Source organism: Antedon mediterranea, chromosome 2 (genome assembly GCF_964355755.1).
Source record: "Antedon mediterranea chromosome 2, ecAntMedi1.1, whole genome shotgun sequence".
In the NCBI taxonomy this organism is placed as follows: Eukaryota; Metazoa; Echinodermata; class Crinoidea; order Comatulida; family Antedonidae; genus Antedon; species Antedon mediterranea.
In genome coordinates, this window is record NC_092671.1 from 34,318,231 (window position 1) to 34,390,319 (window position 72,089).

At 33.0% G+C, this 72,089-nt stretch overlaps 3 protein-coding genes and 3 long non-coding RNA genes across 6 annotated transcripts; 2 read left to right on the top strand and 4 right to left on the bottom strand.

The window, feature by feature from the left end:
• The first annotated feature begins 24,828 nt into the window (after window positions 1–24,828).
• LOC140039406 (uncharacterized) lies at window positions 24,829–58,995 on the top strand. Its single transcript, XM_072085008.1, has 18 exons — window positions 24,829–25,360; window positions 25,619–25,642; window positions 26,064–26,220; window positions 27,091–27,191; window positions 48,632–48,723; window positions 48,830–48,926; window positions 49,341–49,438; window positions 49,972–50,017; window positions 50,283–50,503; window positions 50,979–51,080; window positions 51,398–51,586; window positions 51,699–51,956; window positions 52,397–52,603; window positions 52,889–53,050; window positions 53,194–53,505; window positions 53,874–53,939; window positions 56,580–56,799; window positions 57,354–58,995. The coding sequence occupies exons 1-18, from the start codon at window positions 24,829–24,831 to the stop codon at window positions 57,713–57,715; spliced, it is 3,246 nt and encodes a 1,081-aa protein (XP_071941109.1). The 3' UTR covers window positions 57,716–58,995.
• On the top strand, window positions 39,853–41,210 carry LOC140040858 (uncharacterized). The gene is made up of 3 exons (XR_011842782.1): window positions 39,853–40,153; window positions 40,594–40,823; window positions 40,959–41,210. It is a non-coding gene; the product is annotated as an uncharacterized lncRNA (long non-coding RNA).
• On the bottom strand, window positions 41,365–47,686 carry LOC140040855 (uncharacterized). The gene is made up of 3 exons (XM_072087102.1): window positions 47,604–47,686; window positions 41,701–41,848; window positions 41,365–41,607 (listed from the first exon to the last, which is right to left on the bottom strand). The coding sequence occupies exons 1-3, from the start codon at window positions 47,652–47,654 to the stop codon at window positions 41,456–41,458; spliced, it is 351 nt and encodes a 116-aa protein (XP_071943203.1). The 5' UTR covers window positions 47,655–47,686; the 3' UTR covers window positions 41,365–41,455.
• Window positions 55,338–56,546, bottom strand: LOC140040857 (uncharacterized). The gene is made up of 3 exons (XR_011842781.1): window positions 56,149–56,546; window positions 55,669–55,788; window positions 55,338–55,510 (listed from the first exon to the last, which is right to left on the bottom strand). It is a non-coding gene; the product is annotated as an uncharacterized lncRNA (long non-coding RNA).
• Window positions 58,996–64,166: 5,171 nt separating the features above from the next.
• LOC140039851 (uncharacterized) lies at window positions 64,167–65,073 on the bottom strand. The gene is made up of 3 exons (XR_011842656.1): window positions 65,060–65,073; window positions 64,453–64,524; window positions 64,167–64,336 (listed from the first exon to the last, which is right to left on the bottom strand). It is a non-coding gene; the product is annotated as an uncharacterized lncRNA (long non-coding RNA).
• A 49-nt stretch (window positions 65,074–65,122) lies between these two features.
• On the bottom strand, window positions 65,123–69,296 carry LOC140039407 (uncharacterized). Its single transcript, XM_072085009.1, has 10 exons — window positions 69,204–69,296; window positions 68,623–68,785; window positions 68,064–68,181; window positions 67,705–67,904; window positions 66,956–67,103; window positions 66,593–66,667; window positions 66,082–66,240; window positions 65,533–65,562; window positions 65,375–65,404; window positions 65,123–65,247 (listed from the first exon to the last, which is right to left on the bottom strand). The coding sequence occupies exons 1-10, from the start codon at window positions 69,218–69,220 to the stop codon at window positions 65,123–65,125; spliced, it is 1,065 nt and encodes a 354-aa protein (XP_071941110.1). The 5' UTR covers window positions 69,221–69,296.
• Window positions 69,297–72,089: the final 2,793 nt, after the last annotated feature.

A 72,089-nucleotide genomic window follows, 5' to 3' on the forward strand; every position in this document is an offset into this window, starting at 1 on the left:
CAGATGAACCCTTTCTGGCTCCCCAACTAGTGGGGCATTTCGTATTTAAAAGAACACTGAAAATGTTACCATTACCATACAATGGTTATGCTGACTGAACCAACCACTGTTCAAGTTGAATAAGCCATTATTTTCCAATGCTCGATATGAGAAAGGGCACATCATTCAATGTTTTGAAATGTACGTAAAAGAAATGAAAGTAATAAAAGTAAATCTGTTAATTACGTTAAAACAGCTCATCAAAACGTTATGTTGCACAAGCCAAGAGTCGTTGCCAATTCCAATATAACAACAATTTAAAATTCATGAATCAACCAAAAATCAAGTAAAAGGCCAATAATGAAAAAAGAGGATATTAAGGTGTGTCATGGCATGAGTAACACAACTGTTAGTGTTACTACTCATCTAATCGCGTCCAGATGACGATTTTAAATAAAACAACCTTTGAGAACCGCAAAGTTTGGTGGACCAAGGTCTGGATAAAAATATATTCTTCAGTTGTGGTTCGCAATATGGCAAGTATGGTAGTCTCGTTATTATATTGTGCACCCTCCGAAAATGTCCATACTTTCAATTAGTAGGTTGATATACCCCAGTTTAAAGGCCCTTTAAAGAAAGATGATACTCAGCAATATAGGACAAATACCACGTCAACCCAATAATGAGATATGGTAATTTGCCTGAAAAACAGGTCAAAGGTCAAATATGATATTTCTGGTCATTATTTGAGAAAAAACTTCCCATAACAAAAAGTCTTAGTAGTTATAGCTCTATAGCGGTTAGCCTTATAGTCTATCCGGCTTAGTAGATATAGAGCTGTCGCCTATTTATCACCTACTAGTAGATAGATATTTGATAGATTTTTTATAGTCGTTAGTAGATTTTTGCCTCATTAGCATATTTCGCGATGATATTAGTAGGCGACACCTACTAAATACAACTATTATTAGACTACCAATAATCTATCTAGAATGGAGTCTTAATTGGCTATTATTTGGCTTTTAAAAATCTACATTAATTTGCTATTTATGGGCTATTAAAAATCTACTAATTAAATGACTATTATTGGGCTATTAAAAATCTGTATAAATTGGCTATTATTTGGCAATTAAAAATCTACATAAAATGGCTATAATTTGTCTACTTAAAATCTACATTATTTGGCTATTAATATACTATTAAAAATCTACTAAATAATTGGCTATTATTCAGCTACTAAAAATCTACATTATTTTGCTATTATTGGGCTATTAAAAATCTACTTAAAAATGGCTATTATTTGTCTACTAAAAATCTACATTATTTGGCTATTATTGGGCTATTAAAAATCTACATAAAAATGGCTATTATTTGTCTACTAAAAATCTACATTATTTGGCTATTATTGGGCTATTAAAAATCTACATAAAAATGGCTATTATTTGTCTACTAAAAATCTACATTATTTGGCTATTATTGGGCTATTAAAAATCTACCTAAAAATGGCTATTATTTGTCTACTAAAAATCTACATTATGTGGATATTATTGGTCTATTAAAAATCTACTTTAAAATGGCTATTATTTGTCTATTAAAAATCTACATTATTTGGCTATTTTTGGGCTATTAAAAATCTAATTAAAAATGGCTATTATTTGTCTACTAAAAATCTACATTATTTGGCTATTATTGGGCTATTCAAAATCTACACTATTTGGCTATTATTGGGCTGTTAAAAATCTACTTAAAAATGGCTATTATTTGTCTACTAAAAATCTACATTATTTGGCTATTATTGGGCTATTAAAAATCTACATTATTTGGCTATTATTGGGCTATTAAAAATCTACATTATTTGGCTATTATTGGACTATTAAAAATCTAAATAAATTGGCGACTATTGGGATATTAAAAATCTACATTATTTGGCTATTAAAAATCTACATAAATTGGCTATTAAAAATCGACTAAATAATTGGCTATTAAAAATCTACATTTAACTATTATTGGGCTATTAACAATCTACATATAGATATTATTGGGCTATTAAAAATCTACATATAAATTGGCTATTAAAAATCTACATAAATTAACTACTGTTAATTTAGATACTTAAAATCTACAGAAATAAAAAATCTAATCTTTTCTGGCTATAATACAGATACAGAACAATAATTCATCTTATTGGCAAATAACAAATGTATAATTAAAAAAATAACAAATTAATTTTTTTCCCGTATTTGTAAACCTTAATTTTGTCCATACATATGCGAGTCCGAAAACTTTAAGCACATATTTTAACTCAGTTGGACATGTAAAAGGAAGAATACCAAACAACAACAGTTACTTTTGTAACAATTTAGACTTATTAAGTGAAACAAGACATTAGTAACCAAATATACAGTATACATTTTATAAATTTATTTAACAAAAAATTAAGATAGTACAGTATTTGTAAACCTAATATCTTAACCATAACATTGCACATGTTTTAACTCAGTTGGACATGTGACAGGAAGAATACCGAGCAACAGAGCAACACTCATCACTTTTGTAACAATCTAGACTTATCAAATGAAATAAGACACAGTATCCAAATATACAGTATACATTTTATTTAAACTTCAAAATTCAAAACAATTCCTGAATGGAATTAGACCAGACAATAAGAAATGCACCAAATAATGTCACTATTGACATGAAAAATTAATTACGCAAAAGCACACTTCACCATAAATTAATCATCTTTGCACTTGACCATCAAATTTGTACTAGTATAGGTTAAAGATCGTCTCTCTGAAAAAAATAAACATTTTTTTGTTGAATATGCCATTTGAATTTTGCTATAAAAGGGCTACCTACCAGTAACCTATTAACAGACTATAAACAAACTGATAATAGCCAGTAACTATTAATAAACTATTTATTTTACATACTTAGGCCTACTAAGAATTATTACAAATAGATACAGTAGATATAGCTAGATGACCTAGGCCTCTAGGCCTAGATACTGCATTAGAAATCTATTATTAATATCACAGTTGTAATATACATCAACTGCTTACTTACAATAGCTATACTAGGGCTACCAATAATAACCTATTAATAGACTAGGATTAGGCCTATTAACAAACTGATAATAGGCCTAGGCAGCCCAGTATAACTATTTAGTATTAATATTATAAACTAAAAAATCTATTTTATAATTGAACCCTGGGAAGTAGGCCTACAAAAAAGAAACTAGTAGTAGGCCTATAAGCCTAGGCCTAGGCTATAAAGTATATTAGGCCTAGGCTAGGCTATTATAATTATAACTTGAATGAAAAATGCCTAGTGCAATTTAAAAAAGACTAGGCCTAGGCTAGGGCCTACCTAGCTTAGTAGCCTAGCCTACTAATACAGGCCTGGCTAGGTTATAGAGCCTACTAGAGATCCAGGATCTATTAGAGCCTTAAATATGATGTAGACACTTTTTTTTTGTAATGTTTTTGTTTTTGAGTTCGTGTTGTGTCCGTTGGATATTGTGCTCCGCCAACAGAGCAAACAGAATTTCTATGTTTTTCCTAAAACAAATGATAATAAATGATACTTGACTTGACTTGACTTGACTTGACTAGAGGCCTACTAGCCTAGCTTCTAACTAGCCTATCAAAAAGGAACACTTTAACAAATAAAATGTAAAGATATGGATTGATTCACTTACCACTAAACTGACATTGTGGTTGGAATAAAAATAAACATTCATGGTCTGATCGAAAAGGCCTACAACAAGCGAATGCTCCTTTTTTTCTCTGATCATCTGCATCGTGCATGCTGCTGCTGCAAAAAAAGAAGCGGGAATTTGGGTGTAACTGTTATAAACACGCACTAATATATAGACAACGGCTATCTATAACCTATTAACAAACTACATTTTACATTTTACATTTAACTTATATTCCATACCTACTAAATATCTATTATATATAGATAGATGGAGGCTACTACAAGTCTATTAGAAATCTATGAGTAACACCGTTTTGTATTATCTATCAACTGTCTACTTATAATAGATAGACAACAGCTATCTATAACCTATTAACAAACTACATTTAACTTATATTCCATACCTACTAAATATCTATTATATATAGATAGATGGAGACTACTACAAGTCTATTAGAAATCTATGAGTAACACAGTTTTGTATTATCTATCGACTGTCTACTTGTAATAGATAGACAACAGCTATCTATAACCTATTAACAAACTACGTTTAACATATATTCCATACACTACTAAATATCTATTATATATAGATAGATGGAGACTACTACAAGTCTATTAGAAATCTATGAGTAACACAGTTTTGTATTATCTATCAACTGTCTACTTATAATAGATAGACAACAGCTATCTATAACCTATTAACAAACTATATTTAACTTTTTTTTCATACCTACTAAATATCTATTATATATAGATAGATGGAGACTACTACAAGTCTATTAGAAATCTATGAGTAACACAGTTTTGTATTATCTATCAACTGTCTACTTATAATAGATAGACAACAGCTATCTATAACCTATTAACAAACTACATTTAACTTTTTTTTCATACCTACTAAATATCTATTATATATAGATAGATGGAGACTACTCCCTGTCTACATAAAAACTCTTAAGGTGAAAAATATCTATTAAAAACTACTAACAATGGTGTAGCTTAAAGACCTACTTTAAATAGTGCTACATCAACTATGATACAACTGCTTACTGTGTACTTTTAATAGGTAGTACCTATTATGTCACCTATCTATTTTATGTAGTCAGAAAGTAGTCAAAGAAATTATGATAAAATCCTTAGTAGCCAAGAGAAAAAACTACTAACGGCCTATTAAGCCTACTAAGGATTGAGCTATTTCTATTAAAGACTATCTAAATATACTTAGTTATTTCGTTATGAGTTTACATGGTCAAGTTTGTCATTAATAAAATGCAGTAGAAGTAAAATTGAGAAACATTACAAATGAATCAATTCTTTGTATTTATAAAAACGCAATTTTTTACGTTTAAAAAAAAATTACTTTCCTTAGTTACACATAGAAATGGTTGCTAAGGTAACACTATAAGTAAAAAATGAAAATTGTTGAGAATTTTTATGAACTATCTTGTAAATTTTGATCAAACATTAATAGTTGTAGTAAAAAGGTCAGATTTTTTTGGGAGGTCTTTCTGTATCTCTTTAAACAAAATAGATTTAAAAATTTATAAAAACCCTTGACGCTATTATTTCAAAGTTTAACATTATTTTCCATCAACTAAATATTTCAATGCAAAATACTGTTTTTCTGGCAATTAATTGAAATAAACCTGGCAACACATTCTCCTATTTTATCTAAACTATTCGTATGACTCTAGTAGCATTATGACAAGCCACATATACCTTTTATTATTGGGTTAGCCATATTAAATTGTGTTTCATGTGTTTTGTTTGTTGATATTTTGCTAGTATTTTTTTGTATTTTTCGTATTTTCCTGGCAACACAAAACCTATGTACGAAATTTACCCCAGTGTTTTCTTCGTGATTATTGTTGACAAACCTATTGACTATCAAATTAAAAAACCTCATTGATTTAAAAACACCACTTTAGAAGTTATAGGTACGTTTATGAGGTATACTTTTATAAAAAAAATATTTTTTAAAAACACCCCTTTTTAAAATAATGGTATCAACCAAACTCCATTTTGTAATCTTTTTTTTTCTACATTAAATGGAACTCAATAAATTTTGTTTACACTGCTATAAACAAAAACTGTATACTGTAAGTATTTTTGGTTAAAATAAGTATACAAGTTTGTACTTTTTCACTATTGAAAATCTGTAAAAAATGGCAAAAACATCAACATTTGGATAATTGACCGTTGTCATGGCAACGGAGGCTAAAAATTAAAATGAATGCTGTAGATATGCTTTTTATTGAAATGTCTATTCATGGTAAAAATTTGAGAGAAATCCATTTTTTTACATCTGCCACCAAATCTTTGATTTTTACAGACAATGGCTCTTAAATACAATGTTCAACCTTAATACCTTAGTTTTTTGGAAATAATTACAAAATGTACTGTATATTGTATGCAGTGTCAGAAAACATTTTATTATATATCACTTCAAAGTTCAGTAGTGTAATGTAATGTGCATAATGAATGAACTAATACAAACCAAAGAATACCTAAAGTAAACAATTATTAAAAATAACCAAGAACAATATTTATATTTTAAATATAATATAAAATAATTAACTGACGGTGGCCATCATAGATTTGTTTGAAATCAGGTGAACACCGACAGCTGAATGGAGTTGTTGAGTTGCTGGCAGGTTTTAACAGGTTGCACGGTAACCGCAGGTGTGCCGCCGGGACCCGGGATGCATTTATCACAAATATTGATTTCGCGTGAAAATTTGCTCCCAAATACTTCCCACGATGCTTCGCGCACACTATTTGAGATAAACCATATTGGCCCATGTTGCAAGACGTTAAAATGTCTTGCTGAATGTCATTGTGTGGTGTTTGCTGAATGTTTAAAAGATTTGAAATAAATACTGTATTTATCTACATATAAATTTACGTTAGGGCAAAATTCGGTAAATCGCGCGTTATTTCTAGAATGTTTACTCGATGGTATATAAAGTTGGTTCGTACTTTCGGTACTGATTTTAACCACCTGATGTAACCCTGTTTACTAATTAAATTGAGTTCGATAATTAGTTATTGACGATTAAAACGAATTTAGGTTCAACGATTTTCCCCAAATAGGGGTGTTTTTCGATCGTGGTATACACTGTCTAATGGATGTCCGTCTTGAAAAATACCCGCAGACAATAATACGAGGATGCTTCGCATTTTCCTATCTCCTCCTACGATAATTGTTTTAATGGCTGAAAACCGGTTGAACAGCTCGAGTACAGCATCATAATGTTGAAGACAGGCCGATTTTCTTAAAAAAATACTATTTTCATAGATTTAATATACGTATACAAATGTATTGATTTGCGATGAATGGAACATTCCAATCTCTGTTCCACAAGTGTCTATTCCCTCAGGCGTCGTAAAGGCAAGTACTGTATACTCATAACAGAAATTCGATCCATTTTTTTTCAACCAACCCCACCATTTCAATCTGTGCTGCAGAGGTTGGATAAACATTTTTTTTTAACTGATAATGAGCTAGCGTTTTCACTCGCCGTATATTATGTACACATCTTTATTATTGCAGTTAAACCACCCACATCACCACCCTTCCCTCACTGGCATGAGTAGCGTTGGTGGGTAGGGTAGGAACCAACTTAAGTATGAATTGGCTCTAAGAAACAATTGAAAACCATTAGGCCTACTAATTAAGTTGAGTTAGATAATTTAATATTTATTGACGATTAAATCGAATTTATGATTTTCCCCGAATAGAGGTGGTTTTCACAAATTGTGATATATTATATAAACATAATACACGTCGTAGTGATGTATCGTTACATGTACTGTACTATTTCAATCGGTGATAGTTTCAACAAAGTATTAAATGGCAATGTTTTACTGTGTGTAGTGGTATATTATTTGTAAAACATGAAAACAATTACTATTTCGTTACTAAATGGATAAAGAATATATTTAAAAATTGTTCCTCTTTGCACCCATCCTCTTCCCCATCCCTCAACCCTAATGTTACATACAAAACACAAATTAAGTTTGTTTAAATTTAAACAATTGGTCTCATTTTGTGACAAGTTTCTCTTTTGGAAGTAATTCCCAGGGTGCTAAATTTAGTTGAGTACATAAATCAGTGTCTATTTATTCGTTCCTGTAAACGACATGTATTATTGTCCTGCGGTACGTACATTTGAAATCGCCAGTTTTTTAACGCTGAAATTATTATGTATTCGAGAACCATCTGTGGGCACGACCTAGATGGTACGCGAGCGAAGCGAGCGTACCATCTAGTTATACCAATTAAGCCTACCGCATTTATTTGAATAAACATTATTTTAAATCTGCACCTTCTAATACACCCCACCACATATATTTATACACACAATATTGTATAATAACACAAACAAAATTCTATTTGTATTAGAATTCATTGACTGCTATATCTTCAATTTACCAAGCATTTTGATAAAATTGTTTACAGTATTTATCACTTTTTGATTAATTATAGTCTTGTATTTCTTCATATCTAGGGGAATTTATTTTACTATGAAATGTTACCATATTACAAACAAACGCCTCCATCGAACTCCCCACCCTATAACACCCACCCCGCCTCAACAACAAATATGTACAAGGAAATGATTTTACACAATTTTACTGTGTTAACATATTTTAAGAAATTAAACAAATTAAAAGAACATAATTCATCTAAAAAAATAATATAAAACATTAAATAGTAAGATGATAATTTAAAGAGAATGTCTAATTGTCAATAAACAATAGAGCAAGAAATTACTAAAAAAAAAACCACAAATATAATCTATTCTGCCAGAAATTATTTATGTTATACTAATGAAGCTTATTTTATCTGATGATGAATAAACTTGCATACCAAGACAAAGTATTTACAAAATCAAAATTCATTCAAATACCTTATAGTGCCTCACTATTACATCTCTGTCACAGTTTGTTTTAACTCATTCATTGCGTATATAAATATTTTTTTTAATATTTCAAGTTTTGTTTAAATTAAATTACTTTAAAGATGCAAGACATAACTTTTGTATACAGTAATAATAATGGTATGATGAGTAAGAGAAGAACAATACACAAACCATCTGATTGACAATAAATATTAGAGCAGATAATTTAAACAATGCAGAAACTATTCAAAGATTATGTAGACATACTATTGAATCTATAATATTTTTTTTTACAGACAAAATATATGGTCATCGTAAGTATAAACTTAAATTGTTTACTAAATTAAAAATGCAAAATGTATTACAAAACAATTGAAAGTAAAAGTAGTATAATGAAATAAATGAATGAATCGACTTGCAAATTATAGGAAAGAGTGAAATTAAATTGTATTTTCACTTTTTCCTGGTTAAAACAAAGTATACCAAAATCAAATTTGCATTTAGACAATTCCTACACCTCAGGAATTGTGTATTGAATTTCATATACTGTACTAATCTTTCAAATAATTGTAACAATAGACTAAATTCATAATTATTATTTCAACAAAAAAATGTTTACAAATTATAGTACAACTTTGTTACTGTGTTATTTTGGGTATTTAAATTACTGTAGTTGTGTAAATTACAAAATTAGGCTAGACAAAGCATAACAAAATGAACAATTTAATTTAGACACTTCCTACCTACACATCGGTAAAAAAAAATATTGTACATCATTTTACTGTATTAATTACGATATTTTAAACAATTGTCTAGATTACAAAAATAGTTAATATAGGCCTATTGTAAAATCACAATTAAACTTGCTTGGTTAAAATAATGAGTACAATTTAAATTGTAAAATAAATTTGTAGATTGTTATAAAACTAACTCCAAATAATGAGAGGCAAGCCATGATTCAACATTTTGATCTTTATTTGATCATCATCAGATATCATCATGATGATGATATAAATAATAAATTTTGAAACAATGAATCTTGATAATGATTGTTTAAACAAAACATATTTACACTAAACAAATGATTTTACACAATTTTACTGTGTTACCATATTTTAAACAATTTTCTAGATTACAAAAAAGTTAATATAGACCTAATAGTTTCAAGAACAAACAAAATAGTTTATAGATTTATTACTAAAACTTTTTTAAATCGTAAGAGAATATACAATATTAAGCCTATATGACTCACTATTGAAACAATAAGAAATCAAGATTAAACTTGCTATTACAAAAATTTAATAAAATAAAACAAATGCAATACATAGCAGTCTGATTGTCAATAGATAATAAGAGCAGGTAATGAAAACAATGCAAAACTATTCATACATTATTTATGTAAACATACTAATGAATATTAATACTTCTTTACAGAAAACTGGACATACTGGAGGAGTAAGTATCAGCTTAATATCTAATTGTTAGATAAAGCATGGAGTAATTATTACTCCATGGATAAAGTGTGAAATGTATTACATAACACTTAGCACAATGAATGGCCAATTATGATTAGCACAAAGCATGAACAAAATTTCATTTATACAGTATTAATAATTTAAATCTATCAAATAATTATAATTGTAAAATACCTTCATAGATTGTTATTATTTAAACAAAATATATTTACAAAGGAATGATTTTACAGCATTTTACTGTGTTATGATATTTTAGGCCTAATATTTGTCTAAACAAACAAAATATTTGTAAAGATTTTATACTAAAACTCTTTTAACTTTTTTATTCTCTTTATTAAACTTGCTATACAAACATTTAGTAAAATAACACAAATGCAATACATAGCAGTCTGATTGTCAATAGATAATAAGAGCAGGTAATGAAAACAATGCAAAACTATTCATACATTATTTATATTAACATACTAATGAATATAAATACTACTTTACAGACAGCGAGAGTATAACCTTAATATAATTATGATTAGATAAAGTGTGAAATTTATTATGTAACACTTAAAATTGCAAGTAATAATTAAAGGCCTTTTATGGTTACCACAACGCATAACAAAATCAAAATTACATTTACACATACTTCATGCACCCCAGGAATTGTGGGTGAAATTTCATGTTCTGTATTATATTAAATCTTTCAAATAATTGTACTAATTCTAAAATAAGTTCATAGATTAATAATTAAACAATAACAAAATGATTAAAAATATTTATTTACAAAAAAAAATTAATCTTACAACTTTTGACTGTGTTTTTGGATCTTTTAGCTAATTTTCCAAATTGTATAATAAGTAATTCACTATATTATATGTATTATTTAAAAGTTCCATGTAAAGCAGTATGATGAAATATAAATTGAATGATGAATAACTCCAATATTATTACTATTACTGTTTCCTTTAGACACTTCCTACACCTGTGAAATTTATTACAACAAGATTGAAATCTTTTATAATTAAATGTAAATTGAATGGACTTTATCCACTTATTAAAGCAAAACAGAATCAAAATTACATTTAAACACATTCTACACCCCAGAAAGTGTGTATTGAATGTCATGTACTGTGTTAATTTGAATCTTTCAAATAGTTGTAAAATAAATTCATGATACAACTTTTTACTCTATTTTTTTTTTGGTTATATTAAATTATTGTCTAAATTACAAAATAAGTTAATATAATAGATCTTTGTTTATATATATATATATATATATATATTGTAATATTTGTGGCAAACAGTAGGCTACGTCGGGGAAACAAAAAACACTCTCCGTATGAGAATGACACAACTCAGATCAGCTATCACAACATTAAAGCTTGATCAACCTGTAGCCGAACGAACATTTTAATTCAGCTGGTCACTCGATTGCAAATTTCAGAGTTATTGCAATAGACCACGATGTCAAATGTAGCGACAACATTTGCAAAGACAAAGAAAACCACTGGGAATTACAACTTAAAACCACAAAAACTTTTGGACTTAACATTAGGAACATACTAGATCGGTAAAGTCATTCCATTTACTACCAACATTTAAGTTTCAATATTAACCACCATTTAAGCTGTTTTTTAGTTTCATTCCAAAGTTGTTTATATCTCTACCAAACTACCTTCTTTGTTTTCTACTCTTATTCAGTCTCCACCCACCATTCAACAGGCTGTTTCTATTGTTATATTTCTTTTATTCCTGTCCACCCAGGCAGCACTTGCCAGTTCTTATGCTATGACGTTATCCAAATTCCTTCACTTGCACTGATGAAGGGCTTTTCAGGGTTCAGGGCTGAAAGTAAGAAAAAAGCCACCCCTGTAAAAAGCCACCATTGTTAAAAGCCACCCAACAATGGACTATACCATTTCAAAATGGGGGTGCTATGTAATCAACTTGTATTTAATTGTGTGTTATGAATAGGAATGTAGCATGAATTACATGTACAACATTTTATTAAATATAAATTTGGAATACTTAGGACTGACAAATGTAAACAAACGACACAAAAATAAGAATCAATTTTTAATAAACATGTATTCAATTTAATTTGAAATCTCCAAATAAAAAATATCACATAGTCCTTATACAATGAAAAAGTATTGATATTATAAACATTCTGTCTAATTAAAAACATTACATTAAATTGAATGAATAAATAAATAAAGTACACAAAATTATATTTAATTATATCAGTTTAACATTTTTGAGAGATAATAATTGTTTTATATTTGCAAACACTGTACATTAAATACAAGACGTGGCATTGGTTGCAAGTTACTTTAATCGTATGGCATAACCTAGTGCAGTCATAGTTTGATATAATGCTTTGGCCTGTCGGTTGTACTTAGAAATTATGTTATAGAGTTGCTCCTGGTGTTTAACTGTTGATTTGGTAATGCGTTTAGATGGCACTGGTTGTCCTCGCCTTACAAGTTCAATTAAAGTCGCTGAAGATGCTTCATCTCTTTTGACTGCATTGATTGATGACCAGATAGATGGGTTTGTATGACCAGTGTTGTTAAGATGCTTTCTATTCCAGGATTCACAAATGTTGTTTGTCCTTGGTTCACAGTTTAATGTCAGGTGATAAACGTTCCATAGGTCTATGTCAAACATTGGTGGGATCCTTCTGAATATGTGTTGTTTGCCTGGTTGTGCCATGTGATGCGAATATGTTCCGTTGACATAAGTTGTATCAAAGTAGTCAAGAAAGTCCTCTAATACTATACTTCAGGTGAATTTTCCCGTAGGTGCTGCATACCTTCTTTGACCTAGATAAAACAAAGATTATTTATGAGTAAAGTAGAATGATCAATGTTCCAGATAATTCTTAATTTGAAATCATGTAGGCCTAAGAGTCATTTTTATGTTTTAAAGTTATGGTGCTACAGTACGAATAAATGTTCAAATTAAATTGATAAAAGAAATCAAATAAAGGGACATGACAACATAGCTTGTAGAACAATTAGATAGAAAAAAGTTATTAAATCAATTATTAAAGCAGTAAAATTATAAAGAACAAGTAAAAAATCACCATCTTGAAATGCATAATTCTATGTGAACGGAAGGTGGAAATTAAACAAATAAATATAAATAAAATATATTGTAAAGATAACATACCTTATCTGGAGGCAGGAAAGCGAGACCATCTACCATTCCACAGATGGTACATAACCTAGTAGTCTACATTGATCAACAATGGCAGTAAGAAATTGTTTGTAATGTTCTTGCAATTTTGATGCAAGTAGCACATATACAGTTGTTATCGAATTGTCTTCTAACTCAACGTGAATCACATACAATTGCTCATAGAGTTTTGGGCTGGTTTTAAATGTTCCATCCATAAACCAGGTTGTTGAATTGCATAGGTGACGCAAACCATCCGAAGTTGCAAAAACTGTGACACGGTCATTATTACCAATCATAGCATCATGGATTAGAAAGTCTCTGTGATCAACAGTTTTCATCCATTCACCATCAATGACTAGGTCTTCCAGCGATTGTGGCTGACCAGGATGACTTTTACTTCTTTTGATTCTGATGTTTCTTTTTAGACTTTCTGCACAAGTCATAGTAACACGAACATTGAGCGGTTGTTTGGCCATCTCATCAATGACTATCTGAGCTGGAGTTGCTCTACAAGTTGTGCCTTTATCCATAATACTATGTCTTGCTTTCTCTGCATGAGCCTTCATGATGTTAACTGCATGATTGTGTTCCGATACATACTGCACTTCGGCCATATCGATGTCTGTCCGTAGTACACCTTTGCAAGCAAACTTTCTATGTGAAGAACACTCCCAAATTATCGAACTTCTGTTAGACTTACGTTTAGTATAAAGATAACCATCATAGCATAATTTGCGACCTCCCTTATTATTTGTAATGAACTCCATTTTGAAATGATTTGTATTTTGATAACGTGCCTTAACATTACAATGGCATAACATGTATTATGAATCTTAACTAAGTAGGAAGTGTTTGATGTTTTGGCAGTGGCATTTGGAAGAGGTAACATGAAAAGTGTAGGCATCCCTTTGATTAGCTTTGATATTGTTTCTAAATAACACCTACACCCAAATTGCTATTCACAATAACACAATTAAATAAAAATTGATTGTCCAGCACTCCCACTTTACAATGGTATAGTCCATTGTTGGGTGGCTTTTTAAAATGGTGGCTTTTTACAGGGGTGGCTTTTTTCCGATTTCCGAAGGGGCTAGTGTTGCCCGAAAGCTCTGCTAACTTTTCTGGCTGTTTTACTTTATCGTTTTGATTTAGCTTTTCGCTTTTTTTTTTTATCTCCATTGAGATCCAGCCACTGATACCCACAGCGTTGTCATTTTTTCAGTAATTTGCCTTTGGATTTATATATATTGTTATTATATTCAGAATCAAAATAAATATTATTACTGTTAATTATAACTTTTTAAATGATAAGAATATCAAGAGATTTTAGACTAAATGACCTGCTATTGCAAAATAATAACACAAATAAAGATTAAACATACTATAATTAGCAGTATGGTTGTTAATTATATAGAGCAAGTAATTGAAACAATGCATAACTATTAATTCATACATTATTCATGTAAACATACTAATGAATTAATACTTGTTGTAAAGAAAAAACATAAACTATCTAATTATTTACTAAAATGTGAAATATATTCCAAAATACAATTGAGAGTACAAGTAGCACATACAGTACTAGCATATTACTGTTTGGTCAAAGTGGCAAATACTTCCTACTTTTAGGCAATTTTTTTTTTAATTTGGATATTTTATTTAGATATTTCTTCAAAATATAAAATAATTTGTATTATATATTTCAATTATTTTTAAATTTAAATAAGTTTATAATTATACATTATCATTTAAGCCACAAATAATATGTATACTACAAAAATGGTAGTCCTAGTCTACTACAACTTTTCTAATATTTCAAATACAGTAATTGTCTAAATTGTCATATTATAGATTTGTCTTTAAACACATTTTCCTAAACCTTCTTTTAAAAACAATGTTCAACCTTAATACCTTAGTTTTTGGAAATAATTGCCAAATGTATATTGTATGCAGTGTCAGAAAATATTTTATTACATATCACTTCAAAGTACAGTAGTATAATGTAATGTGCATTATAATGAATGAACTAATACAAACCAAAGCATAACATAAAGTAAACAATTATTAAAAATAACCAAGAACAATATTTATCTATATATAAATTAAGGTTAATTCTGACATAGGCGAGCACAATGCAAAAACTTCGGTACAAATCTCCGCCTTGGATACCTACCTTATCTATCTCAGATGTACCGCGAAACGTAGATTTGATAACATTAGTGTTCAGTTCGACGCTATTGTTCCATATTTCTAGCGCAGGAAGATATTATAAAGAGTTCTTTAACAAAATTTATGATTTCAACAGTAGATTTTCAATTCTTCGCGGTCAAAGTAATTTCCGGGTTTACGATAAGTTCACCTTGCAACAACCTGGTTTCAACTATTTTCTCTCTTTTATACAAAAGGAAGCAGTTAAAATATTAGATTTGACACTAAAGGTGACTGGAAACAGGCACTTTCCATCAATCAATACAGTGTCCCTTTGGAAGACGAAAAAAAAATCAGATAGTAGGACTGGAGCTTAAGTTAATAGAAATTATACTGCAAATTAATAAAGATCAAATTAAATATACGCCATAAAGAATCCGAATATATTGTGGGGAATAGTATTATAACATAGGGAGATTTGATGATAAGACATTTTGTTTAAAATCGAGTGAAATCCCGGTAGCTGAGTTTTATTTAAAAAGCTGGCAGGAATAACTGTAGGCTCTCCTGTGTCCCGTTAGGACCGAGATGTCTGTCCATGTTGCAAGCTGTTATGTCTTCTTTCTTGAGCCCAATCTGTCACGGCAGTTAGTTTCAAAAGATGTTTGAATGAAATAATGTATTATTAATTATTAGGATGGTATTTATTTGAACAAATGCCTCTCCAATAAAACATCACTTTGAATAATAATCCCACAAAAACACCGACAGCCGAATGGAGTTTTTGAGTTGCTGGCAGGTTTTAACAGGTTGCACGGTAACCGCAGGTGTGCCGCCGGGACCCGGGATGCATTTATCACAAATAGCTTGATTTCGTGAGAAAATTTGCTTCCAAATACTTCCCACGATGCTTCGCGCACATTATTTGAGATAAACCATATTGGCACATGTTGCAAGACGTTAAAATGTCTTGCTGGAATGTCATTGTGTGGTGTTTGCTGAATGTTTACAAGATTTGAACTAAATACTGTATTTATTATACCAATTAAGCCTACCGCATTTATTTGAATAAACATTATTTTAAATCTGCACCTTCTAATACACCCCACCACATATATTTATACACACAATATTGTATAATAACACAAACACAATTCTATTTGTATTAGAATTCATTGACTGATATATCTACAATTTACCAAGCATTTTGATACGATTGTTTACAGTATTTATCACTTGATTATATTAATTATCGTGTTGTATTGTTCATATCAAGGGGAATTTATTTTATTATGAAGTCTTACCATATTACAAAACAAACGCCTCCCTCGAATTAACTCCCTACCCTCTAACATCCTTCTGGTTTTTATCCTAGGTACCAAAATCTGACCATGTGAGTGTGTAGGTGGTTACCTGAAGTCAAAGTGTGACATTTATTACAAAACAATTGAAAGTACAAGTAGTATTAATGAAATAGAAATTCATGAAAATGGACATATTTTGGTCAAGTTGTAGCATATCAAAATCAAAATTTCATTGAATCTTTTAAATAATTGTAAAATAAATTCATATTATCTTTTTAAATCATAAAAAATCAAGGAATTTTGACTAAAAGATTCACTACTGCAAAAATAATAAGAATCAATGCTAATTACAATGTTTAATACATTTTGTAAATAAACAGAACTTAAATTAATAAAGCATCTATATTTAAATTATGGTTAATTCTGACATAGGCGAGCACAATGCAAAAACTTCGGTACAAATCTCCGCCTTGGATACCTACCTTATCTATCTCAGATGTACCGCGAAACATAGATTTGATAACATTAGTGTTCAGTTCGACGCTATTGTTCCATATTTCTAGCGCAGGAAGATATTATAAAGAGTTCTTTAACAAAATTTATGATTTCAACAGTGGATTTTCAATTCTTCGCGGTCAAAGTAATTTCCGGGTTTACGATAAGTTCACCTTGCAACAACCTGGTTTCAACTATTTTCTCTCTTTTATACAAAAGGAAGCAGTTAAAATATTAGATTTTGTTATTCTTTTTTACTCCTTTTCATATCTTTTAGAGGATTTCATTTGATTATAAATGTTACCATATTAATAAAACTAAACAAATTAACATATATCCCTTGAATAAGCACCTCTCTCAAATGAATTCCGCCTCCCCAAAGGGCCCTACAAAAAAATAAACACTATACTTTAAAATATTATTAATCATCTAAAACACTGTGAAACAGAGTAGTTTAGTTTTACGAATGTCAAGCATTTTCCATAATGGTAACCGACAGAAAACGTACAAGGAGAACATTTTTATCATTCCGAGAACCATCGTCTACACCTCCTAGAGGGGGAGCGAGCGAAGCGAGCTCACCCTCTAGTATCACATAATTATAATAGTATGATGATAATTCACAGACAATGCCTAATTTTCAATAAATAATAGAATTATTTGTGTTAAACATACCAATGAAGCTTATATCTTGTTTACAGAGACACTTCACAAAAGTAAATACAAACAGTTAAAAGGTTAATATTATTGAAATCATAATATACCAGTACCATGTACTATATTAGTAAATATGGTATGTAGTATAATAAGATGATGAATAAAGTTGCATGTTATGGCCAAGACAAAGCATTAACAAAATGCATTTAGACCTTAGTGCCTCACTATTACGTCTCTGTAACAGTTTGTCACCATTTGTCACCACTCATCCATTGCATATGTAGAATTTTTGTAATACAAGTTTGCATAAATGAAAATGACTTTAAAGATGCAACACATAACTTTTGTATACAGTAATAATAATTATATAATGAGTAAGAGAAGAAAAGAACAATACACAAACCATCTGATTATCAATAAATAATAGAGCAGATATTTAAACAATGGAGAAATATATATCACATACTAATGAATCTATAATACTTTTTTTTTACAGAAAACGGCTAAAAATGTAATATTTATTTCAAAGCAATTAAAAGTACGAGTACGGTAGTATAATGAAATATAAATTCATGAATAGACTTATATATTATTATTGTCAAGACAAAGCAAATCCAAATAAAAATTGCATTTAGATACTGTCCTACACCTCAAGAATATTTGAATTGAAATTCATTAATAATTCAAATCTATCAAATAATTATGATAATTTATTACATTCATAGATCCTTATTATTTAAACAAAAAATATTTACAAAAGAAATTATTGTACAGCATTTTACTGTGTTACGATATTTTAAACAATGGTTTAAATTACAAAAAAAGTTAATATATCATGTCCATAAGGAATTACGAATTTGTAAGTTACATCCTCCGAAAATTAAATATGCTCGCCGCGCCATGTTATGTATGTTGGTTACACTTCAATGCACATCATTGTTTGTCATCGATCGATGAATGTATTCCCCGCCATATCGTTAAGAAGAACTAATAAATAAAAACTGCGTGAAATTTATGTACTGTATTAATTTGAATCATTGTATTAATATTAATAATAAATACATAAATTATTATTTATACAAAAAATATTTTCCAAAAAAATTATACTACAACTGTGTTAATTTGGTTAAAATTTTAGGCCTATAAATTAAAATAATAAGTTAATATAATAGATTTTTGTCCAAACACATTTTTTTTAAAGATTGATACTATAAGTTTTTAAATCATAATAAAATCAAGAGCGTTCAGCATTAATAACTCACTATTGCCAACATAACAAGAAAAAAGATTAAACGTTAATAATATAATAATGTTTCCTTTAGACACTTTCTACATCTGTGAATTTTATTACAACAAACTATTATAATGAAATATATATTGAATGGACTTGCATATTATAATCAACACAAAGCATAACAGAATCAAAATTGCATTTCGTACTCCTCAGGAATTATGTACTGAATTTCATGGACTGTAATAGTTTGAATCTTTCAAATACTTATGAAATATATTATTTAAATTTAGTTATTATTTAAGCAAAAATATTTATTTACCCCAAAAAATGATAACATTTTAAATTACAAAATAGAGTTAATATAATAGATCTTTTTTTCACATATTTTGTTTTATATAACACCTAAATAAATTCCTGTCATTTGATTGGACGATTGTGGGACACATGGCGTGCAATAGTACGCACTATTAAACGATCGTTTAATAGTACTTTTTGAAACATTTTTGTGTACGAAAAAAAAAAACGTCTCGCGGATGAAAAAAAATCTAGTACACAAATTATCCTATGATATGGCTATGTACTGTGAAATACAACAGCGCCACCTGTCGTCTGGTCTCAGTTTCATTTGTAAACACCACCGTGAGATATGCAACAGCAGCAGATATTTGTGTACGATTTGGACATTATGTACTAATTTCATTCAAAAAGGCATTTAAATTAGCTTTAGATCGTTTTTAGGATTTTGATTAATTAATGGGGACATCCCTACAAGACGTGGAATTGTTGGAAAAACCATAATTAGCTTAGATAAGTTCCAATTGTCTGTCGAAGTTTTGCCTTTCAGCCAAGCTAGTACTAGGCTACTAGGTCTAGCCTAGGCCATGCTAGTATTAGGCTAGGCCTAGCCTAGGCGTTTTAGCCTTGCTAGGCCTAGGATTGTTTGGTCGTTTGTTGACATAATTAACACAAAAGTAGGTGTGTTTACGAAATCCATATAAATATAACATTTAATATAACATTATTAAAAACCAAATGTTACTGTTTTTAATCAAATGTGTGTGAATGAAATGTAGTAAGCTTTGGCTAGGGCTACCTTTTATTTGATTCAAATAACTAGAATTTATTTAGATGTTATATAAAACAAATAATGAATGTTTTGTATTCGTGTAATGGTACAAATAATGGCACTTGGTGAATGATGAAAGGTTATATCAACTCGGCTTTGCCTCGTTGATATAACCTTTCATCATTCACCTCGTGCCATTATTTGTACCATTACACTCATAAACATTCATTATTTGTATAATAGTTATTACTATAACTGTTTAAATCAAGAGATTTTAGCCTGAATGACTCACTATTACAAAAATATTAACAAAATAAAAGCTTAAACTTACTATAATGTGAGTGAAAAAAGTAACAATAAATAACATTCTGGTCGTCAATAAATAGAGAAGATAAGTTTAACATTGGAGAACTATTCATACATCATTTATGTAAATATACTATTGTTAGGAGATACATTTATACTATTATATTATTATCACTTTACCATAGTATTGTACTGTATATATTATATTGGTTGTAGACTAGACCAAAGTTCAGTAACCAGGTTGTTAGTAATTGTACCTAGGAGACTGCTCATAACTCAAGTTGTCAGAGACACTTGTTTGATATTCCATATAAGGAAATCGTTACAACAACTTCATACTAAAGATGATGATGTCATTTGAATTTCATCTTAAAACCAATTTCATCATCTTTAAGTTATTTGATGAGATCATAATGATCACCCCACATATCCTGCATAAGAATATAAATAGTAGTACATTAACCATATTTAATCAGTCCTAATACGAATACTGACATAGCTAAATTAAATGCTGTTAAGTCTATTGAAGTATCTAGAAGTCTGTTTGACTGTTTTGAACAACTGAAGTAAAGCTTTATATTAGCCTTGGGCTCAGCTATATTTGTCTTGAATCTTGAATTTCTTTATGTATTTTGATTGTGTGTTACCACCATCTTATACTTTGATAATTATTCCATATTGTTAATTAATCTTTATCTTTATAACCATTTTAATTGATTTTGTTATCTTTTGCTTTTCTGTTTGAAGAATAAAACGTAGATTAGATTATATAACTTATCTTTTGTATTGCCTATCTTCTGTTTGTGCCTAGCATGTAACAGAAAGTGGGGGGTCATCCGGGAATCGATAGGTTTATAGTTTTATACCTAGTTAAATTTGTTTTATTTTCAAACATTTGTTTGTGAAATTAGTAACTGTTACAATGGTCTTTGAACCAGAAACATTTTTTGCCGACCCTACCCAAGAGGTATTTAATAGTTTGAAAAAAGATGATTAGCTTAAACTAGCTACGCACCTAGGTCTAAAGGACGTTGAATCCTCTATGCGAAAGAATGATATTAAGAGTCGTTTATTAACTTATTTGGTTGAGGAAGACATTTTTGATAGTAGTGTTATGTCTTCCCAAGTTGATTCAAGCATTGATGCTAAATTAAGAGAAATTGAATTACAAAATATGAAAGAAATTGAAATTCGAAGAATGGAATTGGAATTCAAAAGAGAGGAAAGAGATTTTAAATTAAAATTACGCGAATTAGAGCTAGCTAGTGGGATTAGTCAATCTATTTCCAATCCAAAATTTGATGTAACTAAACATATTAGACTAGTGCCACCTTTTCAGGAGAAGGAAGTAGATATTCTTTTTACATTTCGAGAAAATTGCCGAAAATCTTAAATGGCCTAAACAACACTGGACCTTGCTTTTACAAAGTGTACTAACTGGTAAAGCTAGAGAAATTGATACTGATTTATCAATTGAGCAAAGTTCATCATATGATGTAGTTAAAGAACTCATCGTAAAGGGGTATGAATTAGTCCCAGAGGCCTATAGGCAACAATTCCGAAATAAACAACGGCAAACTAACCAAACACACCTTGAATTCGCACAAACCAAAGAACGTTTCTTTGATCGTTGGTGTGCATCTAAACAAACAAATAAAGATTATGATAGGCTTAGACAACTAATTTTGATAGAAGAGTTTAAATCATGTATTACTCCTGATGTGAGGACTTATCTAGATGAGCAAAAAGCTGAGACCTTAAGTCAAGCTGCTCGACTGGCTGATGACTATGCCTTAACGCATAAACAAGCATTTACTCAAAAACCTCAGGCACAGTCAGCCACATCTTCTGGAAAGAAATTCCAAACAAATGATAGTTCCAAAAGTGAAGCGACTTTTACCTCGCCTAAACCAACCCACACTTCTAACAAATCAAATCAAAACTCTCCTACTATTACTTGCAATTATTGTAAAAAACCAGGACATCTTATGTCCAATTGTTTTGCCTTGAAACGAAAAGAAGCAAACAGTAAGAAACCATCTGGGTTGCTCTCTGCTAAAAATCCGAAAAAAGATTTTTTGGCAACTAAGATAACAAAAGTAGAACCAGAACTTCAAAATTTGGTATCGGACTCTGTTCTTGATGGGTATTCTCCCTTCATGTCCGATGGTTTTGTGTCTCTAATTGGAGATAATATAAACTCTAAGCCTGTTAAAATCCTTAGGGATACAGGTGCTTCTCAATCCTTGCTTTTGGAGGGTGTTTTACCCCTATCTGATAGGTCATCCACCGGGGATCATGTCTTGTTGCAAGGAGTCGAATTGGGATACCTTAATGTGCCCCTACATAAAATTCGTATTAAGTTCAATTTTATAAACGGACCTGTAATAGTTGGGGTTCGACATGAACTTCCATTTGAGGGCGTCACCTTTTTGTTAGGAAACTAAGGTGAAAGCAGACCCAATTGTCTGTGAGATTCCTTCCGAGGAAGACACCACCCCTGAGCATATGTTCCCTGTGTGCGCTGTTACGCGTTCTATGAGCAAGCAATATGATGAGGTTATTTTAGGGGATACATTCCTTGCCTCTGAGTTTGATTCTCCCACTGTTGATACTTTGGTTACTGGCGCTAAGCCTCGTGTATCACTCTTGACTAGGGAGCAATTAATTGCTGAGCAGGCTGACGACCCTGAACTTGTTGAATTTTTTAAGAATGTAATATCAGAAGATAATTTGACTTCTGTAATGGTTGGCTTTTTAAAAAAACAAGGGGTGTTGATGAGAAAATGGCAGCCTTTAGATACCTCTTCCAACGAAGAGTGGAGGATAGTGTCCCAAATTGTGGTTCCAAAACCATATCGTCCGAAAATTTTAAGTCTTGCCCATGATGGTTCATTAGGTGGACACAATAGGGATAAATAAAACGTACCAAAAGGTACTCGATCATTTTTATTGGCCAAAGCTAAAACAGGATGTAATAAAATATTGTCAAACCTGCCATTCCTGCCAGTTAGTTGGTAAACCAAACCAACAGATTCCACCTGCACCATTAAAACCTATCCCAGCCTTTGAAGAACCATTTAGTAGAATACTTATTGATTGTATTGGGCCCCTTCCCAAAACTAAATCTGGGAATCAGTATCTATTAACAATTGTGTGCACCTCTACCAGATTTCCGGAGGCAATACCTCTCAGAAACCAAAAGGCTAAAACCATAATTAAGGCTTTAGTTAAATTTTTTACTTGGGTTGGTCTACCTACCACAATTCAATCTGATCAAGGGTCAAACTTTATGTCAGGAGTATTTCAACAGGTAATGCATGAACTAAAGATAACCCAGTTAAAATCCAGTGCGTATCACCCCCAATCCCAAGGCGCCATTGAGCGTTTCCACCAATCTTTAAAAAATATGATGCGAATTTACTGTACTGAGAATGGGAAAGATTGGGATGAAGGAGTGCCTTTACTCTTATTTGCTATTCGAGAGTCGGTACAAGATTCTCTGGGTTTTAGCCCATTTGACCTTGTTTTTGGACACTCTGTACGAGGCCCACTCCGAGCTCTTAAAGAGTCCTTAATTGACGGTCCATCTGTAGTGAATCTACTTGATTATGTTACTAGTTTTAGAACGAGGCTTAGTCAGGCATGTGAGCTTGCGCAGAAAAATTTATCTGCTGCTCAAACTAAAATGAAATCATATTTCGATACTAAATCATACTGACATAGCTAAAGTATCTAGAAGTCTGTTTGACTGTTTTGAACAACTGAAGTAAAGCTTTATATTAGCCTTGAGCTCAGCTATATTTGTGAGTCTTGAATTTCTTTATGTATTTTGATTGTGTGTTACCACCATCTTATACTTTGATAATTATTCCATATTGTTAATTAATCTTTATCTTTATAACCATTTTAATTGATTTTGTTATCTTTTGCTTTTCTGTTTGAAGAATAAAATGTAGATTAGATTATATAACTTATCCTTTGTATTGCATATCTTCTGTTTGTGCCTAGCATGTAACACTATTTTAACAAACAATATTTGAAAAATGATACTATACTACTGTGTGGTGATTTGGTTATTTGAAATAATTGTATAAATTTCTAAAATATAATAGATTATTGTCCAAACACATTTGTTTTAGATTGTTACTAAAGTGCTTAAATCATATCATATAATGTAATGTGCATAATGAATGTGCAAATTAATACATTTAAGACCAAACCATAACATAAAGTAAACAATTTTGTTAAAAATACGCATTAAGAACAATATTTATATTTTAAATATATGAAATAATTTAAAACAGAAAGCAAAAGTATTTTTAATATTGTTTTTAGTTGAAAATAAAATTGAATATTTACACATTACCTTATCTCTTTTATGAGCAGGGCTGGGTTTTCCCAATTGATAGATGAACTTTCAAGTAGAATTGAAGTGAATGATGTACAGATGCTGAAGGTCGCCCTCTATGACATAATCCACGATAAACAGGCATTAGAAGCAGCATCAGCTAATAGTTTGTTTAGACTATTATATTCAGAAGGTCACATTAAAATTGATGGGTTTTTTCTTGATTGTGATCTGTTATTTGAAGTATTTGAGTTAACAGGACTTCAAAGACTATCTCAAATATTATCCAAGAAATATCGTAGACCGAGGAATCAACGAAAAAACATCACAGGTTACAGACGAATGCTAGTTAAACTTGGCAAATCATTAAATACTCAACAAGTTGAAATACTTGCGAAGCTCTACAATATTGAAAAGAGTGATTCTGAAAATGTGTGGAATTTTATTAGCAGATTGAATCAAGGCAAAATTGAAGACACTATAGAATCTTTGACGGAATTTGAAGCGCTTCTAAAGGACCAACAAGATTTGAATCATGTACTTACTATTGTAAGATCATTTGGTAAGTACCGGTGTCATTTGTAGCATCATTATAATTTAGCCAGAAATAAGTCTTATTTTGTTACCGGTTTCAGTCACAATATTCTTTTTATTTTGTTTATCGAATATTTAAAAAATATAAAGTAATTACCATGAACCATGAGAGTATACAATGTACACAATTGCATGTAGCTAATTGGCTCTACACTAAAATGTCAATGGTGGTGATATTTAATTGTTATATACACCATCAATTATAATATTTATTTTTATTTTCCAGTGCAGCAGAAGAAACTGAATGATGGTGAGTGAACAATTGGTTATGAAATAGTAGTAAATGTTTATATTGATAAAGAAATAGAAAGAAATAGGTCCTAATTTGGGTTTAATATGTATAATTGTTTTAAAAATTATATGGTGATCGATTTTATTGCTATAATAGTTTTTTTGTTTGGGCATTAATATTACAAAGCGAAACATGTTCTCTTTCTCTCAAAATCGCCAGGTAAGACATCTAAGTAATTTATCATCACGGACAGATAATACAATTTAAATAAACTATATTTGTGTATTGGCTGACTGTATTTTATATTCTGCTTTACTAACAGTATCGCTTTACAGCAAAATATCTGCCTTAGACTTTTATCTCTCAAAATTCAAAACCAAAAATATCATACCTATAATCCAGTACTAAATGTGTGTTTTCATTATTTGTGTCTTTAAAGTTCCTCTTGAGGTGTTGGCAAGAGGTCAGGAGGCTAATGATGCATTTCTTGATGCCATACAAGAAGGCAGCAAACCTATATACCAAACACGTCTGATGCTTGTAGGACAAGAACGTGTTGGGAAAACGAGTCTAACCAAAGCACTCACTGGTCAACCGTAATTAGGCTAATCATTCTGTGCTTTTATGAGTTCGAGGCAATCAAAACGTCAATTTTATTAAATCAAATACAAATACAGCTGGTACATTATTGCGCAGTACAATTTAAAATAACACTGTATACTTAATATTTGTGTACAGTCAGAATATTATAAATGTATGTAATCTATATATACATTTACGTAAGGGCAGAAGTTGGTAAATCGTAAATAAATTTTGGTTACTTCTAGAATGTTTGCTCGATGGTACTGTAAAGTTGGTTCGTACTTTCGGTACTGATTTTAACCACCTGATGTAACCCTGTTTCCTAATTAAATTGAGTTAGATAATTAGTTATTGACAATTAAAACGAGTTTAGGTTCAACGATTTGCCACAAATAGAAGTGTTTTCAGATCGTGGACATACACTGTCTAATGGAGTTCCATCTTGAAAAATACCTGCACACAATAATACTGTACGAGGATGCTTCGAATTTCCTCAATAATTGTTTTGAAAACCGGTTGAACAGCTTGAGTACAGCATCTTAATGTTGAAGACGGGCCCATTTCCAGTTACTTAAACTTAAAAGGCAGTTTCCTCAAAACACTGATTGTAACAGCCAAAATTTTAGACTTAGATATATCTGGAAGTAGTCATGGTATCAATATAATTTTTCAGCATTTTAAATCTTGGATTATGTAGTTGTAGTTTTTGTGAAAATCTCAATTTTAAAAATTCCGACTTATGTCCCTTGCATGTACCACATTTACTAAAACCTATATACTATAAAATATTATTCTTTGAGTGATTTTACTAATCATTGTTACAGCTTGTTGTATAACATTTGTTTAAGGTGTGATAACATACAATACTTCCAACATTTATTTAGATTCAATGTTACTGAGGAAGTGACTGATGGAATTGAAGCATCACTGTCATGTACAATTAGTGTTAAGCATACTACTAACTGGAAACCAAATCAAAATAAAGGTATGTTATGCTGTACTTTTATATTTTTCATAAACATTAAATTTCAAATACAATTTGAAGATCCAGATAAGGCTTTAAAATGTACCAGTAATAATTAATAAGTAAAACAATTTTTTATTTTTTAATTGTTTATTTTTAAACATTATCAATTCAATTCAATTCAACTTTATTTCAGACAAACTGTCCATATGAAACACATAAAGTTTACAAAAACAACACATTATTATGGCTATACTGATACTAGTTAACACACGTAAAAGTATACATGAGATTAAATATCTACAAGATAATAATTAAGGTGCAATACTTGGCCTCTTGTTATAATATAAAATAATTAATCTTAAAGAAAAATCAAAGAGAGAGACTGAACTACAGAAAAATAAATTTAAATATAAAAATTGCAAGAAAAAAAAGAAAACGCTTCTTTTATAATATATAAAGTTGTTGTTAAATTTGTATAGCCATTGTATTTCTGAAGTCTATATATGGAAGAACTAGAATAAATTCAAAATTGTTAATTAAAGATCACATGACACTGAAATCACATATTGTAGATTTTTGTACTTATATGCTAGATAATAATTACTAGAATAAGAATAAAGTGTTTGTAATTAGTAATTCGGTCGAATTCATATTTTAAAAATATTTTGTAATTACGTTGTTCAAAATTGGGACAAATTGTCATAAAAAAGCGGCAACCCTATAGGTCATCACTGCTACGTCACAAGTTGGAGTCAAAAGGCCGGAAAGGTTACACGCTGGGCCGGCGGCGATTTTTTTTTTCGTACATAAGTTGGGGACACCTCATGAAACGTCACAAAATAAACATGAATAATTCATCAGTTAAATTTGTTGTTCCGTGTGCACCTAAGCGTATAGCAACACGAAGTGATTACACAACTGCGATACTATTCTTTCTACAATAATATGCCTAGGATTCTAGGTCAATTCACGTGATTGCCTTCGCGCACTCTTCTTCACACACACGTCCACTATGCAAAATGTGTCGAGGCTAATCGACAGCTAGGCAAGGGGTGTCACGAAACCTAAGACCATGAAAGCTAAGACCCCCTAAGACCTAAGATCACGAAAGCTAAGACCCAAGACCTAAGATTACAAATTCTAAGATATACTACAGCTTAAAAACAATACTTGTTTATCCATACATAATTTTAAACACAGTAGGTTTCATTTATTACCATAAATATAATTTAATACCACCGCAAAACATAGAGAAACTCACATTATTTTCGCCCGTTGAGTAAATGTATATTTTTTCTTTACAACAAACAAACTTGACGGGGTGTTTGTTTGTATATTTATTTTATTTTATTTTATTAATTTTAGCAATTAAAACAATACATAGACTTTGAGTGTGCCAAGGAGTGGCAAAAGAGGTCGAAGGACCACTGTCGCCATAAGGCGTGCCACACCAGCACTCAAAGCATACAATAAAACATAAAACAATAAGTAATATAAATACTATGATTATATACATTAAAGAGGCATACGCCCGTATTCTTAAACCGGACTTTAGTCGTAGTTCGAAGTTCGACTTGGAAAAGTCGTAGTTCGAGCTATTACTTCAAATTCGATTCAAAAACGAAGTAGTCGAAGTTTGCAGTTCGACTTAATGAAGTCGAGCTTTTAGTCGAGTTTCACACGTCTGGGTACTAAAGGCTATACATTGGCCAATGACAAGAGAGTATTTGTGGAGAAGACGAAATTTTGCGCATTGATATCACTTTCCATTTTCTTACAAAACTTTTTACGCATCAGGACTATACACAAGAAAAATAATTTTAATCGTTAATTATTAGAACAAGATCAGTATTAATTTAACAGTGAAGTACTTTTGGTTAACAACAAACAAAATCTACAAAATATATTTAGGAACCATGGCGGTACGGTAACTTTTATATTTTCTAGGCCCCCAACAAAGTATGATCGCGACGAACCACGCACTTCATAGCGTGACAAGAAAGCGCTAGGCCCCCTAAACCTTCCATCGCGTGGTGAATTGCCGCATCTCCCATTGTCGCTATGGCGTGACGTAGCTCAAGTCGGACTTGCGCGAAGAAAATAATGTAATTTGTATACAGTTGTAAATAAAGATGATTTTCATTATTATAATTTATACCAATGTATATTTAATTAAGCTAATATAAATATAGATATTTCATTCTTCAATATCTGGCCAATATAACAACTCAATGACTGTTACGTTTTTTATAAACATCGTTTAAAAACCATTTAGTCGACCATTTAGTCTGCCCCCTCCAGGACTAAAAAAATCGATCAAAATCCGTCTCGATTTAGTCGAGGTTGGCCTGATTTAGTCGGTGATTTAGTTGAAGTTCGGTTTATGAATTAAAATGACGTCATTTTTTTAGTTTTAGCTTGAACTACGACTAAAGTCCGGTTTAAGAATACGGGCGATAGTGTTTTTAAAGTGGTCCATTAACATGTTTTTAAATTGTACCCAACTTCCGCAAACAAAGGCGTCTGTAATATTGACCGGTAGTGCATTCCACAGACGAATAAATCTGGTTGGGATACAATACTTTCCACTATCAATTTTGGATGCAAGATGTTTAAAAGTCAGAACATCCAAATGCCTACAATTGATAATCAACATATTTAAAATAAAACTATTCTGTAATTTATATAATATATTTGTAACAAAAATAACGGTAAAATAATCTCGATTTGATTCGGCTGTCATCAAATTCAATCTAGTTAATTGGTCAGAATATGGCTGATCTAAGATTCGTTGATGAAGGATAAATCGACTTGCCCTTCTTTGAATTTTCTCTATCTTATTAATATGACATTGACGATAAGGATACCAAACAGGGGAGCAATATTGAATATGGGGAAGAACAAGACATTTATAAAGTTTAAGTAAAACAGATGTAGAACAACCTGTGTCAATTGACCGTATAAAACCTAACATCCTATTGCATTTCAAAGTTACATTATCTACCTGATGTGCCCATGACAAATTATGGGATATTACCACACCAAGTAACGTAATGTCATTAACGTTCATGAGTTCATGTCCATTTAGATTGTAAGATGGAACAACGGGATCTCGTTTTCTGGACAATGACAGCACTTGACATTTATTAGGGTTAAGGGAAAGTGAATTAAGTGCTGACCACCAGGAGATCGTGTCAATGTCCTGTTGCAGAGATAAACTATCTTCCTCCGTCATTATACATTTAGCAATGCAAGTGTCGTCTGCATATTGATATGGTTTTGCATGTAGGTGCATATATATATTTACTCCATTGTGTTGGTTCAGAGGATGTTTTTCTTACGCACCTGCCTTTCTTGTATTTTGACTCCAAATTTGTTGACTAACTTTATCCTGAACACCACACTTTAAAATTAGGACTTATAAGTACTTTCAGAAGGAGAAACACATAATAACAAATAAATAAATCCTTAAAATTTATGATTTTACAGATGTGTTTCTTTGAGACTTTGTATCCTGTAATGTAACTCCTCGAGCTCCCCCCCCCCCATGCTCAATGTTTTTGTTTCTATGGAGCGCCAAAAGAGCAAACATTTATTTATTTATAGTTATGCAATTATATTATATTATATTTAGTATACAGTAGGCCTATGCTGTAGTTTAAAGGTCAATAACCATACTATCGGCCATTCTTGTACAAAATGTGTCATTAGACTGGATAGAAACACACATGTTTTAAACAATTTAAAAAGAAAAAAAAATTCATAAGACCACAATTTTCAAAGTTATAATTATTATTAGTATATTATTATAAGAGTAAAAAAGTAATTGAAACACGCAACAAAGAACTTGATCAGAAAAGTTTGGATATCGACAAAGCGATAGGGGGCGCCCAAATGTTTAAAGCAGTGAAAGATCTTAATAGAAAACCATTCGAAAATCCAAAAGTGTTTGATGCTAACAAAAAGTTTATTGCCTCACCAAATGGAATAGCGAAAGTAATTGGCAATCACTTCGAAAATAAATTTTACGACGGAAGCAAACGAAATATAGATTCATTTGAGGGAAATCCTAGGCCATTAAATAAAGAAATCAGTGAAGAGGAAGTAACCAAGAGTCTTAAACGCCTAAACAACAGTCGAGCAACAGGTGAGGATGGTATCCCAGGAGAACTACTAAAATACGGTTCCCCTGTTCTAGCTCCAATGATTTCAGACTTTTTAAATCAAATATTTACAAAACATGAATTCGTGGATATTAATAAAGGAACACTCATAGCACTACCAAAACCGGGTAAGGAAAAGGGTCCAACTAAGAATTTACGACCTGTTATTCTACTTAACACCATACGCAAGTGCCTATCGCTTATAACACTGGATAGAATTACATCGAAAGTAGACGCATTCTTACCACAAAGCCAAAGTGGGTTTCGCAAAGGCAGAAGCACAAGTGATATAGTTTTTACACATAGATGGCTTATAGCTAAAGCACAAAAAGAAAAAATAAATATTTACATAACCGGTATAGATATGTCCAGCGCGTTTGACACAGTGGATAGAAACAAACTCCTCGACATACTCAAACATATTATAGACGAAGATGAACTTAGGATCGTTAGATTTCTGCTGAGTGAAACCGGACTAAATCTAAAAATAAAAGGTGCAAAAGAACAGCCAATATTCCTAACCAACATCGGCACCCCTCAAGGAGACAGCTTAAGCCCGGTCTTATTCACTGTTTACCTTGAGTCTGCGCTACGAGGAATCAGAACAATTATCCAAACAGAAATACCTCAAGAGATATCATATGCTGATGATGTAGATTTTTTGAGTCTAAATAGCAAGCATAATGTAAACGAATTAGAACGCCATTTATCAACTTTCAACTTAAATGTAAATAAAGAAAAAACAGAACACACTATCGTAAGACGAGAAAAAGAGGACATACAAGAACAATGGAGAAACACGAAAAAAGTAGGATCGCTCCTTGGGGACAGACAAGACATAATTAGAAGAAAACAACTAGCGCGTGTAGCAATGACCAAACTAAACTCGATGTGGCTTCGAAAAGATAAAATCAAATTAAAAATACGTATCAAGCTGTACAACTCACTAGTTAAAAGTATATTACTCTACAACTCTGAAACATGGGGACTCACAAAAGAAGAAGCACATAAACTCGACACATTTCACAGACAGCAACTTCGCAAAATCATAGGTATCAGGTTCCCAGACAGGATATCGAACATAAATTTATACAGGAGGACAGGAACAAAACCGATTTCATTAGAAATAGTCGACGCAAGATGGAGACTATTGGGTCACATACTTAGACAAGACCCATGTACACCAGCCAACACAGCAATAAGCTATTATTTCAGAAACACTACCAATATAAAATTTCGAGGAAGACCGAGAACCACCCTACCAATAACTCTCAGCAACGACCTACTCACCCTTTATAAGCATAATACAGACATTAAGTATCCCGGACAATTGAAAACAAAGAAAGACATGAAACAACTTAAAGAACTAGCCAATGAAAGATCAGACTGGAAGAAACTAGTAAAAGAGATTTACGGAGCAGCCCAAGCGGAAATGTCGGCAGACTTTTCAGCGGAAAGGCAGTAATAATAATATATTATTATATTTGACTAATAGTTCAAAGGTCAATAGTTGTAGAATCGGCCATTTTTTTTAAAAACATTTCATTATAATAAATATGAATGTATAGTTTTTGAACAATTTGAGCCCTATTTCGTGTCTCTCCGATTATTGGTTACTGAGATACGATAAATAAAGGTCAAAGGTCAAAATGTCAGAAATAAAACTTGCATCCATTTTTTGAGAAAATGTGTCATTAAAGTGAATATAAAAACATATATTTAAAACATTTTGAGACCAAAATTAATTATCTGTGACTAGTGGTTCTCGAGATATAGGGTAATTATAAAAAATGGCCGCCATTTTTAATTATGCAAATTAAGGGCTTAGATGGCCGAATTTCGCTTGGGATCCGCCATATTCGTAATCAGCGAGGTCGAAATATCCTAAATCAAGTGGATCCCAGCTTCTACCCAAAAATGCTTCTTGATTCGTTTTCTAGGCCGTTTTTTGAGAAATGGAACCTGTACGGTGGCCTGTAAGTGTCACGGCAACTTTCAAAAAATATCACGACAATTTTTTCAAAAAAAGCCACGGCAATTTGAAAAAAGCCACGGCAATTTGAAAAAAGCCACGGCAAATTAAAAATAAAACATCACGGCAAATTAAAAATAAAACATCGCGGCAATTTAACAAAAATACCACGGCAACTTAAAAATGAAACACCACGGCAAATTAGTATTGAAACACCACGGCAATTAATAGTGAAACACCACGGCAAATTACAGAAATGCCACGGCGGAAGCGAGTTACCACGGCGGAAGTGAAACCTTTGGAATCTTCGATTTTTTCTGAGGTAAGTAATAGTTTGTGCATTGATGTAAATATTATATTAATTTATTAAACTGCAGCAGTTTACGTGTTTATTGCACTCTTCTTGAACTTTCTAGGCCGGGCTAGACCATAGGCCTTATTACAAGGTAGGCCTATAGGCCCTATAACATTCTACAATGTTTTAATATATTTACAGTAATCTGTTTTTTATATAACAAGTTGTTTTTACAGTAGACCTAGCTACTACTGTAGGCCTAAGGCCTAGGGCTAGTAGTAGGCATAGCTAGGCCTAGTGCAATAAACACGTAAATGCAGCAGTTAAATATAATAAATTAATATAATAATATTTACTTCAATGCACAAATAATTACTTACCTCAGAAAAAATCGAAGATTCCAAAGGTTTCACTTCCGCCGTGGTAACTCACTTCCGCCGTGGCATTCTGTAATTTGCCGTGGTGTTTCATTACTAATTTGCCGTGGTGTTGTAAAGATTTATGTCGTCCGTTGAGGGCGCATATTATAATATGCTTCGAATATCGGACGATGGTGTGCGCGCACCGGTTCGCAGTTAATGTCATATAAACATGCCTGAAGCGTTCCAATCACCATATTATTATGTAAATTATAGTGTTTTGTGATGAATGAACACACGCACACGCACACGCACACGCACACACCCACATTGCCAAATAGCCACATTGACACCTTGTCAATTTGCAACCTCATCACCTATACTGTGGAGGATTACCTATTAAAAGTTACCTTGAGTTTTACACGCCGACTACTTTGTTTCATTCTGTCTGTCATTCTACCCACTTACTACCGAACCAGATAAAACAGTACATACATTTCTACATGGTCCCTCGAGCCGGATAAAAATGGCGGAGGAATTGAAACAACTGAAAATCAACAGACGTAATGCTAAAGGAAATTTAACCAGACAAGGCAACGCACTGAGGAGGATGCTTGCATTGGAGAACCCAGATTTGGAAGAGATTAAAAGGAAGGCAGATTTATTAGAGGACCTCTTCGCCGTAGTAGAACTAAAGCATAACGAATTGGTCGAACATGTGGAGGGCGAGGAAGACTACAACACAGAAGAGAAATGGATGCAGGATTTCCAGGACCAGTTCTTGATTGAAAAGGAACAGACAAGAAATAGTATTAGATCTTTAGAAAAGAAACTAAATGAGACTGTTGTTTTAGTAAATGACAGTAATGTAAATAATAGTAATGTTATTAATGATTAAATTTCAAGTAATCAAAATGATATCCATGATGATAATGTTAGTGATGTTAATTTAAGTGATCCCGCTATTGATGTTGATAATGTGAACGATAATAATGTCATTAACCCTAATTTATCCACAGCCAGTAGTAGTTCATTGGACACAAACGCCTTCAACTGGGAAGGCTTGTTGCGGGCAATTGCTCTACCCCGCAGCCAACCGAAAAAATTCAGAGGAGACCCGCTACGGTACCATGCATTCATTACAGCATACAAGAGCACCGTTTCTCAAGTCCCAGATGATGGTGTCAAGTTACAACATCTACTCTCATTATGTGAGGGTGCTGCATATTCTTCGATACAGTATTGTGTCCTTAAACCAGCCGAAGAAGGCTACATAGCAGCCATTAAAAAGCTAAAAGAGAAGTTTGGGGACCCCAACATAATAACCAAGGCCTGGACTGATAAAATACTGAAGCGAGAGATAGTTACCCTCGATACACTCGGAGATTTTGCAGATGACCTAGGAAACTGCTACGGAACCCTAGAAGCTTTGGGGAAACTCTCGGAACTGGATACCATGGAGGGATTATCCAAAGTTGTGCAGATTTTACCGACATTCCTCCGAAACAAGTGGAAAGACGTCAATTTCAAGTTGAAAGAGAACCATACCACCGCTACACTCAAGCATCTACTTGAATTTGTTCAGAAGGCTAGGGACAAAGAGGAAGATCCAGTATTTGGAAGGGTGCTAACCGCTAAGAAACCAGAAAAGGATAAACCTAACCAAAGGGATCACCAAAGAAATCACCGACCACCAAGAACTATGACCCTTACAGATATGAAAGACAGCAAGAAACTACCTCGGATGTTCTGTCCTTACTGTAACGGAAACGAGCATTTCCTTGGGGGCTGCAAAAGCTTTAGAGAACTAAGCAAATCCCAGATGAATGATTGGATCACTAATAACAATCGCTGTAAACATTGCGCTAGAAAACATGTTACCACCGAATGTACTCTTCGGAAGGGTTGTAAGATGTGCTCTGAACTTCATCTTACAGTTTTGCACGACACCTCACCGGCATCTCAATAGTCCACTCCTTCCAATCCAGCAGCGGCAACCAACCAACTCTACAGTCTGTGTTAACAGTACAAGCCCAGAGACGTATTCCTGAAAATCGTCCCGGTAACATTATACAGTCCTCCCAGCCAAGTTGATACCTACGCTGTTTTAGATGATGGGTCGATGAGAACCATGCTGCTCACTGATGGAATGAATAAACTACACATACAGGGCCATGAAGACAGCATTGTTCTGAAAACTGTGGAACACGGAACAACCACTGTTCCTGGACGGAGTGTAAACGTACAAATATCGGCAAGAGGTGAGACTCACAACAGATATAACCTTGACGATGCGTTTTCTTCGACCTTGTTAACACTGGGGACCTACTCGTACCCAACAAGAGAGATCAAAGAGAACTACAATTACCTGAAAGATGTCCCTTTACCAGAAATAACTGACGCACTTCCTTTAGTCATGATCGGAGCTGACAACGTACATTTGCTTACGCATAGAAGCCCGATGATACAGCTAGGCATTAACTCTCCAGCAGCAGTGCATACAGTGTTTGGATGGACATTGCATGGCCCAGTTCCTATGCCTTTGACCAAGCCACCGGTCACTGTAACAACCTTCACCCTATGCGAGTCATCACAACTGAAGTCTGATGTTAGAAGGCTTTGGCAGGTGGAAGAACTTCCTCCTAGTAAGGCAGCAACTCGTTCTCGACTCGACCAAATGGCAGTGAACAATCTCGAACATTCCACACACCTGATTCAAGTAGATGGAGTGAACCGTTATGAGGTTCCTCTGTTGCGTGATAACAGCGGTACACGATTCCGAGCTGGTGTTGAGTCGGTGATTCCACACATGAGGAGAACGGAGAGGTGCTACAACAAGAAGCCTGAAAGACGTGAGAAACACAACCAATTAATCCAGAAGCTAGTCGACGATAAACTAGTGAAGATTATTACAGCCGAAGAAGCCGAGAAGTCTGAGGAATCTTGGTTCGTCCCTCACTATGTTATCGAACAGAAAGGTAAACATAGATTAGTGTTCAATTGCTCCCACGAATTCCAGGGTCTGAACTTGAATAAGCATCTGCTAGCCGGACCTAATTTGGGTTCATCTCTCATCGGAGTAATCCTGAGGTTTCGCCAAAATGAAGTAGCGATATCTGGCGACATTAAAGCCATATTCCACCAGGTACGACTAAAACCAGAAGACCAATCCCTGTTCCGCTTCATCTGGAGGGATTGTGATGAAACTAAACAACCTACCATCTACCAATGGTTATCTCTGTTATTTGGATCTACCTGTAGCCCGTGCTGCGCTACTTATCCACTCCAGAAACTAGCTATAGAGCATGGTGAACAATATCCAGAAGTTAAAAAATCCGTCATGGAGGCCTTTTATGTAGACAACTGTTTGGATAGCACGAAATCTACAGAAGAAGCTGAAATCCTTGTGCATGACATCAGGACTGTACTGAGCATGGCTGGCTTCAACGTCAGACAGTGGGCTAGCAATAAACCGGAGGTTTTGAAGGGATTGCCTGAAGAAGCACTCTCATCCTGCACTATATTAGAGTTCCAACAAGACACTAATGAAGCAGAACCTATGTTGGGTATGCGCTGGGATACTGGATCTGACTCACTTACATACCGCCAGAATCACGATCATCAAGATGTTGTAACAATGCGATATATTTACCGGACACTGGCAAGACAATACGACCCCATTGGCTTCTTGGTTCCATTCCTTATTAGGGGCAAGCTTATAGTCCAAGACTTGTGGAATATGGATAACATCGATTGGGACAGAGAAATAACTAACTCCGAGATTCGAGCCTCCTGGGTCCAATGGGAAGACGAACTTAAGTACATCGATCAGGTCAACATCTCGAGACGATATCTCACACTTAAGGATGCCACTCACCAGTTACATGTCTTCTGCGATTCTTCCGAAAGAGCTTATGGTGCAGTCGGCTACATCCGCGGAGAGCGAGATGGGAAAGTGGAAACCGCATTCGTTATAGCCAAATCCAAGGTTGCTCCTAAGAAACAGTTAAGCATGCCAAGATTGGAACTCTGCGCCGCACTGGTTGGTGCGAGACTGATGGACTTCATGGAGCAAACTTTGAAGATTCCTATTAGTACGAAGCACCTGTGGAGCGATTCCACAACGGTACTGACGTGGCTCACTTCAGAAACCTGTAGATTCAAGGTCTTCGTCGGAACTCGAGTAACAGAAATAAACCACTTAACCAAAGACATGACCTGGCACTATGTGCCCACAAAGCAGAATGTAGCAGATGATATCACAAGAGGTATGTCCTTAGAGGAAGTCGCAAGTGACCACAGGTGGAAATATGGACCGTCCTTTCTAGCTCAGGCTACAGACCACTGGCCAGTGATGCCCAAACTCCAAGATCAACCTGGTGACACAGAAGTCAAGAAAAGTGTTTTCTGTGGGCTAGTCAATGTTGATGCTACAGATGAGATCAGCCACCTAAAGGACTTTGATGCACTCGGCCGGAAGTTTGATGGGGCGGCCCCTCAACAAATTGAGAATGAAGCCTGGAGAGTGGTACAACGATGCTGTTTCACAGAAGACGTTACAGCACTGAAAACTGGAACCTGACTACCTACAGGTAGTAGACTGAAGCAATTAAGTCCAGAATGGGACAATGACGCTGGTCTTATAAGAGTAGGTGGACGATTGAGTGAAGCAAATGCTATACAAGAGCAATTGAAGCACCCAATCATTCTTGATCCAAAGCACTACATCACAAAACTCATAATCCGACATACCGACGCTAAGTTGCTACATCCTGGACCAGAACGTGTTCTAGCAGACCTGAGAAGGAGATACTGGATTCTCAGAGGCAGAGAAGCTGTTAATGGACAACCTACTTCCCCGAGGCCAATGGATAATAGGACGTATAACCAAAGTTGTCCCCGGAGAGGATGGTAGAGTGCGCTCGGCCGAAGTACTCGTTAAGGGCAAGACATATGTACGCCCTGTTGTAAAACTGATCAAACTCCCAGAGCTTCAGTAACCGTTCCAAGAGTTTATTTATTTATTTTTTTTTATTAGATACCTTGTATTTACATGTCTTTATATGATAGTTTACTTTAAATTTAGTGCCTAAATTTAGGGGCGGCTGTTGTAAAGATTTATGTCGTCCGTTGAGGGCGCATATTATAATATGCTTCGAATATCGGACGATGGTGTGCGCGCACACCTTCGCAGTTAATGTCATATAAACATGCCTGAAGCGTTCCAATCACCATATTATTATGTAAATTATAGTGTTTTGTGATGAATGAACACACGCACACGCACACGCACACGCACACCCACATTGCCAAATAGCCACATTGACACCTTGTCAATTTGCAACCTCATCACCTATACTGTGGAGGATTACCTATTAAAAGTTACCTTGAGTTTTACACGCCGACTACTTTGTTTCATTCTGTCTGTCATTCTATCCACTTACTACCGAACCAGATAAAACAGTACATACATTTCTACACGTGGTGTTTCAATACTAATTTGCCGTGGTGTTTCATTTTTAAGTTGCCGTGGTATTTTTGTTAAATTGCCGCGATGTTTTATTTTTAATTTGCTGTGATGTTTTATTTTTAATTTGCCGTGGCTTTTTTCAAATTGCTGTGGCATTTTTCAAATTGCCGTAGCTTTTTTTGAAAGTTGCCGTGATATTTTTTGAAAGTTGCCGTGACACTTATAGGCCACCGTAAACCTGTCTATAGAATCGTACCGCACTCTTGTGTAATCGCTTCTTGTTGCTATACGCTTGGGTGCACACGGAACAAGAAAATTTAACTGATGAATTATTCATGTATATTTTGTGACGTTTCATGAGGGGGTCCCCAACTTATGTACGAAAAAAAAAATCGCGGCCCGGCGCGCGCCACACAACAAACACACTGAAAGCCTCCGTGTTGTTTATATACAGTAATATCAAAGACAACAGTATTATGGAATCTGATTCCGAAGAAAACATTAGTTTGAATCTCGATTACAATTCTTCATCATTTGATGATGATGATAATGATGAAGAAGAAGATATAGAAATATAAAATGACGATGGTGATGTAGGCCTAGCCTAGGCCTAGCGCACAAGCATGTTCGAGACTGAGTACGAAGGAGGAGAGGTTGAAGACTTGGAGGACCACGAAGAGAACGCTAACGACGAAAGGGCCATGCTGTTGAATACAGAGTGGTACGTACAATATAGCTTATAATGATGATGAATGAAGTAAAGTTGTAGTAATAATATAGGCTGCGCTAAACTAGGCCTATTTTTTTTTTTATTATACTGTATTATTAATATCATTAATTTAATTAATTAATATAATTTATAGGCCTCTATCTCGCTAAGGCTAGTACTAGTAGAGGCCTACACTTATCCCACTTAGTAGACCTAGCTAGGCCCTAGTAGTAGTACTACTAGGCCTAGGCTACACTGCAGAGTACTAGCTTTAGTCTAATAGGCCTAGGTTTATTTATTTGCTATTGATTCGCCTTTATCATTCATAATTGATTCAATGTTGTAAAAAAATCTTCATACAGTAATTAATAAATAGTAATGGCAATGCTGCAACCCCTGTCACATCATATATAACTGTAAAAACAGTGTATCTGACATTCCTTGTCATTCAGGTGTATGTGTAAAAATTGTGTACCAATGCCAACAGCACGAGAGTCCATTTGCTGCCAGGAAATCGCAAAAACCAGAGAGAAAATGGAGAAAGTGGAGATGAATGAAGAGTGTTTAACACGCCATCCAGGATTCAGAGAAGTCTGTTTAAATGAGTGGTGCTACAAGTAGCATACCTTTCATATAAACAGCAGTATGGCGCAATGGCTGCTTTACCCCACACTAATGAAGAGTAAGTTGAGCTGTTCTATGCATACGAATACTAGGTGCAATATGCTTTCATTCCATTTTCTTGTATCTTGTTGAACATATTGTATTTTCACAGGTAATTTGTTATAACCTGTAATTTTTAACAATGCTTTCACAGGCAGTATAGACATGTTGCATACAGGAACCTGGTGAGATTCTGTTGGGGCTACCTTGGTAGGGAAAATAGAGTTGTTCTCCCGTCATGTGCAGTGAAGAAGAACCTTCCCAAACCCAGAAGAAGATGGCTACACAGGCTTTAAATTAGGCAATATTGCAGATATTTAATTTTTTTTCAAGTTGTTTATATGCTGTTTATATACGTTTTACACTACATTACTGTATATGAAAGAAGTAAAAAAGTAACGGAAGACAATGCTATCCCTTGTTTATAATACGTTTTACAGAACATTACTGTATAATATGAAAGTAATAAAAAAGTAACAGAAGACAATGCTATCCCCTGTTTATACTGTATATATTTATAAATTAAAATGAAAAAAAAAGTAAAAAAGACAATGCTATCTCTTGTTTATATATGTGCTACAGTAAATTATGGAAGTAAATTGAAAAAAATTGTGGCTCTTGCTCTTGAGTCTTGCTCTACTTTGCAAACCATTAATCTGAAATTGCAACATCTTTATCTGGCCGAACGAAGGTTGAGCACACGGGTGGTGGTGGTGAACTTAATTCAGGAATTGAATCTGAAGAATTTTTCTTGCTACTACTGCACAAGTATAATGGTTCTGAAATAAGCACGTCAACATAAGCTGTGGTTACAAAATAAATGCAATTGTCAATAAATGAACAAAGTCATTAAACAAAATAGTATACAGCTTATCAATCAAATTTGTTTGGCTTACCAAATGTTGCATCTGTCAATAATCTTTTAAGTGTGTAGCCACCACTTTTTGCTCTTGGAAACACCAGCGAGAACCGTTCATTTCCATCTCTATCTTTTGCTGCTGCCCTGCCAGAATGTTCATTGTAGTGTAATACAGCGAGTATTACCTAAGATACAAAATTGGATATTTGATATTTTTATGTAAACTTTTAATATGCTACACCAATAGTAAGTGTAAGGATAAATGACAATTATAGTAGTAAGTACCTGCTTAACATGCCATTGTAGTCTAGTAGGAAGGAGGGGTTACCGTGCACCCCCATGATGTATTTTTTTAATGTACATTTTTGTATTCCTGAAGATATGTAATTAACATTTTTTGATGTTCCCAAGACGAAATATTGTCCCATGGGTTTTTTTTGGGGCCATTTTGGTGGCCATCTTGGATTTATCAAAATCATAAATATAGACGGTACTTGACAAAGACTGATCATAGAGGTCTGATTTTGGTCTTAAATTGTTCAGAATATGCACATTTCTATGTACTATAATGAAAAGTTTTTGTTCAAAGTGGCCGTAAATACCACTTTTGACCTTTGACCTTGTTTTTACATAAGGGTCATATCTTGGTAACCCCTGGTCATAAAGATTTTATTTTTGTCTTAAATTGTTCATAATATCCATATTTATATTCGCTTTAATGGAACATATTTTTGAAATTTGACGGGAAATATCATTTTTGACCTTTGACATTATTGCATAACGATTTTCGCAATAATTTAGGTTATTTTTGTATTCGACCTATATCTTGACAACGAGTGATCATAGAGGTTTGATTTTGGTCTTATATTGTTCAGAATATGCACTTTCCTATGTACTATAATAAAACATTTTCATACAAAATGACCGGAAATACGACTTTTGACCTTTGACCTCGTTTTTACATAAGGGTCATATCTCGGTAACCAATGGTCATAACGATTTTATTTTTGTTTTAAATTGTTCGGAGTATCCATATTTATATTAGCTTTAATGAAACATATTTTTGAAATTTGATGGAAAATATCACTTTTGACCTTTGACATTATTTCCACCCGAGGGTCATATCTCGGTAACCCCTGGTCATAAAGACTTTATTTTTGTCATAAATTGTTCAGAATATCTATATTTATATAACATTTAATGAAATACAACTTTTGACCTTATTTTCACTTGAGGGCCATATCTCGGTAACAAATTTGTTTTGTCTAAGATTGTTCAAAACATACATATTTCTATCCACTCTAATGAATATTTATTTAAAACAATGATCATAAATGTTACTATCAATTGTCACATTTAACACCTTCCACAGAATTCTCATACAGTAAGATTTTTTCTGTTTTAAAGTAAAAATAAATTTAAAAGATGTAAATAAAATAACAACATGCTGAGAAAAAGGGAAAATTACAGACTTTATAAAAGACTTTTGAATATACATGCTATCCACTCTAATGATGATTTATCCTCAAAAACTGACAATAAATGTCATTTTTTACCTTTGACCCCTATTTAAATATAATTTACATATAATGCGAGAATTCTTAACAATTCTCAAATTAGAAAAAAGTATCTGATAAAAAATTTAAAAAAAGTGTCTGATAACACGTTTCATTACATAATTATTCATAATTAAAGGTGGCTACTTTTAGGTCTGCAAACAACTTTTATCCAATAGAATGTGTTTATTGTCCAATTGGAAGAGACAATAACAAAATTAATGTCAACATCTTCATAATCTTAATTTATTTTGGAAACAGTACTGATAGACGGCTACAAAAATACATTCTAATCAAATTCTATTCTTCATTAAATAATGGAAAATTTAGGGAAAGAAAAGGGGATAATTGTATTTTACACGTGGATGGTATTCTTGACATAACACTCGATCTGAGGACAGGGACCTTCCACCCATATACACCAAACCAATACGCCATTATATGTACATGGTGAAAGTAATCATCGGCCATCAATTACGCAATATACCACTAGCAATAAATAAACGACTCTCAAACATCTCATCCGATGAAAATTCGTTTAATGCAGCAAACAATAGTACCAAGAAGCACTTAGAAATAATGGATATGAACATGAGCTACACCTGAACAAGCAACCAAAAAGAAAATCCGAAACAGAAACATCATTTGGTTCAATCCTCCGTACAGCAAGAATGTAAAGACCAATATCGGACCCAAATTTTTACATTTAGTGGATAAGTGTTTCTCACAAGGCCATAATCTCCGAAAGACTTTTAATGTTGGCATTGATTGCTGGTGGTATCTACATTATCTAAGGTTACGCACGGTATAGTTATGATCGAACTTTAGAGGATCTGCCAGGGCCAAGGCAGGGTACAGATAGTTTGTAATAGGTTGGTATTCCTTACAATGTGCTAAATCATATAACATTGGTTGCTGGTGGTATCTACAATATCTAAGCTAGACTAGTTGGAGGAAGAGGGTCTCTAGTCAAAATTTAGAGGGGTCTGCCAGGGCCAAGGCAATGTACAGATAGTTTGTAATAGAGGTCATTTGGTATTCCTTACAATGTGCTAAATCATATAACATTGGTTGCTGGTGGTATCTACAATATCTAAGCTAGGCTAGTTGGGAGAAGGGGGTGGTTAGTCGAACTTTAGAGAGGTCTGCCAGGGCCAAGGCAGTGTACAGATAGTCTGTAATAGGTCATTTGGTATTTCTTACAATGTGCTAAATCATATAACATTGGCTGCTGGTGGTATCTACAATATCTAATCTAGGCCATTTGTGGGAAGGGGGGTCTCTAGTCGAACTTTAGGGTGTCTGGCACTTGCGGTGCAGCAGACAATTAGTCTGTCGTTACCCATTTAGTATTGTATGAACACAACTTGTTCATTTGGCATTAATTTTGAGTGGTACCTCACTCAGCTATGCTATCACCATTTGTAGGCCCTCCCTCGGGGGGTCTGGTGGGCCTATTGCAGAGGACAAAATGTTTGGTGATATGATATTGGTATATAGGATGCAAATGGGCATCCCATGGTGGTGAAATTAGGTGGTATCTCTCTCATCTAATTGGTGCCGATTTGTTAGCACCTTTCGTGTCCCCCGGTATAGACGCAGCAGGGGGTACCCGGCAGACTTCCATTTACATTGACTTCAAGTGACCGCCAATTAACACACTTAAATAGTCAGATATTGGTACCTAGCTCATCTAACCAAATGTATCTGGGCTGCCTGTCTACAGCCATTTACTGAGTATTCAGTACAGTAATACAATAAATACTAAGTGGTCAGAAGATGCTACTAATCAATCAATCAATCATTCGATTTATATAGCGCCATTCCAACAGTCATTGCTCATGGTGCTACCAAAAATATCAGAAAATGTGAGTTTTGAGTAGTGACTTAAAGGTGTTCAATAATGATGTCTGTTTAATGTTCAAAGATAGGTGGTTCCAGAACCTACTGTAGGTCCAGCAATACTGAAAGTCCGATTTCCCAACTATGTTTGCGCCTCTGAATGTCCAGTAGCACCTGATGACTAGATCTTAGTTCTCGCTTTCTCTTATTGATTGTCGATCATTCTGAGAGGTATTTGAGAGCGCAACTATTTATGAATCGGAGCACCAGCAGGATCTTAAATTGAACACGCAACTCCACTCCAAATACGATCGCCTCGGTCTTTTCATTAAGCTTGAGGAAGTTTAAGCCCATCCATGTCCTAATCTCAGCAGTGCATGCTTCTAAACGTTTTACGGCGGTCAGAATCTCAGTCTGACGGGGCTTGACAGAAACATAAATTTGTATATCATGAAGTTGACCAGAAATATATCCTCTATACATTTGACCTTAGAGGGTTAGATGAAGGCACTTCCTCTTATTTGGAAATTTCCTGATGTAGGCCGTGCCAAACTGTCATTTAATCATTAAAACAAGATATCACACTAGTATGAATGAACTACAGGGGCATGGTGACAGGACAGTCTGGTCATGCAGTCCTATTCTTCCAGCCCATCTTATTGATCTAGTTGAGAAAACGACCATGGAGTTGAAAGAGTATGAAGATGATGAACAAGAAATTGAATTTGAGGTGGACGATGACTGAACATCTATTGCAGTAACTTGATAAATGGGTTTTGAATGAGTAGTTATGTAGACCTACATATACATACAGTAGTTTTATTTTGAAAACAGAAACATTCTTACTATATAAGAATTCTGTGAAAATTGAGGTCCTCACTCCTGGATATTCTGAACAATTTATGACAAAAATAAAGTCTTTATGACCAGGGGTTACCGAGATATGACCCTCGGGTGGAAATAATGTCAAAGGTCAAAAGTGATATTTTCCATCAAATTTCAAAAATATGTTTCATTAAAGCTAATATAAATATGGATACTCCGAACAATTTAAAACAAAAATAAAATCGTTATGACCATTGGTTACCGAGATATGACCCTTATGTAAAAACGAGGTCAAAGGTCAAAAGTCGTATTTCCGGTCATTTTGTATAAAAATGTTTTATTATAGTACATAGGAAAGTGCATATTCTGAACAATATAAGACCAAAATCAAACCTCTATGATCACTCGTCAAGATATAGGTCGAATACAAAAATAACCTAAATTATTGCGAAAATCGTTATGCAATAATGTCAAAGGTCAAAAATGATATTTCCCGTCAAACTTCAAAAATATGTTCCATTAAAGCGAATATAAATATGGATATTCTGAACAATTTAAGACAAAAATAAAATCTTTATGACCAGGGGTTACCAAGATATGACCCTTATGTAAAAACAAGGTCAAAGGTCAAAAGTGGCATTTACGGCCATTTTGAACAAAAACTTTTCATTATAGTACATAGAAATGTGCATTTTCTGAACAATTTAAGACCAAAATCAGACCTCTATGATCAGTCTTTGTCAAGTACCGTCTATATTTATGATTTTGATATATCCAAGATGGCCACCAAAATGGCCCCAAAAAAACCCCATGGGACAATATTTCGTCTTGGGAACATCAAAAAATGTTAATTACATATCCTCAGGATTACAAAAATGTACATTAAAAAAATACATCATGGGGGTGCACGGTAACCCCTCCTTCCTACCCTACTATTGTATGAATACCCAAGCATTTTGGGTGTGAAATGTAGTATGGTTCCATGGAACGCCTCTACTCCTGATGTTGAGCATGTGGACTTAATTTCTGAACATCCTTTCGTAGATGAGTATTTTCTAGCAGATCGCACAGCTTCTCACAAGCGTGTTGAAAATGTACACAATTATTTAAAACAACAGTACTAACAAATTATTAGTGATTTTAAAATGCAAAAAACAAATTAGTACCTGGTTGAAGCCATTTTTTTTTCTGGCATCTGGTATGGATGGGTGCATGTAGATATTCTTTAAAATGCTATTGAATCAGTTGAGCTTTATTAATTATTGATACAGTAGGCCTACATCCACTGTTGGGACCCCGACACTAAAGGCAACAATGAGATTTGTTTGGATAGAATAATGAAAATAGGCCTAGGGGCAGGGACCTACTAGACTAGGCCTAACTAGTAATGGGAATGAATTCTTACATCCTGTCTCCGGCGTTTGACAGAACTTGTCCTTTTGCGTTTCTCCGCAGTTTCACTATTTTTATTGTTTCTTATGGTCGGGACTGCATCGGCCTTTAAGTTTTAGCGTGGATGGTAGTCCCAATTTTCTTTTCATCATACAGGACGACTCAAAAAATCGTTTTCCACAAAGTGAACGCTGCATATTTTAGAATATTCATTAGGGCCTAGCTAGGCCTGGTTAGGCCTAGGAAAATCGGCTCTAGTAAACTGGACAAAACGAATCCACTGGCGTCTTATTCTGGGGTTTTTTGTAAATAAAAAAAAACTTACATCATCGTTTGAAGTAAGAACACAACCACCAACGACACAATTGACTGGCATAATATCGGAAAATAATGTAAAACTTCGATGAAAATATACTCGCTCAATAGAGATACAATACAACACAATAAGATGGAGGAGATACTGTGGTGTACCACATGCAGCGCGACGGCGCGGTGCACTCTGACCGAATTTCGGACGACTACAATTAGTGACGTCACGAACTGATTGGAATGTGACATTGCCGATTTTTAGGATTTCGTCACTCACCTTAAAATTTCCTCTATTAAACATCGTTAAATATCACTTTTTTCATAAAATTTTGCAAAAAATGTTAAATATATCAATATATAGTTGTATGCAGAACGTATTTTGATGAAAAAATGCTACTTTTAAAACGTGTCATGTGATCTTTAAGATTCTTAGCAAATGTGGCCAAAGCTTTAACAAACATTTTAACAAATCCAAAACGGATGCTTTGGATGTCAGATTGCCTGGTAGGCCTATATTTATTACGCAATTTTCCACTCAACAACCCAAAAAGGAATTTTTTAAATACATGCCAGATATGAAAAAATATGCGGTTTTGAATCCCTACATATGTCATAGCAGTTTTTGTAATTTGTTAATTTATCACATACGGATACCTTTTTATAGACTACATGACAAATCAGTGTTTTACGACAATTTATGGGTGCCAGATTTAGGGTAAAAGAATGCCAGATATTAGTTAAATTATGCCATATTTATTAGCATCAGATGGCAGGTGCCAGAAGGGTCACAGTTATGCGAAAAAACATAATTACGACAAATTTTGTCACATTGCTTGCTGCACGCTTTTGTAATCGACTTTATAGAACAAATGAACTTTCCAGCTATGGTTATCATCACTTAGCTTACTGATGTTTATTATTTCTAAAGATTCATTTCCCACCTGAATATTAGAGATTGGAAAGGTGTATATACGTAAATAGCTAAATTCATGGTGACAAATGTATGCAAAGATTAAACCTTGCATTACTTTGTACTATTTACAGAATTGAATAAAGCAAGACAAGAATATATAAGTGCTCTTGCAGAAAACATTGTAACAGATATTTTGCAGGATAAAAAAGAGAAGCAAAATGAGGTTAGAACAATATGATTAAGATGATCACAACTATACATTTAAACAATACTTTTGAATCAATATCTTATTGTCTTCTATTTATTATGCTATGGTTTGCAATATACAGAGGTTAAGAGAAGATGACAAGAAAAAACAAGAAAATAAAGTGAGTGGCACCATTGCTGAACCAGAAGAAGCAAGTCCAATAAATTCCTCACACAAAGGTATGCAGTCTCTTTTTTCGGCCTTACCATGTTTTAAGGTAAATCTCTTATTCAGTAGTCTTGTGTGGGTTGATTGATATCACCACACAGGTAGGTAGAATTGCAATACAGATTTTGTCAATTTGTTTTAAATAATTTTTTTTTAATGTTTATAATATAATGTGCATAATCTTCATCATATCTCAAGTAATGTCTATTGTGTTTAATGTCCTGCAAAATAGGGGTTTGGCTGTAGTGTTAAAGCATTATTTTCACTCCTTTCTTTAATGGGAAAAGTGTCCCCTTAATAGGAATGTTCCCTGATTATGTGTGTCCCAAATAAGTTTACCTGTAGTTAAAAATAATGAGTGCACACGTTAAACAACTTATTTATAAACATTCAAATGTCTCCATTTCTGTTTTTCTGTTCGATAGAGAAAAAAGGTGAAACATTGATTGAAAGAGTCATAAGAGCTGTTCGGAAAAAATTCATGAGGGTTTTGCCGATGGAAAGAAAAAAAGAAAAACATCAGGTTCAAAATTCAAAAGAATTTTACAAAAGAAGAAAAAATTGATAACAGGAGGTGGAAATCTAGAACGTACCTAATACAGTTGACAAACATTTGAACATTGCCTCCTCCATCCTTCGTTTTGGTTTATTTAGTGTGTACATAATAAATGACTTCCCTAATTTCAGTTTAAATCGTTTATGTAATGTTTTTAGAGAGAACAATTAATATTAAATCTGTGGTATCAGTATTACAATTATGTAGCAACTTGTTTAAACAAAAATTGTTTGCAGCAACATGTTAATCACCTTAGAACCTACATCGTGCTAAATGTACACAACACTTTATATTTATACAATGTATTAAATAAATGTATATTTGATTCGATTGTTATTACATATTAAATGAAGAACCCTGGTGCTTAACTATCCTTTGGCATTGATCTGTCACTTAATCTAATATCAATCAATTTCATGTTGTAATTGGTTATTTTGCTTATTGTATTCCCATTTTCTTTTTTACTGTATCTTTATTGTATTTTGATTTTGCTTATACAGAAATCAAGAGAAATGGGGAGCAATATAGAGGAACATGAAGAATTTGGTAAAGTTGAATGGAATTATACATCTATTTTAAATAGAGTAGTTAAACAATAATTATAGCAAGATTAAATCATTAAATGTATGTAAGTACATGTGAATAGGATATGTATCATATGTATAGTTTAATTTAGCATATTCATGCAATTCATTATCCACAAGTTGAGAAGTTATGAGTAACTTTATGGTGTGTATAAAATATAATTATTAGGAAAGACATTACATGCTTTAAGCATTCCATTATGAATATTGTTTAATTAAAAATTTAGCATCTTTACATGTCGACCATGCTACACCGATGACACAGGATGTTCAAGACGCGGTTCAAGACGAGGTTATGGCACGCCTTATAAACATCCTTAAAAAAAAGGAAAAGCATGAACAGAATACAATGTTAGAAAAGAGTGAAGAGTTACAAGAGACAATTGATGATCTGACTCTCAGCATCTGGGATTTTGCAGGACAAGATCTTTATTACATTACTCACCAGGTAGTCACGGTCATATAGGCTGTATATTTTTTTCTTCAAATTATTAGCCCTCGTTTATTTATTCATTTTTTTTATTTCAGACAGGAATTCAAAATTAGGACAACTTTATTCATTCATTGTGCAAAATAAATTTAAAATGCCAGTGCAGGCCTAGTTATAACTAATGCTGATTTTATATAGTTCATGTGATATATTGCCATCCATTAAAACTCAGTAGTTCCTTAAAATTTGAAATATTGAATTGAATATTGAATATTAAAGCAGGCTAAACTCCTATTTATACAAAAGTGAAACTTATAAAAAACATATATATAAACTGAACAGGCTCAAATATCATTTCAGAACAAAAATGAATATGTTTATTTTTTGTTCATGCGATTGTTTACATGTTTGATACAGTATTCAAATTAAGATTATGTGTAATTATTACCTAATTAGTATTTATATTCAGTTGATTTATTTTTTCTTTTTATAGATGTTCTTGGTATCCCGTGCAATTTACATCATCTGTTTCAATCTCTGTCATGACCTCAATGCACCATCTAGAGTAGAGGTTTTTCATAGAGATAATGGGAAGGTACAGATATTTCAAACAATAATTAAATAATAGTCTCTATGCAAACTAAATTTATTTAAAGTTATTTTACTTTGAGATTATATTTTTAATAAGTGAATTTAATATTCGAGTAAGATTAACTAGCTTTAATAACTTAACTAACATGAATTGTAGTGATTATGTGTAATGATAAGATATAAAGTAAAAGTGATACAATTATTTTTTTTGTGAATTTGTTTAAACCATATTTACTGTATCTTGCATAAGTTTACGGGGAAGTTTAGTATTTGTTATTATAACTTTATACAATTATGTAACTATTGTTTAACATTGCATAGATTTCAGATGCTGACCACTATATGACCAACTTGGATCGTGTGCTTTTCTGGTCACATTCAATCTACTCAAATGTGACCAGTACAACAGACAATCCAGTGTCAAACCTGAAACAACTTTCACCGCCTATATTTATTGTGGGCACTCACAGAGAAAGTCTGCCAGGCAATGATGAAGAGAGACAAGTTCTTGTGAGTATGATATTTACGCTTCTACCATTAGGAATCAGCATGGGCAAACTTTATTTACATTATTTCTATTAAACATATAACTATTTTTTACATCCATATTGGTATTTTGTAGACTGATGAAAAGTTTTCACTATTAAAGCAAGCTTTTAAGGGGAAACCATATGCAGGTCACATTGTGTTCAAGTACTATGCCATTGATAACAGTATCAGGTCACCATTGGATAAGTCTATTGTTGAGCTTAGAGATCATATCACAGAGGTGGCTAAGAATGAACCATATATGGGGGAGAAGATGCCATTAAAATGGTTGAATTTCTTGCATGAAATTGAACAATTACGTCAAATTGAACACTCAATTACCTTCAAGCAGGTAAGTATAATTTATGTAACTACATCATAAGGGATGAATATACTACCCTGTGGAGGAAAAATAATTTTGGGAGATTTGATTAAGTATTGCTTTTGACATGATCAGCAAAAAAGAGATAAGAATGGTTTATAATCCAGTTCTCCACTTTTTGTAACAAAATCTAGGTCAATGAGCTGTTTCCAGTTCACAGGTCATTTAGCAGCATGCAGCACATTTACCTCTGTAAGTTGGAACAGAGGCAAGGAATAAAAAGAGCAAACAAAATTGTAATCAAGCATGTTTGTTTCCATGTGTGATGATGTATTTTGTTCACTTCCTTTTCAGAGTTACTTATTTTTTTAGTCAACATTTTCTTTTTGTTGGTAGGTACCAATTCTCTAAATATTTATGTATTTGATTTTATATGTTGCTTATATTTGAATTGTGTATTTAAATTTCAGGTAACAAAACTAGCTTCCAAGTGCCATATCACTAAACGGGATCAATTGTTTGCTATGTTGCATTTTCATCACGACCTTGGAAACATCGTTTACTACGGAGAACGAGATACACCGGATAGCGCCCTCAATGATATCATCATTATAATACCGCAATGGTTGATTTTCATTTTCAAGCTAGTTATCACAGTTAAAGATCCTTCAGATCAAGTATGAGATTTCGTGTATTTAATTCTATTTTATTATAGTACTGTACTTGTGTTGTAACACAAAGGTTTGTTTCTGCGCAACATACATTTAACAAGTGCTTAACTCATAGGTTCACCTAATATATTTTGGCTGATATATCTTTTAGTAATTATCAGTCAATATTGTTAAAACATAATTTCCAGCAGCCTAATAATACCATTTATTGTTTCAATATTTTTTTCTTGTATAAGTAATTTGTATACTATTTAAACTCTATTTTACATTATTTTTAATCTTGTTTTGTAGTGGGCAGAGTTTAGAAGCTCTTGGAAAAAACTTGATGAAGAGGGTCTCCTAGAGGTGAGACTACTTAGACGTATGTGGCAAGACTTTCTTGAAAAATTTGAAGCATTTTTAGAGCTGATGCAGAAGTTTGACCTACTTTGTGTCAAGACTCAAGCAATTAAGGTATACTTAGGGTAGCGGTGAAGAAAACTTCCTGCTTGTTTTGAATCATTTGGTTTAACAGAATTATGTAAATATATAGCACCAAATACAACCAAGAAGCATCAATAGTATGTTTAAGATATGCTATTATAACTTTCAAAAAGGCAACAGGTTCTGAAGACGATCGCCTCTTCTATGTGCCATCACTACTAAAGAAAGATGAAAGTGATGAAATGGTGTCACTTGGCAAATTGACAAAGTCAAAGTCTGCTGCAGATCTTTACGTTGACTTTGATGGTTTCCTACCTGAAGGACTCTACTATCGACTCGTAGTAAGAATTGTACATTGGTCACAGCAGAGGAAGCTTGATGCGGGATATAATCCTAGGCTCTTTTACCAGCAGGTGAAAGTATACATTGATCAGAATCACGATGCAATCATCAGGATCCTACCTGAAAGAAGATCTTGTATCCAGGTAGGTTTGCAACAAGTGTAGATGCATGTTTTTAAATCCTAAACACGAAGTTGTAGGACAGAACATCTAAAATTATTTTCTTTAAATTTGAAACTCTAAACTTAATAGAAGTAACAATTTTAATACTATGATTTTGTTATATAATTCTTTATTTTATATTCGCTAAAAATATTTTAATCAGAATATGACCTATTTTATAATGAATTATACTTTCCATAAAGGTAAAATACCATTTCTGTAGTCTACTTGGTTATTAGTAGTATGATTTAGAAGCTTCCGCAAAAAAAAACCTACTTTAGAAATTTAACAATAATTAAGTAATTGACTTCAGTATCTAATACAAGCTTCTTGACATTTTTTCTATATAGGTGGTAATTTACAGACTTAAAGTTGGCGGTGAACAGCTTGAACCACCGCCACGTGTCTGCAAAGAGGTATGTGTTGGATTACAGCTCTTTTTATTTGAATGTTCTAGAGTATAAATTTGAAAGTATTTTAACAATAAAAAAGTAGACTGCAAATAAAGCCATTTTGTGTGTATTTTAGCTTAAACTTAAAACCAAACAGTAATATATTAAAGATGTATTGTCCCCCTGAAAAAAATTTTTTTTTCAATATTTTTGTTGAATAGGCCATTTTAATTGCACATAAAAGTTATTCACTTTGACCTCAATTTGGATTGAAAAAAATAATTTTTTACACGGGAAAATCGCAATTTAATGCAAAAATTAACCAACCGGAAGCTATTTGTCTGGAAGACAAATGTGTTCCGGTTTAATTTAACCCTTGACCTGAGTTAGCTCATAAATATTCATATTGTATGGATACATCGTGTGGATGATGATGCTTTCAAAATCAACAGCCAACAACGATAGCAATGCATGCGTGCGAGAGAGTCGAGTAGTGATGCGAGACGAATCTTGAAGAAAACACGAAAACTATAGCTAGCAGAATGCTAAGTTAGAATTACAGTTGGTAACTTTGATGTTGAATCTTATTCATTTAGGTGAGTTTTTGTTTCGCTAACAGGAGAGGCCTAGCTAGGCCCGAATTTGCTGCTACTGTACTACTAGTCTACTACTACTACTACTAGCACTGACAGTCTCGAGTAGCCTAACTGCTGCCTACTTCTGTCTCTAGAAGTAGAGTGTAGTAGGCCTAGGCAGTACACTGCTAGCTAGGGCTACAGTAGACCAGCACCAGAAGGGATGTATTTTTCTTTTAATCATGATGAATAGGTTTAATTTTTAAAGATTTCAACTATCTATTCGGCAGTAAAAATTAAAAAAAAAAGAAAATCTAAATATTGTTTTGGATGTTTTACTGATGCAATATTTTAAAAATATTTTCTGTATCAAATGCAAAAGGTTCAAATTAACATTCCGCAAATAAACATTTTATGCAGATATTTTGACACAAATTTCTTTTTTTTTTTTAGGTTGATTGATTGAACAATAAGAGCAAGTAGTGAGAAACATAAAATGTATCGTACAGTGGCAACATTCACAATTTATTGAAACGTTTCTTACTATTAAAATGACACTTTGTAATGGATGTGAGTGATCTTAGAAGACTATAGCTGTCGTAATTACTGCCACAATCAACACATTGATAATTAGTAGACAAATTGACACAAAAAACAATACAGGAATTCAATAAGATATACTGTATATATATATTTTATTAACTCCTTTTGCACTGTAATATTTACAGTAAAATTATGAAGTGTAAGTAAATTTGAAGAATTTATCCTGTGTACTGTTGTAGTAGTTTTTTTTTTATTATATAATATACTGTACATATAATACAAAAAAAATTATACAATATTTTACAAGCTGGACCAAGAACATATTGGCCGAATGCAGCAGGAGAGTCAGAAATATTTTGCCTGCAATATCCAATCATATTCCAATACCGAGTCTATCATTGTTGTCTTTGGGTGACCTCTGTTCCAGTCTTCATCAGCTCAACGTCTTTAAAAAAAGTAAAAGCAAAGTATGAAAATCTGGAAAAAATAGATCATGCATATTTAGTGCAAAATTGGGCTAGTGAAATTGCTTACTTTGACATAGTCAAATAAGTATACTACCTTTCTATGGTAATTAAAACACATTACTTATAATGTTATAACTTATAAAAAGAGAAAATAAATATTTGACTTACTACAGTACAGAGAACATTTGTATGTGTTGTAAAATGGCTAAGCTGGCTTTTCCCCTCTGTCTACTTGTACAGTGCTGCTGGAAGGTTCTCAATTTCAGGCTTGTATTGCAACCATTTTCCCTGAAAAAATGTTTGTTTTATTTTTCATCATAAAAATTAGTTAAATAAGCTTCAACTGTAAATATATATGGTACAGCAAGCTGGCTGTATTTTCGGAATGTAGCATTGATGGCATATAGCCTAGGCCAGTCTATGAAGAGTACAATGTATAGGGCCTAGCTGGGCATCTTCTGCAGGGACCCGATTGTCACAGTCTGCTTGCTACTAGCCTAGTACTGTAATATGCAGCAGCATGTATTAATTATTCTAGGCCTAGCCCTGAACGGAAAAAATCCCAGGCTAAGTTAATTAATTTACCTTCCTGTTATTATTGCGTTATATATATTATTATATTTAAAATAACCGTCTAGGCCTACTTACCGACAAATTAACAGGTCAGCTTTACATACGATCAGGCCAGGGAAACCATGGAGTAAAATTCTTTACTCCATGGGGAAACCCACAGTCGAGTCGCGTCGATCTCTGGTGGTGTTGTTGTACATACAACGTGCATCGTCCATTGTTAGATCAGATCTCTGCTGTGTGGATGCTCATTAACATATCATGCATATGTATGAGTTAGCTCTACCGGCCTAATTTCTGAGCCGATGAGTTCGAAAAAATGGTAAACTTATTTTGATTTTTTTATAAGCGAAATCAATATTTTTTTCGGATTTTTTTTCGGTGGAAGTGAATAACTTTATGTTAACTACAAAACGGTCTATTCAAAATTTGATTTTTTTCATCTTTATTTTTCATTTTTTGGGGGACAATACATCTTTAATGCATTATCTTGTATTTCTGATTTACAGGTACATGAACTCATTGAAACAAACCTACGAGACATTGGCGACAAATGGATGAAACGTATTGTATTTAAATTCTGTGTTCTGTGCAACGTTTGTCCTATGGAAAAAGTACACTTGCACAAACTTGAAGAATGCCTAGGGTCAACGCCTCGATGTGGACCAGATGGTGGAATGAATACTAGCAGAATCAGACGTTTGTTTGGAAAGGAGGAAGCAAATCCAGGTACAAAAAAATAAAGAAATAATTACCTAGTATCAAAGGAGAAAGTAGCTGGAAAATATATTTTATTGCAACACCTATTCTCTTCCCTTTTTGGATATAAGTCAAAATGTATATATCCAAAATAATAATAAAAAAACAAAATTAATAGTTATGTTGTATGATTCCGTTAATAAAAAGAAATGAGAATCTGAGAAAGACTATTCTATACTGTATTCAAATGATATGATACAGTGTCTCATACGTCTTTCAAATTTGAAATCTACATTACAAATCCTTGGTTTAGTTTAGTTTATTCGGTTCAGTCAAAACATAACTTAGAAAAAGCACAAGACCACAATATTAATAGAATGAACCGAGGAATAACCCAAGAAAGTTTAAAAGAAAACTTATTTCCATTGGGGTCCTCTATCTTTCCATGATACAGGCAACACGTGTGACACTGAACTAAATCTATTTGTAATACTAGACACATAATGCTATTTATGTGCAGATACAGTACTGATAAGTCAAAAATTACTTCATGAATAAAACAAAAAGTATTTGTATTATTTCAGCATGCGAAGACACCGCACAAGTAAACTCAAATGTTCCACCATTTCTGCGATTTCTTATTGGAGCGTACAAAGACATCCCTTCACCTATCCTACCATTTGATATCATGATGCAGATTTGTGTTCGCCTGGACCCTCTACGCTCAGATGAATTTAACGATTGGCGTGGTGTAGCCTGTAAGGTTGGCTATGATTGTTATATCGACTACATGAAGGATATGATGAAAAGTCCTACTATGTGTGTAATGCATGGATGGTCTGAGAAAGGTTTGTCATTGGATGATTTTAATAAATGTATGATTGAGATGAATCGTCATGATGTTGTACGTTTAATTGAGGAACATCTTTCAGGTAAAGAAGAATGAGCAAAGTAGAATCAACGACAAACAATTACAATGTATTTAGGGAGTTATGTAGAATCAACATGTCTTGAACTTAAATCAAAGACACGGTTTTTCGAAAATTACTTAGATCTTGTTTAAAATAGATTCTTGAATCGAGATACATATTTTTAAAGAATCTTGATATTGAATGATACATATTATATACACAGCTTTAATATTTAAATGTATTGTTCAATTAATTATATCATACTGAAATAAAACATGAAACTAAGCAACTACTATACAAATATTATAATTTTAATGATAATAATAAAACAAGGTACTGTAAGGCAATATACTGTGAACAATTCAACAAAAACTCATTTTTTTTGTAGACGAAACGGTCTTGATTAAGTGAAGTGAACTTACTTCTTCAGTCCTTGAGATACCAACACTCATTTGCATAAAATAATTTGATTATGATAACTATTATGATTACGTCGTCAGGAGATTTCTTAGCCAACATCGTGTATATTATTTAAAATGCATTATATCTATATTATCAGGTTAAATACGCAAATAGTAAACATTGTATTTTTTCTCAAGGATATTATCACCCATTACTATACAGTATTGGTAAGTAATTTAACCAGTTTTTGTATCTGTAATCGTTCATAACCATTTTTTTATGTTCTATATGTTTGAATGTGTTCATTCCATTACATAATTACTGTTCTTAATAACTTGACTAAACTGTAACCTATTTTGTTTCACGTGTAGTTGTTGTACCTCAGAAACTTGTGTTTTTTATTTTTTTTAATTAAGCAAGAGAGTAATAGTTAATCCTATTGCTATTACTAAGTACAGGTTCAGTAACCAATACCTTTTAAATTAAGCAATAGAGTATACATAACATTTAATCCTATTGCTATTACTAAGTACAAGTTCAGTAACCAATACCTTTATAATCAATAGCTTTAGGAAATTCTGAAACTTGTTGAAAAAGGTTTAATGTAATATTTACCTTTGAACAATGCACATTTTCTTAATCTGCACTTTTTACAGATTTTGTCATTTTTTTTGAATATTTTGCGTGAATGTTTGTAGTTAGGTTGCACCAACGATTTGTCTTTCAGTTTACATACCGTACGTGTATAATAACCATGCAATTTTCAAATCAATGTTAAGTGTTATTGTGTATGAATGAAGGTTAAAAGTAAATACTCGGTTGGCAGCTGAGTTTGTTTTGCTATTCTTTAAAATTAATAATTAGTTAGTATCTAACAATTATTAATAATTATTTTTAAAGATATTTCTCTACTAATCCAATAAAGTTTAATTCTATAAATCTTCAATTACTTGTGATTTGTTACATTGTTTGTATTATTATTATGTGTTTTTAGTCGCGTGGACGCGACTCTATAGTTCACTATGTCGGTCGGTCTGTCTGTCTGTCGGTCCGGTATCACTATGCGTTTTATCGCTTTTCTGTACTTTTTGAACTGTTTTGATGTCAACATGTTGTCATTTACGTGAAATTGTGCACCTCCTATTGTGAATGACGTTAGAGTTGCGCAACGTGATTTACGCGCGATTTAACGATTTTCTCGTATTTAACATAGGTCAAAAACCAAATAACATTTAAATTGAAACTTTGCAAAAGTTTTATTTATATCAGGCGCTAACTTTCTGTTAAAAAAATGTGTGTTTTACACAAAGTTACGCGTGCACGCGCATTTAAAATTTTTAAATGTGCAAAATTAATTTTTAATCAGCTTTCTACGCGTTTCTTGTCATTTTGAGCATGTCAAAAATTCCGATACGCGCGCAAATTTTTACGCGCGCTGTGCGCACGTAGCGTTAAATAATACTTTTTCGCGTGATTTATGTTTTTGCAGCCTTTTCTAATAGTTTTACCAACCTTTAAACAATTTCGACTTAAAATTACGTCATACGAGCACGTCAAATTGGAAAATTTGCGCACGTTTTTGATGAAAAAGTTCAAAAATTCGTCAAAATTGTGCCTTTTTAGTCGCGTGGACGCGACTCTATAGTTCACTATGTCGGTCGGTCTGTCTGTCTGTCGGTCTGTCTGTCGGTCCGGTATCACTATGCATTGTAGCACCCGACTTAATGGCTGTTGGCCTTGTTTTTTTTAAATATATTGGAATAGGATTGAAATAACCAGTAAAGTTGGTGGATTTTTCGTCCAGATGGTTTTATAATTTTTTATAGCCAGAGGCGTAAGTTAATTGCCACACGCGACCTCACAGTTATAATTCGCGGATCTCCTGGAAAACTTCCCAACGTGTTCCGTTGAAGTTATCAGTACATAAAGCAGACGTTGAACATTATCAGAGCATGGAGTAAAGAATAATTTCATTTATTTTCATTTATTTATTTCACTTTACAAATATATAAATATAAAGTGGAGGAGCCTAAAAGAAAGCAACGCTTGCGGTGAATAGGCTCCTCAAAACAAAACAAATAAAATATAAATAATATAACACAAGTAGAAACTCCAAAAAAACAACAATTAAACTAATATCTTTTCTCTAACACATAAGTTTAACATGTTTAGAACTAAAAAAACAAGTAAAAAATAGATTATATAAAGTATTTAAGAAATATCAAATATATCAATAATAAAAGAATTTACAAAGAACCTTCAACCAATAATAGTTTAAATTGACGTTTAAATAAAGCACAGTTATGAGATTTTTTAAGAGATAAAGGAAGAGAATTCCAGAGTTTAGGATTATGGATGTCGCCTGTGGTTTATAGACTTATTCTTGAGAAACGGGCTCTGTTTAAAAAAGCTCGTAGAGTAAGCAGTACTTTGGCTTGGAATAAATACAAATGTATACGAAATAAAGTACGCAACGCGTCTAAGAAAGCATACAGTGACTCCATTTACCAATCTGTTTAGAAAGAAAGATAACCGGAAGTCATTTTGGTCTTTTATAAAAAGCAAGCGAAATTCATCTCAACTCATTGACTCCTTGTGGTTAATGGCATTACCATAAGACACCCTACTCAAATCGCCAACGAGTTCAACAAGTTGTTTGTGAGTTTTTTTACTGACTCCCCTAATTATAACCTTGACCTTTTAGTATCGTGTGCACGCGCAAAAAAACATCGAACATCGACTTATAACTATACGTACATAATAGTAAGCCAACAACCACACAGTAGAAGCAACAATGATATAACATGGCCTTGGCCTTGAAGTATCGTGCACGCGCGCAGCAAATAACAAATATCGTCTTGAACTATTACGTTCATTAAACAAACGAGTTAACGTGCAAATATCGCGCGCATGAGCAGCAAATTATAATAATCCAACGCGCTAACCACGACCCTAACAGACGTATCGTGAACAAACAATTATTGAAACAACTCAATACAATCATGATATAATGTAGTACCTCGATCAAAATTGTTTGAGTCTAGCATTAAATTTGATCTGATTTATTTTTTTACATTTGTGGCCGAAAAATTCTCATTTTTTTTTTACATTTGTGGGCGTTATCACATTTGTGGGCGATGATCGTTTTCACATTTGTGGGCGCTGTTTATTACATTTGTGGTTGATGCGTTTTCACATTTGTGGGTGATGCGTTTTCACATTTGTGGTTGTTTTCACATTTGTGGGTGATGCGTTTTCACATTTGTGGTTGTTTTCACATTTGTGGGCGTTTTTACATTTGTGGGTTCAACAGCCTCACTTCACCAACTTTGGACATTCCATCTCTTGCCGGTTTTCGTGTTTCACGTTGTCAGGTGGAATCTTTTATCAAAAACTTCGCAGCTAATAAAGCACCCGATTCTGTAACTGTTACCATGTATATATATGGTTCACCGTTGCGCAGTTGTCAAGCATGTACATGGATACTGTCTGTCATTGGTCACCAGTGACGAAAGTTATCAAGTACATGCATGATGATATTGCTCTTGTTGCATGTTGTTATAATACAATCGCATTAGAGCGCTGCTGACGTCAGACAGCTACCAGTTAGCAGACGGATTTTGTGTACGGAGTTTATGTAATGTTAAATTTTTTTTTAAATATTTACACAACAAATTCAAAATTCCACGTTTACATTTTTAATTTATATATCTAGTATATTTTTTTGTTAAAGGATCACATTTTTATAGGTAAAAAAAGTGACGTAAAATAGTTCGTGGCAGGTGGGGGCTTAGCCTGCTGCGTCACACACTCTCTTGGCCCAACTAGGCCTGAATTTGAAGGGTGCTGGTCAATTCGTACCAGAACCAACTACTACCCATTTAATTGCCAACCCGGCGAATTCGGGCGTCGTACCCAAATGTTAGGTCTTACTTTGGCTAGCATAGGCTATCCCCCACCCGCTAATTACAAGCCGCCTAGGCCTGGAAGTACAGTATCTAGGCTAGTAGTAGGGGATAGTAGGCTAGGCCAGGGCTAATACTCTAGCTAGGGGAGGTCCCTCTGGACATACCCGGCCGCGACAGTAGGCATAGTGGTGTGGGTACTTTCGTTGCCATTTTCCGGGCGGGGGTGGGGTGTACTATAGTATAGGCATGTTAGGCCAGCTAGCATACCCACTCCATTTCGTAATTAATAGTCATACATACCTGCAAAAGACCCACGGCGCGTAAGCAACAATTTCCTAGGTGCGGATGCAATTTCTTCGGTGCCTATTGCAGTTTGAGACCACTTGATTCTCATACCATCATACATTGTTTTTTAAATGTTTTAGAATGGCATCGAAGACCTTGCATGATTATTTATTAGACCAAGATGTACAGTATGTATGGTGCGTCATAACGTTATCTTTTCTATAAATGTTCCAATAAAATAATATTTAGCATGGCACTTAATTACGCTGTTATTTGGTCTTTGCTTCTCCTCCACCCACAATCATAAATTATGTTAGCATTAACTTATTGGTTGCTAAAATAGTAGATAGTAGTACAGTAGTACCAAACTACATGTAACAATTGAGGGAATAAACAGAAAGAAAGAAGAAAATACCAAACTGCCTGTTCTTGTCATCTTGTATTTTATGTACTCAAATGGCAGAAATAAAAAGTAAGTCATTAAAGTTGCCATTAAAAAAAAATAAATGTACAGTACCAGTTTAAAAAGATAACTTATGCATATACTTAATAATCAGGGGCGGACGCAGGGATGTTGCCCCAGTTGCCCGGGCAACACCCATAATTTCATACTAAATGTTTTTTTCTGCCACTAGTGAGTGAGTGGCCGAGCGGTTAAGACAGTGGAACCGTAATCACGTAGCCATAACATCGGCAGGGGTTCGAGGCTCACTCACTCCATGGTTCTGGTGGTAGAACGAGTCTTCTCGGATAAGGACTATAAACCGTAGGTCCAGTGTACACAACTTGCTCGTGTGCACTTTAAAGAACCTAGTACATCTTTGGAGACGAGTAGGGGGTTACCCCGGTGTAGTAGTACATCACAGCCACTGATCACCAACTGGGCCCTCTGGGAGATCAGTCTTTGACTGAAGAGGTCACCCAGTATAAAGATAAAACAAACAAATAAACTAAAATTTAGATCCCACTTCATCATAGGCATATATTAACCATATTAACGTCGTTATAGAAGTCCATTGTTGGAAGTCTATGTAAATTGACTGACTGCAGCGTAAAATTAACCGCGCACAATTAACGACGGTCAGTGGATTTTTTTTTTCATTTCTCTACGACCGTAAAATTAGGGCGAATTTCCGTAGTAATTTACAAACCTGTGGCGTAAATGCTTGGTTTCTATTATGGCCCTGGACTCTTGGGCAACCCTCTTAAAATAGTCATGCCACCACCCCTGATAATTACCTATTGGGTCTAGGCTTGTTGTCACCTGGAATTTTGCCACTTGGCCTTTAGCAACCCAAAATATTGCTACCTGGCCTAAAAATCCAGGTGGCAACGTGCCAGAACCTGACTACTAAATGCAAACTAATGTCGAGAACTTGTGTGTTCAGTTAACTGCAAATAGTCTCAACGCAGAAGATCATTGTCTTAATTACTCAGTATTGGTTTATATTTTGATACTTTTTTGTGTGACATTAGTATTGTTATGTTTCGTACACGCTAAAGACACTACAACAGTACACTGGTACAATAGACACGACTCAGTCAGGTGTGGATTCCAAGTGAACGAGGCATTTATTAACAACAGCCTATTATACTATTCTACCCACAATATCAATGCGCGTAGACCAATCACCCATGTCTTAATACACGACAAGTATAATACTGGTAACTGGTTGTAAAGTTAAACATAAAAGACACTTTCCCTGCAATTGTTGACGTTTTGTAAAAAATATGCATATACTGTATATTACTTTAAAAAAGTTGTATAGGCCTAGTTGGTAAACAGCGGTAACATACGAACATCGTACGCTTCAGATCTTCACTGCTTAAAAATGGAAGAAAATTATTGTAATAGGCCAGTATAGTATTTAATTTAACATGAAAAGCAGCTTAAAATAGATGAAAAAAAAACAAAAAAAATGTAAATTTAAATCCTCAAATGTTCTGGAACATTTGCTTCTGGCTCCCAGGTAAGTTTTTTGAAGCCAACCCACTTTACTTGGTACATAAATTGTCCTTTCTTCTTTTTCTTTTTTAATATTTTTTCAAATGCATAAAATCCTGAAAAAAAAAAAGAAGCAATTTTTACAAGCATGAAAATAAGTTAAACAAACTGTGTCTCCAAAACAATATTTGATTATTATCAGGGTTGTAATTATTATGTCTCTGCATCTTACCTTCTTTCAACTCAGTTTTCTTACTGGTATGCCCAATCTCCGAACAAATGTTTGCTAAATCTGTATTTTTTTCTGGGAAAAAAAACAGTTAAGCATTAATTGTTAAAAAAACATTTTCTTGGGGTTCCCTACTCTCTAATTTGAATGTATGTGCTATTGCTACAGTATTTAAAAAATGTATTTGAATTTAATTATGCACAAGGACACTTTATTGAGTAAAAACTTAGTCTAGTGTATATTGTTGTGTTAAGGTCAATTAACTGTCAAATAATTTTTTTAATTTTATTTTTTTTAAAGCACTATAACACTGTATTGCTCATAGGTCATTCCATATCCTGTCACGTCTTTAACACAATTGTATTCATTGTATGTGTTGCTGTTTTAAATTTAAGTAGGTTTGCTAAATGTGTTACTCACCAAAATCAATTAAAACTTCGTGAGGCCTAATGGTACCTTCAATTTCAGCTGTGGAAGAATTATGTTCATTGTGAAGAATATCACAAAGAAAAGTAAATACTGTATAAACATTTTGATTCACACTAAATACACATTTTTAATGTATCAACAAATATAACATCAAATATCAAGTAAATGATGTTTAACTTACCATCAGCAATAACTGTTTCATTTTCTGTTACTGTGGATGAATAAATTGCAATAAATTTATATTTTATTCAATGACTATATCATATAATAGACTCGAACACCTTTCTACAACAAATTGTTTGGTTGCATTAAATATCAAGTAAATGATGTTTAACTTACCATCAGCAAGAACTGTTTCATTGTCTGTTGCTGTGGATGAATAAATTGCAATAAATTATATTGTATTCAATTACTATATCATATAATAGACTCGAACACCTTTCTACAACAAATTGTTTGGTTGCATTAAATATCAAGTAAATGATGTTTAACTTACCATCAGCAAGAACAGTTTCATTTTCTGTTACTGTGGATGAATAAATTGCAATAAATTTATATTTTATTCAATGACTATATCATATAATAGACTCGAACACCTTTCTACAACAAATTGTTTGGTTGCATTAAATATCAAGTAAATGATGTTTAACTTACCATCAGCAAGAACAGTTTCATTTTCTGTTGCTGTGGATGAATAAATTGCAATAAATTATATTGTATTCAATATGCAGATGTAGTTTATAGTGAAATACAGTAGTACTGTTTACCTATATTATTTAAGAAAACAGTTGTGTGCCTTAATATACTATATATTAACCATGCACAAAATGTTAAATTAGATACTGACTATAGAATTTCAAATTCAAAGATATTGTAGATCTCTTAGATTTAAATATCATCCAAAAAACTACTTTCTGTCATGACTGCAGATGATTAATTGACATACACTAGAATTGCAAAATTAATTTTCACAAAACCAAAATCTGAAAGGCCTCTAAATGTTTATTAATTACTGTAAATGTTCTTAAGCGATTAATGTTTGCTTTTTTTACAAATGGAGGTACAAGTTAGGTGGCATGCTGATTAATGAAGGTAAACTGTGGTATGAAATAGTTTGATAATTCGAAAGTTGGATATCATTGATGCATGCGACTGTGTGTCAGTCAAATTTTCTGAAACACATTTATTTTAGTTAAAACTTGCCTTCAAATTTAAGGTGATTGCTCTTTTCAATAATGCTTTCAAGTTCTTGGTAAGTGTACCTTCCTATTGGCTTAAAGCCAATAGGATCGAGGCCACAAACCCGCCACTTTCCGTTCATCACCTCCTTGTAAGGCACCCTATCTTTCCCTGATGCTTGTTCTGAAAAAACATCCCAGAGTTTAACAATTTAGAGTGAAGTGTAAATTTGTAATAATGAGTGTACATATAAATTATTAATACAGTAATAGTTTGATAAAAACTCTAGATGATTGGTATAGACATAGGATACTTTATTTGTCAAAAATGTAATATTTTTTAAAAGATAAGATGTTAAAATACATTTAAAATTCTTGTAAGAAAATATTAAAATACATTAAATTAAATATGAAAATTGCAATATTCAAAATACTGTGGATATCGCATTAATAATATAAAATAATTTAAAATACGTTTGACTTTGATAACATTTTTGATTCAAAACATCCTTTATTTTTAAAAATTGTGAACTTACTGAATTTGTTATTTAACAGCTCCTGCACTTCTCGTCTGAGCTTTTTCTTCTTATTTACTTGTGTTGCATTTGGACCTGTATGGATTAAAATCAGATTGTAAGCATAAATATAAATCATGTTTTTACAGTATGTACTTGGACTACTGTGTTTAACACCATTCATTAATATATGATATAATATAAGTGTCAGATCAGAGTGTACTGTATTTAATAAAGCAGTCATGTTACAATTATTATTTAAAAAATCTTTTTGTATTTAACATTCTGTGTTTCATCAATTATTTAGGTAAGTTGAATATCTTGGTTGAAGTTATTTATTCTCATTATTTTATATACCCGTAGATATATAATTATTTTACTTACCATTACTAAACGATAAGAACTTGGTTGTAAGCTGCTCCCGCTCCATGAAATAATTACCCTCCTCTGACCCAAAGGAGAATATTGTGTCGTTGTTTGGATGCAAAATAACAGCAATACACTGGCATCCAAGGTTCACCATTTCTTGTATCTATGTACATTGTCATAAATATAATTATTGTTGGTAATTAGTACACAAAAGAACAGAAATACACATGTCTCGACTGGCCTTATTAACTGTACAAAAGATAATAAAAATAAAACATTTACTATGAAAAATATAAAGTAAAATCAATATTACACTATCTATAATTAGATAAAAAAAAAAATTATAGCAAATTTAAAATTTCTTGATTAGCAACATTTCATTATAAAACGTATGCATGGTTTGATTTTTCCGTTGTAAATCTGCTACAATGCTTACTTTTGTCAAATTTATGATGAAAGAGGTAATTTTAATTAAAATAATATTAATTTTTTTCCAATTTTAAAGTCTTTATATAAAACTATATTTAAAATGTTGTAAAAATGGTGCAGTCAATTCTAAATAAGTTTAACTTGCATTGAAAGAAGTTACACATTTTCAATTTATTGTATATAAACTTGATTTTTGCATCAAATTTAAGTTTGTTATCGATTTGATCATCTAAATGCTTGTATGTTTTAACTTCTGATAACCTTTAATTGGGGAAGCAAGTACTTATATTAAAAAGCCAAGCAATGCACATTGCAGGAAAATTAATTTTACTAACTTTCTTTTCAATTTCCTTGGTTTTTCGTGCTATTGCAATTTTATTCTGGCCTTCTGTCATTTGCGATGGTGTTGTTGGCAGTGGCAAAGCCAGTCTTGCCCGTTCTTCATAACTGGCAGATTCATTGGACTGTTTTAGTTCCTGCCACTTTTTTAGGCCACTCACACGACAATCGGTATAAGTTCTGCCTTTGTCGAGTTCTAATGAAATACATAAAATATATTAATTTGATATAATATAAGTTTAAACTTTTACGGGTATATCATGGGATTTTATCTGGCTCTTTTCTATTGTATGTCCATTTCATGTATGTACAGTATTTTGCCAAATCAAATCATACTATTACAATCTATATTCACCTTCCTTTATGTGTTCAGACATGAACAGCTGGTGGCCCGTTTGTTTTCTTATTCTTAACTTTTCCTTGCAAGGACGTTTTTTTCCGGACAATTTTTTTTTGTAGTTGCCAATCCAATCCTATAAGAACATAATATAATATATAGTATTAATTGTTTTCCTTTTGTTCTATTTCAAATTCTAATAATAATCGTTATACTCTATACAAAAAACTAGATACAGCTTGAATATATTATTACAAAACAAACTCAATATTTTATAAACAATTGTAATATATTTTTTTTTATAAAAGTGGAACACACAGATCACCGATTCACCAAACTAAATCAAAGGCCTTTTGGATGAGTTTTGAGCTTTTGGCATGAGTGTTGGTGATTATGTTTGTTGAAACTACAATCATTTTAAAACAATCAGTAGCAATAAAAAAATAAAAATTACTTATTTAACCTCTCTATTAAGCATTCCAGAAAAACGATCAACAATAAAAAAAAGCATTTATAGACATAAATGGCATTAATAATATGATTAAGAGACATATTACATTATAATTATCCTACTTACTTTTACCTGTTCTTCCAACAAACCAGTTTTTTCAACTGCTTTTGCTAGTAACACCTTCTGTCTGTCACTCCTATAACTTGACATACCCTTCTCATATAAAGCAATGAGAACCGATTTGTTTTTATCTCCAATTTGCCTTCGGCTTCGCTTAGTACACCTAGACCTAGGCAGAAGGTAGAAGTAGTAGTGTATACACTTTAATTAAAAGAATGCCTAGCTAGGCCTAGTAAGTAGTATTAATATAACCATGGAGTAAAGATTACTCCAGGCATGATATAACTATTTTTTACAAATATATAAATATAAGGCCTAGGCTAGGTCTACATTGAAAATTGTTCATAATAATAATATAGTGTTTGTCATCAATTCAAGATGACATAGGCCTAGGCTACACTACAACACGTGCTGCTGCTTTATAGATTGTGTCACAGTGTATTTTAATAGAGCATTTTTAGGGTGTAAAATGAATGGTCGTTTTTATGTATAAATGTCTGAGCCTTGACTCTATAAATAGATAGTACTAGGCCTAGGGCCTAGCCTATGCTATGATTATCTAGGCTAGTAGGCCTAGCGATACCTACCTTTCAATCTCATTCATTGAAAAACAAGGTGATGTGTATAATAAGTGTAAAAATCTGTAAAATTCGTAGAAAATAATTATTCTGTACTAAAGTAACTCTTGTGTGTGGTAGCTGTTTGTGTAACAATTGTTTAACTGGGTGTTTAGTGGCTTCTCTCAGAGTGCTGAAGTGACGGCAGATAAAGATATAGGGCCTAGGCGCGCCAGGTGTAAGATATCATCCTCCTGTCATCCATCAATCCATCATCCATCCCCACCGTACCACCCAAGGCCCATACCATAGTTTTGTAGAGCTAGTGTGTAAAGAGGGCGCTTTCCGAATGACAAGTTTCCAAGTTTCCACCAATTAAATTGTCGCGTTGCGCCCCTAGCTAGCTAGCATCATGCATGCAGCTTAAGCCGATTTTCCACTAGGCGAATTTGTTCGCGCGAATCGAACGCGCCAGCTTGTACGCATGTGTATTCATGTTTACGTCTTCCAAATCCTTCTCTACGCATGCGTATTAGCTGACGCCTTCGATTCGCGCGAACAAATTCGCCCAGTGGAAAATCGGCTTAAGCCGATTTTCCACTGGGCGAATTTGTTCGCGCGAATCGAAGGCGTCAGCTAATACGCATGCGTAGAGAAGGATTTGGAAGACGTAAACATGAATACACATGCGTACAAGCTGGCGCGTTCGATAAAGCGTGGTTCCCACTAGCGACGCAACACAAGGACGTAACGCAACGCAAGTGAATTGACCAATCACAAGCGATGGCTTATTCGCTTGTGATTGCTAACTGTCTATAACTAACTTCGCTTGTCATTGGTTAAAACGCTTGCGTTGCGTTTACGTCCTTGCGTTACGTTCTAGTGAGAACCAAGCTTAAGATAGATAGATAGATAGATAGCTAGCTAGCTCATCATGGAGGTATCTATTTTTATACCTCCATTGCTAGCTGATGATTCTCCCCAACTGAGATGTATAATATTGATATTGTAATTTACTTTTTGGAAATATTTCCTTTTTCATTTTAAATATTTTATCCTTCACAGCACCAAGATTAGAAGAGATGTGCCACGTCAGTATCAAAGTACATACTGTACTCTTTTTTTATTCGTATTGATGAATTGCCACCCAACCAATAGGCCTACATGGATATTGTAAAATACATCTAACAATAACAGACAGATCCATCTATCTCTTAGTCTTATAAATAGATGTATCTCAGCTCTCCAAACTACTGCTGCTATAAATTCCCAATTGACAATGACATACTGTGCAGGGGGTTTGGAAAGGCTTCAATATAATTAGCGATGGCCTACTGCTACTGTACACTGTCAACATTGTCATTAGACAAGAAATGGAGGCACAGTTTATCCACCAGAGGGCTGGTGCTAATACAATCTATCATCCTCTCACTAGTAATGTATCAACCAGGGCTAGGCCTAGACTATTCCAGTAATTTAAAGGGGTTGCATTTAAATGAAAATGTTTAAAAAAAGATAACATTTTAGTAATTATTAAAATTAACCCATTTTGTAGATATCAAATTTCATTTGGTATTGATTGTAGGATTTTCACAACTTATTTTGCTTGTTCTAGTTGGGCACACTATATTATGTGTTATTGTATATTTTTTACAGAATGAGATGGTCCAGTGTAATATGAGTCAGTTGTTTATTTGTACAATATGCAGGAGAGATCTGAGGCTAGAGAAGAACCAGTTTTCTGCTGATACCATTCATTTATATAAACAAACCAATGTTTTCCTAATATTGAACTACAACAGACAAAGGAATGATTAACATAAGGGTTTTACAATACATTAGGCTGTATTTTATTGAAAAATCCACTTAAAATTGTTTTTAAAACATCTTCATAATGAATGACAACATGATGTAGCCTACTTTTTTACAATCACAAAAGGCATTGGATTTGTGAGACCTAATAATTGAAGAAAAATGTTTATTGGGAATATTTTTTATTATAAGGCTAATATTACAAATATGGTGGTATTTAATGTTGCCAAACTATGTATTAGTGTAATGTGTTATAATAAAAATAAATACTATATAAATCACATTAAAATAAATAAATACAATATCAAACGCCTGGCACAGAATAAATTCTAAATCGCCTGATACTGAAAATTTGTTAATTAAACTTGATAAGATGAGAAACACTGACGAGATCTAATAAGATCGAAACAGTACTGTCTGCAGATTGGATATATACAGTTTAGAATTTGTTTTGAGTTTTATATATAATAAATAATTGAAAAAGCAAATGTATTGTACGTATATGAATGTGGGTGTGTAGTGTACATGTACCGTATAGTATGTATTTTATATTAAAGTATACAATGTCCCTACACTGATCCTATATGGTTTTGGTTGGTCATGCAAATCATCTACAAACCAACTTATACTGTACTAATTATGTTACAGTAAGTAATGTGATGTATTAGGCCTAGTCACGTATTAAAAAATCATAATGCATGAAATAATGCTAATATTGTTTGATGAAAAGGTGGGAAAAAGTGTTTAATAACATTGTTATGATATAAATAATAAAAAAATATGATATAAATATGACCATATTATCTTTATATTGACTATTTTTGATAATCATACCCCTTTAAAGTCATTTGTATTTCAACCTATATTATTTCTTTTGTATTAATATAGTGTATGTTATGTATTGTTTGTCTTGTTACATTTTGTTAATGTTATGTATTCTTATTATCTGCCTAACCAATATTAGTAATAATAGTTTATATATATATATATGTATATATATATAAACAATTCAGGCAAAGAACATTAATTCTAAACCGCCCGGTGATAAACTGAAATTTTAATTAATTAATTTGAAATATGTATATATTAATATGTATATATATA

Coding starts and splice junctions, on each gene's coding strand:
- LOC140039406 (XM_072085008.1), top strand. CDS start 24,829: ATGAGCAGGGCTGGGTTTTCCCAATTGATAGATGAACTTTCAAGTAGA. Junction 48,724..48,829: donor AAAAAGAGAAGCAAAATGAG/GTTAGAACAATA, acceptor TGCAATATACAG/AGGTTAAGAGAAGATGACAA. Junction 49,439..49,971: donor GAAAAAAAGAAAAACATCAG/GTTCAAAATTCA, acceptor TTGCTTATACAG/AAATCAAGAGAAATGGGGAG.
- LOC140040855 (XM_072087102.1), bottom strand. CDS start 47,654: ATGCCAGTCAATTGTGTCGTTGGTGGTTGTGTTCTTACTTCAAACGAT. Junction 41,849..47,603: donor TTCTTACTTCAAACGATGAT/GTAAGTTTTTTT, acceptor TTTGTATCTTAG/GTAATACTCGCTGTATTACA. Junction 41,608..41,700: donor ATTGACAGATGCAACATTTG/GTAAGCCAAACA, acceptor TTGTAACCACAG/CTTATGTTGACGTGCTTATT.
- LOC140039407 (XM_072085009.1), bottom strand. Junction 67,905..68,063: donor GTCTGAACACATAAAGGAAG/GTGAATATAGAT, acceptor GTATTTCATTAG/AACTCGACAAAGGCAGAACT. Junction 66,241..66,592: donor GCTGTTAAATAACAAATTCA/GTAAGTTCACAA, acceptor ATGTTTTTTCAG/AACAAGCATCAGGGAAAGAT.